This window comes from Hevea brasiliensis, chromosome 11, assembly GCF_030052815.1.
Source record: "Hevea brasiliensis isolate MT/VB/25A 57/8 chromosome 11, ASM3005281v1, whole genome shotgun sequence".
NCBI lineage: Eukaryota > Viridiplantae > Streptophyta > Magnoliopsida > Malpighiales > Euphorbiaceae > Hevea > Hevea brasiliensis.
The window spans coordinates 32,955,548-33,027,636 of NC_079503.1; positions in this window are offsets into that span (position 1 = coordinate 32,955,548).

Consider the following 72,089-nt stretch of genomic DNA (forward strand, 5'->3'; position numbering starts at 1 on the left):
TTCTAATGACATTGATACTTCAATAGATGTTTATTTAAGTCTTAAAAATATTTTTCAGGGTTCCCTATGGTCCAAGGCTAGTCAACGGTTCACGCCGCAACTTCCCAGTGCGGTCACCCATCGCTATGGTTTTCGGCTCGTTTAACTTCGTTACATTTCATTGCTATTATTTTTCCTTTGTTTTTCTTGTATTTTCCTATTTTGGATTTCATTATTTTATGTCTCCCAACTAACATTTAAATGTAGTTCTAGGAATCCTAGCTGTCCGGACAGACACTGGTCACTGGAACAGTAGCACGCACTACTGAACATAGGGGTGTTACATAGGGAGTTAGAATCCAATTTGACCTCCCCGGCCATAGGGAGTTAGAATCACCCTGAATATGGCCCTTTCGGATTAGTCTTGCATAGTTAGTGAGATAAAGAATGGTTTTTGAGATAAAGAATGGCTTTTGAGATAAAGAATGGTTTTCGTGATAAAGAATGGTTATTGAATAGTAAAGAATTTCGATTTCAAATGGGATTTATGTACAATTGATTTTATTGGAATTAATCTCTATTTCCATAAATTGTTGGAATTACCTTAAATGGTTAGTTATGATTTGATAAATTGAATTTCGTGATCAAAGTCATTTTATACAAATGATTTATACTATTGGCAATGAATATTTTGAGTTTTGGAATTTGATGAGTGTCCAGATTTCTAAATTATTTGCTGTAACTTTTGTTAAGGTATATTGTACTATGTTTAAAATTATAGTTGTGCACCACTGAGTTCTCCACTCAGCGATAGCTTTGTATGCTGTCGTAGGTGAAAAGAGCATAGAGCAATTGAGTAAGCTTCTTTGAAGAGACATTCAGATTAGCTTCTGGTATACCTATGTATACAGGTTTTGATGTATGCATGTAATAATATGTATGCAAATTATTTGAGTAGTTGTATAAAAACTCTTGTAAAATATTTTGGTATATAATTAAATGTAAATTATTGTGATATAAATGTTGAGTCTTGTAATCAATGAAATGTTCTTTATGATGAGATTGGTTTGAAAATGAATTGATTTGATTATTGAGATTTGAATTGTGAGTTGAAATGAAGTTATTGGAGTTGTATTCGAGAAAACATATTGGGAGTGTTTTCCTTTTTAGGTTTGAAGAACTGTTTTCTCAAAACACAGCCGGCACTTTGCCGAAATTTTGAAAAAATTTTATATCACCAGATTTTAATCGATAATTTAAATTTCACGAAAATTGTTTTAAAATCCCTTGTAGTATATCTAATGGGTTATCAATAGGCGAAGTACGGTAATTCATTAGGTGTACTATGGTATCATGTTACATCTTACGGGGGAGTAGGGTGTGACATGAATACTTAAGTACTGAATTTGATGAATACTTGAGAGAGCATGGCATTGTTTCCCAGCTGACTCCTCTAGGAACACCACAGTTGAATGGTGTATCTGAAAGGAGAAATCATACCCTATTAGATATGGTACGTAGTATGATGAGCTATACTGATATGCCAATCTCCTTTTGGGGATTGCATTAGAATCAGCTTTGCAAATTCTGAATAGGATTCCATCAAAATTAGTATCTTCCACACCATATGAGATATGGCATGGAAGAAAACCAAGTTTTAAGCATGTTAAGATTTGGGATTGTCCAGCTTATATCAAAAAGCTGAACACTGATAAATTGGAAACCAGATCAGAAAAGGGTTGATTTGTTGGATATCCAAAAGATTGTTTTGGAAATTATATTTATTTGCCTACATCATAAAAAGTTGTGGTTAGTAGAGATGTTATATTTCTTGAACAACAGTTTGTTCAAGAAGGAGGTAAAGGAAGGCAAATAGAGTTAGAATTAGATAATTTTGACTAACCAACAGATCAGATGGATATAGATCCATCTAGTCAACCTACACCTATTGATGAAACATCTTCAGCTATTCCTCATAGATCAACCAAGGTATCTCACCCACCAATGAGTTATGGTTTTCTTCATGATGAAGAATAAGAGTTGTCTACTCATGACGAAGTAGATTATGCAGATGATCCACTTACCTATGAAGAAGCTATATTAGATATAGACTCTTCAAAATGGATTTATACTGTGAAATCCGAGATTGATTCCATATATAAGAACCAAGTTTGGGATCTTATTAACTCACCTAAAGGTATTGTACCTATTGAAGGAACGGAAGCGTGAAAAACACAAGTTTATACCATTGAATTCAAAAATTTTCACCTAGGGTCACATGCATCATGCAAGATTTATTTTTATCTATTTGATTTCAATGATAAATAACATATTAAAACTCTTTTAATATGTTTTTGGATCTGTATTTGCCATTTAAGATTTTAAAATTAATCAGATTAATTTTAGAACCCTAGATTAAATCAAGAACGATTACACTAACCTCTTGATGCAACTGCAGTGTATGCGCCTTTGAGATTCGTCTTGAGGACACGGATGTTGTCCCTCTAGCTTGTCCACACCAAGAACACCTATGGCAGCCCTTGAACAGCTTCTAAAGCCTTTTCTATTAATTAGAAATTCAAGTTCTGCCTTTTAAGAGATTAGAGATGTAAACAGGACACTAGAAACAATTCCTAGTGTTCTTAATTCAAGAGATTGATGGCTAATCTCTTTGAATTGATAAGAGATGAAGAAGAAGAGATAAAAACCCTCAAAGTGGCGTGACAAAGGAGTGTGGCTGCTGGTTGTGTTTTATTTTCTCATAACAACACTTAAATAGCTAGGTTAACACATTAAACCCTTGCCACATGTCACCCTTTGATTAGCTCTAGGTTTAAGTGACCCAATCACATTGTGCCAAGTGTCAAACCTATATGTAATCTTGATTTTAATCATCTTACATGATTAAAAAACATTTGGCAAGCTTATGTGTTATGCCATGTGTCACCATCTCATGGTGCCACGTGTCACACTGCAAAATGACCAAAATGCCCCTGTGTCTTAATTTTGAGTTCTCAACCCAAAATAATTATTTTTCTTCTTCTAATTAATTTATATCAAATATAAATTAATTAATTAATCTCTATTAATTAATTTCTCATTAATTAAATTCATATTTAAACACTTTAAATATAAATTTAACTTATATTATACATCCAATAATCTAGATTTGGTTTCAAGTCATGCTAGGGACTTTGCAATCTAATTGCAAACCAAACCTATTTAATTAATCAATTAAACTCTTTAATTAATTAATTAAATCATATTTAATTAGGTGATAACTTGTGTATGTGTGTGACTTATGTAAACGGAAAAGTGGAAATGCCTTTTATTAATAAAAATATATACAAGATACATACTAAATGATATGCTCTAGGGCATACTACTAACACCTATAGGGAACAAATGGGTTTTCAAGAAGAAAATTGGTTCTAATGTAAAGGTAGAGACCTAGAAAGCAAGGCTAGTAGTGAAAGGGTTTCGCCAAAGGTAAGGAATCGACTGTGAGGAGATTTTCTCTCCTGTTGCCATGCTTAAATGAATTAGGATTCTATTAGCAATAACTGCATACTATGATTATGAGATTTGGCAGATGGATACAAAACAGATTTTCTCAATGGATAAATTGAAGAAAACATTTTCATGGAACAACCTAGGGGTTTTGAATCCCAAGATGGTTCCAAAGTGCGTAAGCTAAAGTGATCCATTTATGGGTTAAAATAACCTTCGAGGAGTAGGAACATCCGTTTTGATGAAGCCATTAAGTCATTTAGTTTTATCAAAAATGAGGATGAGCCATGTGTACATAAGAAGGTTAGTGATAGTGTTATCACTTTCCTTGTCTTATATGTGGATAATATTCTGTTGATAGGTAATGTCACAGGTATGTTGTTAACTGTAAGGTATGGTTGTCAAATACATTCTCCATGAAAGACTTAGGTAAAGCAACCTATATTATTGGGATTCGCATCTACAGAGATAGAGCGAAAAGAATAAATGGTTTATCCAAAAGTCTATGCTTAGAAAAGGTGTTAAAGAGGTTTAACATGATTGATTCTAAGAGAGGATTGTTACCAGTGGGACATGGTATCCACCTTTCTAAAGAGATGTCTCCAAAGACACTTGAAGAAAGAGATAAAATGGCCAGGATTCCATATGCTTCGGCTATTAGAATTTTGATGTATGCAATGTTGTGTACTAGGCTGGATATCGCATATGCTGTTAGTTTGACTAATAGGTATCAATCCTATTCATGTTTGGAACACTGGATAGCTGTCAAGAATATCCTTAAGTACTTGAGAGGAACTAAGGAATTATTCTTGATTTATGGAGATGGTGACTTGCAATTGGATGGTTATACTGATTTTGATTTCCAATCAGATATCGATGATAGAAAGTCTACCTCTAGGTATGTGTTCATTTGTAATGGAGGTGCAGTTAGTTGGAAGAGTTCCAAACAGAGTACGACTACAGATTCCACTACAGAGGCTGAGTATATTGCAGCATCAGATGCTGCAAAAGAGGTTGTTTGGATAAGGAACCCTGGTCTCATCAGAAATCTAAACACATAGAAAGGCGCTAGCACATTATCAGAGAGATAGTTGGGCAAAGCGATATAGCCATGCAGAAAATAGCATCAGCTGAAAATCCAGCTGATCCATTCATTAAGCCTTTGTCACAAGCATAGTTAGACTGACATCTTGAGAAGATGGGTCTAAGGTATTGTAATGAATGGCTCTAGTGCTAGTGGGAGATTGTTAGTAGTATGCCCTAAAGCATATCATTTAGTATGTATCTTGTACATGTTTTATTAATAAAAGGCATTTTCACTTTTCCGTTTACATAATATATTTATGAGTAATAGAAAAGGTCCATTAATATTTTGTTAGAAAATATATTCTTAAGTTGTTAAGAATATGAGTGACAGTATTTCTAGCACAAAGTATCATAAATAGGTTCACATTCGAGGATACTTCACAATAAGGATATGATTTATCCAGAAAGATTGTAATCATATTTGTTCTCAAGTTATTTATATGAGATTTAAATGAGATGGAATGGTTAGTCTCATGCCATATGATAAATATGATAGGCACTTATACATGATAAGTAGCTCAAACCAGTAACATTTATAACAAGCACATGGAGTTTACTCTTGTCAATGTATTGTCATAAATCATATTAGTGCATATAATTTTTAGACCTGAGATAGCACAGTTATCTTGTATATAGGTGGTTTGAGTTTGATACTATTTTCATACTTGTACTGTGGATGGGTATATGGGCATGTGTTGGCTCCTACTAGTTATATATGGAGGTAGGTGTTGATCAAGATTGTGACACTCCTTATCCATGTACATTATACCCGAGTAAGTAATGCCACACGGTGTACCAGCACACTCTAATATTCCTCAATTAATTTATATCATGCTTTTGCATATAATTTATGAAATACAATTTATTCAAGCCATTTATCAAAAGTATTATTCATTTAAGGTTCCGAAAATTTGAAAGAAAATCTGGCGGAGTACCGGCTAAAAATGGAGAAAACCGTTCTTCGGAACCTGTGAAAACACTTCCAAATAATTTTCAAACAAACCCAACTTCAATTCATCAACAGAGTCTCAATATCAAAAACTCAACAATATTTCTCAATAGCCTTTTCATTTCTCAAACATCCATTTCTCAGGGTTCTCATATATATAAATAACAATTAAAAGCTCAAATTACTTCCATATATAACCATAAATCTTTATTATTTACATGAACCTCAAAATACATTACATAATCCCAAATACATATGAGAAAATAAAAATTTAATTACAAAATGACAAAATGACACCTAGTGCCCTACCAATGCACTGCAGGTAGTGAGGTGACACGGACACTGTGCAGATCTGCAGGATGAACTCACCCGATCTGCGGTCTCACGGGCTCACGATCAGGATCTCCAGTACCTACGCGTGGCAAAAGCAACGCGCTAAGCAATAATGCTTAGTGGTGCAATAATATAATAAAAGAAAATAGCAAGAAAACGAATACATAGTGAATGTGTATGATTCATTTGTTTAGTATGGTTATATATACATTAATTCAGTAACTTTGTTCACTTTCATTCATTTGGTTGCCCAAGTAACCTACACTAGACGACTGGACTGGATAACGGGTAAACTGGCACTGGGTATCAAGTACCTCGGGCCGTCACACCATCGGTCACATATGCATCTCCCGGTGTGCAACAGAACAGCTAACAAGCTGTAAATATATCAGGCACAAGGCCAAAGCTCAATACAAAGTCAGAATGGCTAAAAGCCATAAAATCACAGAATGGCATATTGCCATACGCAGTACTGCTAACTGAACCCTATTGGCATGCCAAACTATCCAAACCAATCATGTTAGGTATACTAGGGCATTTGAAACTTTTAAATTCTTCAATTTGTGAATTTCAAATTTTTAGTTTCACTATTCATCTTATTGGTCAACAAAAATGTTGACTTTTAGAAAAAAAATATGTACATTGACTTTGGCACTCCCTACATACCACATTTGGCATTCCAAACTTGTTGGCATTAAGCATTTATACCATTTCAAAGTTTAAACCAACACAAGCAGAATTTTCAGTTTTTGTGAGTCAACTTCACTGTTCCATTGGACACTGTTTCTGTGGGAATTTGAAGAAATTTAAAACATGAAAGTTGTTCCTTATTTTGTCTAGTTGAATTTCCTTTTTTGAATCACTCAATTTGGAGTTTTGTAGCTCCAGATATGGTCCAAAAACCACAGCTGGCCGGATGTGCATTCTGCAGAAATTACCATATCTACAGTAACATGAACAGTGACTTCCACTGCCATTTGGGTTGGGTTATGTCCATAATTTGGGGTAGGTTCCTTCATGAAAGTTGTTTTTCTATGTCTTAACTTATTTCTGTAAAAATTTCAGGTCAATTGACCAAATCTACAGTGAGTTATGGCCAAATGAACAGCTACTGTTCATTTGGTCATTCTGCAGAATCAGTTGCAAGGTATCCGGATTGGGGCCAAGTTTTGGTCCTCTTGCTTTGGTCTTTTGGGCATGGTTTCTTCAGCAAAAATGTGCCATTATAAGCCTAGTTTCATGTCCAATTGGCCAAACACCAATTGGACCAACACAGCCCAAGTTATGGCAGTGCAAGTGGACTGAATTTTCAGTCCCTCTGCTGCTGTCCTAGGGCAGCCTGCAACTTCACTTTGCAATCCTATTTTTCAGTCCATTTTATGGTCAACATACCTAAAATGGTCACTAATTGACCATTAAAATGTGCTCTAACAATTTCCTAAGCCAAGTCAATTTTTTCGCTCTTCAAAACCCTAGTTCCATTATATGTTTTCACAACACCTTAAATACTAGCTCCTTTCAATAATCACATGCACACATGGTTTAAACTTGATCTATAGCCCACTTTAAGTCCATCAAAACAATCAAAATAATTCCTTCACAAGGGCTGCCAAAAGTTCATAGTATGAATACACATAATTCTTGCTCATTTTAGTTGCAATTCTCACTCAATACAAGTTACAATTAATGAAAATAAGAAGTTTTAAGTGTCTAATGCACTAACCTTGATTAGGGCAGATTTTTCCCCACTCAAAAGTTCACTTTCCTTCACTTTCTAGGCTGCCAAACACTTCCCCAAGAGGTGTGGTTAAGTTTTAATGAAGAGTGTTTAAGGTTTAGTAGTGAAACAAAGAGAGAAAGGGAGCTTTGGTGGAGCTTTCATGGTGGAATGGTTATGGAAAATGGAGAGCTACGGGTGTGTTTTTGTGGGAGTGGTGGCTGCTGGAATTTTCCTTATTTTGGTCTTCTTTTATCTCTTTTAATAGTTAGTCAAATAATGGCTTAATTGTGATTGGTCAAAATTTTCTTAATGACATCATCAAGATGTCATAAATGAGCTTTTCTTTGATTTTTCTTTTCTTTTCATCACTACTCAATTTCAATTTAATTTCTAGTAATGTTTATTCATATTTTATGTTATATTAATTATTTATTCAACTGGAAAAGTCGGCCAAAAATCACCTCTGAAGGCGAAATGACCAAAATGCCCTCCGTTTGTCTTAACGGGTCAAAATTGTCTGTACCGATTGAAAAATTTTTCTAGGTATTTTCTTAGCATTCTAATGCCATGGGAACCTCAATAACCCTTCTCTGGAGTCCCAAAAATTATTTTCTAATTTTTTCCCCGGGTCTAGGGCTCCTCGTTGCGAGCAACTTCCCTCGGTTACCCATCGGCAGCACGGCTCATTTGACTTGGTTGTATTTTATTTTTAAAATTTTTACTAAGTGTTTCTTATTAATATTTGAGTTAATTATGGTCCCTTACTTAAGTTTAATTATTTTTCCGGATGTTCTAGCTGTCCGGACCGACACCGGTCACCGGAACAGTAGAATGTACGGAATGATTACCGGGAGGGTGTTACAACTCTTCCCCTCTAATTTAAATTTCGTCCTTGAAATTTACCTGATGCAAACAGTTGAGGGAACTGTTGCTTCATCGTCTCTTCACTTTCACAAGTTGCCTCCTCGGTGTTGTGGTGTAACACCCTCCCGATAACCACTCCGTACATCCTACTGTTCCGGTGACCGGTGTCGGTCCGGACAGCTAGAATGTCCGGAAAAATATTTAAACTAAAGTCAGGAACCAAAATTAACTCAAATATTAACAAGAAAAATTTAGTAAAAATTTTAGAAATAAAATAAAACCAAGTTAAACGAATGGTTCTAGCGATGGGTAACTCAGGAAAGTTATGTTCTCGCAACGAGGAGCCCTAGACCCGGGGGAAAAATTGTAAAATAATTTTTGGGACTCCAGAGAAGGGTTATTGAGGTTCCTATGGCATTAGAATGCCAAGAAAATACCTAAAAAAATTTTTCAATCGGTACAGACAATTTTGACCCGTTAAGCCAAACGGAGGGCATTTTGGTCATTTCACCTTCCGAGGTGATTTTTGGCCGACTTGTCCAGTTGAGTAAATAATTAATATAACATAAAATATGAATAAACATTACTAGAAATTAAATTGAAATTGAGTAGTGATGAAAAGAAAAGAAAAATCCATAAAAATGCCCATTTATGACATATGGTGATGCAATTTAAAAAGCTCCACCAACCACAATTTGACAAATTAAAAAAAGAGATAAAAATGAACTAAAATGAGATAAAAACAAAATAAAAACAGCCATCTTCTTCATTTCACTTCTCCATGGCCGAAATCAAGTCTCCCTCTCCCATGAAAATTTTTTTTTTCATCTCTTTCTTCAATTCTCATTGATTTTACTCCACTAAACTCTAAACCCTTTCATTAAAACCTAACCACATCTCTTGGGAAAGTGTTTGGCTGCCTAGAAAGTGATGGAAAGTGAAGATTTAACTTGGAAAATTCTGCCACTCAAGGTTAGTGCTACAATTTCATTCTTCTTCTTTTAAATCCTAGTTAGAACATCATTTTGAGCTAAGAAATTTTAAGGAATTGAAGTAAATTACATGTGTTATGGTACCTTAAATTTTCGGCAGCCCTATGGAAGTATGAGGTTGATTGTTTTAATAAAATTAGAGTGGCTAGAAATGATGGTTAAGGTATTAATATACATGGACATTAAACTAAGTATGTTAACTAAGGTTTTGAGTAAATTTAGTTGGATATTAGGGTTTGGAAAGGTGAAAATGTGACTTGGCTTAGGAAATTGTTAGAGAACATTTTAATGGTCAATTAGTGACCATTTTAGGTAATTTGACCAACAAATAGACTGAAAAATAGGATTCCAAAATGAGGTTGCAGTGCCCTAGGACAAGAAAGATAGGACTGAAAATTCAGTCCATTTGCACTGCCATAACTTGGGCTGTGTTAGTCCAATTGGTGTTTGGCCAATTGGACATGAAACTAGGCTTATAATGGCACATTTTTTTCTGAAGAAACCATGCCCAAAAGACCAAAGCAAGAGGACCAAAACTTGGCCCCAATCCGGATACCCTGCAACTGGTTCTGCAGAATTGACCTAATGAACAGTAACTGTTCATTTGGCCATAACTCACTGTAGATTTGGTCAATTGACCTGAAATTTTTATAGCAACAAGTTAAGACATAGACAAACAACTTTCATGAAGGAACCTACCCCAAATTATGGCCAGAACCTAACCCAACTGGTAGTGGAATTTACTGTTCCCGTTACTGTAGATATGGTATTTTCTGCAGAATGGGAATCCCGCCAGCTGTGGTTTTTGGACCATATCTGGAGCTACAAAACTCCAAATGGAGTGATTCAAAAAAAGAAATTCAACTAGACAAAATAAGGAACAACTTTCATGTTTTACATTTCTTCAAATTCCCACAGTAACAGTGTCCAATGGAACAGTGAAGTTGACTCACCAAAACTGAAAATTTTGTTTGTGTTGGGTTACACTTTGAAATGGTATTAACACTTAATGCCAACAAGTTTTAAACACCAAATGTGGTATGTTGGGAGTGCCAAAGTCAATGAACATATTTTCTATCCAAAAGTCAACATTTTTGTTGACCAATGAGGTGAATAGTAACACCAAAACATGAAATTTACAAATTGAAGAATTTAAAAGTTTCAAATGCCCCAGTATACCTAACAAGATTGGTTTGGATAGTTTGGCATGCCAATAGGGTTCGATTAGCGATCGCACATGGCAATATGCCATTCCGTGATTTCATGGCTTTTAGCCATTCGACTTTGTATTGAGACTTGGCCTTGTGCTCGATATTATTTACTGACTTGTTAGTCGCTGCACACCGGAGATGCATATGTGACCGATGGTGTGACGGCCCGAGGTACTAGGTACCCAGTGCGATTACGATTATCGATCGATCGTCTAGTGTAGGTTACTTGGGGCAACCAAATGAATAAAAGTGAACAACGTTAACAAAATAATGGATATACCAATACCAAACAAAGAAAGCATACACATTCTATACACATTCATTTTCTTGCTATTTTCTTCTATTATATTATTGCACCACTAAGCATTATTGCTTAGCGCGTTACTTTTGCCACGCGTAGGTGCTGGAGACCCCGATCGTGAGCCCAGTAGACCACAGACTGGGTGAGTCCATCCGGCAGTTCTGCTTAGTGTCCGTGTCACCTCAACTTCTGCTGTGCATTGGTAGGACACTAGGTGTCATTTTGACATTTTGTAACTTAATTTTGATTTTCCATCATATGTAATTAAACTTGTGTAATGTATATTGATGTATATGTAAATTATGAAAATTGTATTTGTTAATGGAAAAGTAAATGTTTACTTGTGATTTATATGTGAACATCACATGTGAGTGATGAATGAGAATAGAAATTGAAATGTTGAAATCTTGATATTGAGTCTTGCGTTGATATTAGAGTTGAGAATGAATGAATTTGTTTATTGGAAGTGTTTTTAACAGGTTCCGAAGAACTGTTTTCCCCATTTTTAGTCGGTATTCTGCCGGATTTTCTATAAAATTTTCGGAACCTCAAATAAATTATGAATTCAATAAATGACTTAAATGAGTTATATTTTACAAGTTATATTCAAAATTATGATGAAAATTAATTAAGGTATATTAGAGTGTGCCGGTACACCGTGTGGCATTATTTACTCGGGTATACAGTACACGGGTAAGGGGTGTCACATTTAGTGGTATCAGAGCACGGTTTAGGCGTTTCTGGTCCTAGATTGAGTCCATACCATGCATTGCATTTGTAAGAGTCGAGGTGACACTAATGCAGATCTGTTTATCTTTCTTATTTTGAATAGGATATGGATCCTTCATCTCAGAGAGCCGTTGAGGAGGAAGTGGAGAGTCATGCTCCACCTGCAGCAGCTGAGACTGGGGGCATGAGAGAACCTACTCCGCCAGCTCAGGCAGAGCCTGCTCAGCCTCCAAAGGCCATGTTTCAACAAATGGCCGACTTCTTTAGACAAATGGCCGGAGTAATGCCAGCACCACCACCACCACCAGCTCCACAGCAGAAATCACACCTGGAAAAGTTAAGAAAGTTTGGGGCAGTGGATTTCTATGGTAAGAGAGAAGATGACTCTGTTGCAGCAGAGAATTGGTTGAACAGAACAGGCAGAGTACTAAAACAACTTCACTGCACTCCAGAGCAAAACCTGGAAGCTGCCATCTCTTTACTGCAAGATGATGCATATGAGTGGTGGGACACCGTGGCTAGTGAAGTGCAGCCAGAAGCTGTAACTTGGGACTTTTTCCTCTCCGAATTCAAGAAGAAGTATGTGGGTACTGTATACCTGGAAGAGAGAAGGAGAGAGTTCATTAATCTGAGGCAGAGGCAGTGGTCAGTGGCCGAATACGAGAAGGAATTTGTCCGATTAAGCCGCTACAGAAGGGAGATAGACCCTAATAAAGCTGAAAGGTGCAAGAGATTTGAAGAGGGACTGAATGACTATATCAAGATACAGCTCACTGCCTTGGGAATCACAGAATTTAGCAAGCTAGTGGAAGCGGCAATAAGGGTTGAAAAAGTGAGAATCAGTGAGCAGACCAGAAGGGAGAGACAGCAGAAGAGGGGACCCGGTCAGTCTAGCTCAGCTCCTGCATTTGGGAAGAAGTTCAAGGGTCCTCCTGCACAGAGTTCAGCTCAACTACAAGGCCAAGGTCACCTCGGGGCCTGAGCCACGATTCACCCCTAGGAGAGGTCAGTCCACACCATCAGTGGGCAGCTCTTCAGGGATGGGGTTCAGGGGACCAGCCCCAACATCTTCTGCATGTCCACACTGCCTTAAATGGCACAAGGGGGAGTGTTGGAGAGTAACTGGTGCCTGTTTGAGATGTGGGTCGACAGAGCATCAGCTGAGAAACTGTCCACGCAGAACTACTACAACTGCTCCAACACAAGCAGACAGACCTGCTCCTGCACCACAGAGAGGTAGAAAATCTGGCAAGTCAGAAGCTGTTGGACCATCACAGAGGCCAAGATCGAGCCGGCCAGAGAGGCGGATAATGCACCACCTGCCAGAAATTATGCCCTGAGAGCTCAGGAGGAGCAAGATGCCCCGGACGTCATCAGGGGTACGTTCTTCCTCTACAATACTCCTGTGCATGCATTGGTGGATCCAGGATCCACTCATTCCTATATTTGCATCAACCTACCCGTAGAAAGGGGGATACTAGTAGGGGAGAGTGACCAAGACATTCTGGTCACTAATCCATTGGGCCACAGTGTAGTGGTGAACAAGGTATACAAAGGTTGCCCGTTAAGGATTCAAGGGTATGAATTCTTGGCAGACCTGATTGAGTTGCCCTTCCACGAGTTTGACGTGATTTTGGGAATGGATTGGTTGTCATGTCATCAGGCAATAGTTGATTGCAAATTGAAGAGGATTTCTCTGAAAACTCCAGAGGGTAATGAGATTATAGTTGTGGGGGAAAGGTCAGATTTTCTGTCCAATGTCATCTCAGCCACAGTTGCAAGAAGAATGATGAGAAAAGGCTGTGAAGCCTACCTAGCACATGTGGTGGATACTAGGCAGGCTAAGCCAAACCTGATTGATATACCCACAGTGAGAGACTTCCTGCAGGTATTTCTGAAGAGTTGCCCGGTTTGCCACCGTAAAGGGAAGTCGAGTTTGCTATTGAGACACCGCCGGTACAAAGACCCATTTCCATTGCTCCTTATAGGATGGCACCCATCGAATTGAGGAGTTGAAAACTTCGATTGCAAGAGTTGCTTGATAAGGGGTTCATACGCCCAAATGTGTCACCATTGGGAGCTCCTTTGTTTGTGAAAAAGAAGGATGGGACTTTGAGGCTATGCATTGATTAATGCGATTGAATAAAGTGACAGTGAAGAACAAATATCCGTTGCCTAGAATTGATGATCTGCTTGATCGGTTGAAGGGAGCAGAGTATTTTCTAAGATTGATCTCGCATCGTGGTATCATCGATTGAGGGTGAAGGATGCAGATGTGCCAAAGACTGCATTCAGGACCCGATATGGGCATTATGAGTTCCTAGTGATGCCCTTTGGCTTAACAAATGCACCAGCGGCATTCATGGACCTTATGAACCGTATCTTCCATCCACACTTAGATCGGATCATAGTGGTCTTTATTGATGATATTTTGGTGTATTCCAAGACCAGGGAAGAACATGATGAGCATTTGAGGATTGTTACGCAAACCTCATGGAAAAGAAGCTGTATGCTAAGTTGTCCAAGTGTGACTTTTGGCTGAATGAGATAGCATTCCTTGGACACATAGTGTCAGCTGATGGGATTAGGGTGGATCCCAAGAAAATAGAAGCAGTGATGGAATGGAAGCCTCCCAGGAATACAACTGAGGTAAGAAGCTTCTTGGGGCTAGCTGGGTATTATAGAAGATTTGTGAAGGGATTTTCCCTAATAGCTGCTCCAATGACCAAGTTGTTACACAAGAATGTCAGATTTCACTGGAATGACAAATGTCAGACCAGTTTTGAGAAGTTGAAGGCTATGTTGACAGAGGCACCCGTGTTAACACAGCCAGTGTCAGGAAAAGACTTTGTGGTCTACAGTGATGCCTCTCATAATGGGTTAGGGTGTGTATTAATGCAAGAGGGGAAAGTGGTCGCTTATGCTTCCAGACAGCTAAGGCCACATGAACAGAATTACCCTACCCATGACCTAGAGCTTGAAGCAATTATCTTCGCACTGAAGATATGGAGGCATTACTTGTATGGTGAAAAGTGCTACATTTACATAGACCACAAGAGTCTAAAATATTTACCAACTCAGAGGGAGCTCAACCTTAGACAGAGGCGATGGATTGAGTTCCTGAAGGACTATGATTGTGTAATTGACTACCATCCTGGGAAGGCAAATGTTGTTGCTGATGCTTTGAGCAGAAAGTCCATCACAGCTTTGAGATCATTGAATGTCCGTCTAACTTTGATTCGAGATGGAGCTATTTTGGCTGAGTTGCAAGTGAGGCCAAACCTGCTACAGCGGATTTTGGATGGGCAAATGGCAGATGGAAAATTAATGGCCATTATGAGCAAAATCCCAGAAGGAAAAGCAACTGATTATGAGGTGAAGTCAGATGGGTGTCTGTATTACAAGGGAAGACTGTGTGTACCAGATGATGGGGAATTGAAGGCCAGTATTCTAAAAGAGGCACACACCAGTGTATATGCTATGCACCCAGGAAGTACAAAGATGTATCATGACCTGAAGCTTCAGTATTGGTGGCCTGGTATGAAGAGAGACATAGCTGACTATGTGACTAAATGCTTGACATGTCAGCAAGTCAAGGCAGAACATCAAGTTCCATCGGGTTTGCTACAGCCTATACGCATACCTGAATGGAAATGGGATCGGGTCACCATGGATTTTGTAAGTGGGCTACCTCTCACCCGGAAGAAGCATGATGCAGCATGGGTAATAGTGGATAGATTGACAAAGTCAGCACACTTTCTGCCAGTTAGGACTGACTACTCACTGGAGAAGTTAGCAGAATTGTATATCAGTGAGATAGTTAGACTGCATGGAATCCCACTTTCCATCATATCTGATCGAGACCCAAGGTTTACATCGAGATTCTGGAAGAAGTTGCATGAATCCTTGGGTACACAACTCCATTTCAAAGATGACTTTCCATCCTCGACGGATGGGCAATCGAAAGAGTAATCTGTAAACAATTGAACCAATTGAATTAATACAAATATTGAACTAAAATGATAACAATAACATGAAATACATGTCAGGTCCTTGAGGATATGCTGAGGAGTTGTGTTATTGAGTTTGAGGGAAGTTGGGATAGATACCTCCCACTGGCAGAATTTGCATACAACAATAGCTACCAAGCTAGCATTCAAATGGCCCCATATGATGTACTGTATGGAAGAAAATGTAGAACTCCAGTGTGCTGGACTGAATTGGGCGAAGACAAACTGGTAGGGCCAGACCTGGTGAAACAGGCTGAGGAGAAGGTAAAATCAATCAAAGCCAACTTGAAGGTTGCCTCTGATGCATGTAAATCTTATGCCGACCTGAAGAGGAAAGAAATAGAATATGTGGTTGGCAACAAAGTGTTCCTCAAGGTGTCACCATGGAAGAAAGTATTTAGGTTTGGAAGAAAAGGTAAGTTGAGCCCTAGGTTCATTGGCCCATATGAAGTCATTGAACGTGTGGGTCCAGTGGCCTATAGGCTAGTTTTACCACTAGAGCTGGACAAGATCCATAATGTGTTCCACGTGTCTATGCTCAGAAGATACCGCTCAGATCCTTCACATGTCATCTCCAGGGAAGAAATTGAAATACAGCCGGATTTGACATATGAAGAAGAACCTCTACGGATCCTGGCTCGGGAAGTAAAAGAATTGAGGAACAAGCAAATTCCATTGGTGAAAGTGCTTTAGAGGCACCACAACACCGAGGAGGCAACATGGGAAAGTGAAGAGTCGATGAGGCAAAAGTTCCCTCAACTGTTTGCATCAGGTAAATTTCGAGGACGAAATTTAAATTAGAGGGGAAGAGTTGTAACACCCTCCCGATAACCACTCCGTACATCCTACTGTTCCGGTGACCGGTGTCGGTCCGGATAGCTAGAATGTCCGGAAAAATATTTAAACTAAAGTCAGGAACCAAAATTTACTCAAATATTAATAAGAAAAATTTAGTAAAAATTTTAGAAATAAAATACAACCAAGTTAAACGAGCCGGTGCCCTAGCGATGGGTAACCAGAGGAAAGTTGCGGTTCTCGCAACGAGGAGCCCTAGACCCGGGGGAAAAATTGTAAAATAATTTTTGGGACTCCAGAGAAGGGTTATTGAGGTTCCTATGGCATTAGAATGCCAAGAAAATACCTAGAAAAATTTTTCAATCGGTACAGACAATTTTGACTCGTTAAGCCAAACGGAGGGCATTTTGGTCATTTCGCCTTCCGAGGTGATTTTTGGCTGACTTGTCCAGTTGAGTAAATAATTAATATAACATAAAATATGAATAAACATTACTAGAAATTAAATTGAAATTGAGTAGTGATGAAAAGAAAAGAAAAATCTATAAAAATGCCCATTTATGACATATGGTGATGCAATTTAAAAAGCTCCACCAATCACAATTTGACAAATTAATAAAAGAGATAAAAATGAACTAAAATGAGATAAAAACAAAATAAAAACAGCCATCTTCTTCATTTCACTTCTCCATGGCCGAAATCAAGTCTCCCTCTCCCATGAAATTTTTTTTTTTCATCTCTTTCTTCAATTCTCATTGATTTTACTCCACTAAACTCTAAACCCTTTCATTAAAACCTAACCACATCTCTTGGGAAAGTGTTTGACTGCCTAGAAAGTGAAGGAAAGTGAAGATTTAACTTGGAAAATTCTGCCACTCAAGGTTAGTGCTACAATTTCATTCTCCTTCTTTTAAATCCTAGTTAGAACATCATTTTGTGCTAAGAATTTTTAAGGAATTGAAGTAAATTACATGTGTTATGGTACCTTAAATTTTCGGCAGCCCTATGGAAGTATGAGGTTGATTGTTTTAATAAAATTAGAGTGGCTAGAAATGATGGTTAAGGTATTAATATACATGGACATTAAACTAAGTATGTTAATTAAGGTTATGAGTAAATTTAGTTGGACATTAGGGTTTGGAAAGATGAAAATGTGACTTGGCTTAGGAAATTGTTAGAGAACATTTTAATGGTCAATTAGTGACCATTTTAGGTAATTTGACCAACAAATAGACTGAAAAATAGGATTCTAAAATGAGGTTGCAGGCTGCCCTAGGACAGCAGCATAGGGACTGAAAATTCAGTCCATTTGCACTGCCATAACTTGGGTTGTGTTAGTCCATTTGGTGTTTGGCCAATTGGACATGAAACTAGGCTTATAATGGCACATTTTTGCTGAAGAAACCATGCCCAAAAGACCAAAGCAAGAGGACCAAAACTTGGCCCCAATCCGGATACCCTGCAACTGGTTCTGCAGAATTGACCAAATGAATAGTAAGCCATAACTCACTGTAGATATGGTCAATTGACCTGAAAGTTTTACAGCAACAAGTTAAGACATATACAAACAACTTTCATGAAGGAACCTACCCCAAATTATGGCCAGAACCTAACCCAAATGGTAGTGGAAGTTACTGTTCCCGTTACTGTAGATATGGTATTTTCTGTAGAATGGGAATCCGGCCAGCTGTGGTTTTTGGACCATATCTGGAGCTACAAAACTCTAAATGGAGTGATTAAAAAAAATAAATTCAACTATACAAAACAAGGAACAACTTTCATGTTTTACATTTCTTCAAATTCCCACAGTAACAGTGTCCAATGGAACAGTGAAGTTGACTCACCAAAACTGAAAATTCTGTTTGTGTTGGGTTACACTTTGAAATGGTATTAACACTTAATGCCAACAAGTTTTAAACACCAAATGTGGTATGTTGGGAGTGCCAAAGTCAATGAACATATTTTCTATCCAAAAGTCAACATTTTTGTTGACCAATGAGGTGAATAGTAACACCAAAATACCAGGCCAAGTCTCAATACAAAGTCGGAATGGCTAAAAGCCATGAAATCACGGATGGCATATTGCCATGTGCAGTACTGCTAACTGAACCCTATTGGCATGCCAAACTATCCAAACCAATCTTGTTAGGTATACTAGGGCATTTGAAACTTTTAAATTCTTCAATTTGTAAATTTCATGTTTTGGTGTTACTATTCACCTCATTGGTCAACAAAAATGTTGACTTTTGGTCACTAATCCATTGGGCCACAGTGTAGTGGTGAACAAGGTATACAAAGGTTGCCCGTTAAGGATTCAAGGGTATGAATTCTTGGCAGACCTGATTGAGTTGCCTTTGACGTGATTTTGGGAATGGATTGGTTGTCATGTCATCAGGCAATAGTTGATTGCAAATTGAAGAGGATTTCTCTGAAAACTCCAGAGGGTAATGAGATTATAGTTGTGGGGGAAAGGTCAGATTTTCTGTCCAATGTCATCTCAGCCACAGTTGCAAGAAGAATGATGAGAAAAGGCTATGAAGCCTACCTAGCACATGTGGTGGATACTAGGCAGGCTAAGCCAAACCTGATTGATATACCCACAGTGAGAGACTTCCCAGAGGTATTTCCTGAAGAGTTGCCTGGTTTGCCACCAGAAAGGGAAGTCGAGTTTGCTATTGAGACACTGCCGGGTACAGCACCCATTTCCATTGCTTCTTATAGGATGGCACCCACTGAATTGAGGGAGTTGAAAACTCAGTTGCAAGAGTTGCTTGATAAGGGGTTCATACGCCCCAGTGTGTCACCATGGGGAGCTCCAGTTTTGTTTGTGAAAAAGAAGGATGGGACTTTGAGGCTATGCATTGATTACCGGCAGTTGAATAAAGTGACAGTGAAGAACAAATATCCGTTGCCTAGAATTGATGATCTGTTTGATCAGTTGAAGGGAGCAGGAGTATTTTCTAAGATTGATCTCAGATCAGGGTATCATCAGTTGAGGGTGATGGATGCAGATGTGCCAAAGACTGCATTCAGGACCCGATATGGGCATTATGAGTTCCTAGTGATGCCCTTTGACTTAACAAATGCACCAGCGGCATTCATGGACCTTATCAACCGTATCTTCCATCCACACTTAGATCGGTTCGTAGTGGTCTTTATTGATGATATTTTGGTGTATTCCAAGACCAGGGAAGAACATGATGAGCATTTGAGGATTTTTCTGTAAACCCTACGGGAAAAGAAGCTGTATGCTAAGTTGTCCAAGTGTGACTTTTGGCTGAATGAGATAGCATTCCTTGGACACATAGTGTCAGCTGATGGGATTAGGGTGGATCCCAAGAAAATAGAAGCAGTGATGGAATGGAAGCCTCCCAGGAATACAACTGAGGTAAGAAGCTTCTTGGGGCTATTGCCTGGTATTATAGAAGATTTGTGAAGGATTTTCCTAATAGCTGCTCCAATGACCAAGTTGTTACACAAGAATGTCGATTTGTTGGAATGACAAATGTCAGACCAGTTTTGAGAAGTTGAAGGCTATGTTGACAGAGGCACCCGTGTTAACACAGCCAGTGTCAGGAAAAGACTTCGTGGTCTACAGTGATGCCTCTCATAATGGGTTAGGGTGTGTATTAATGCAAGAGGGGAAAGTGGTCGCTTATGCTTCCAGATAGCTAAGAACACATGAACAGAATTACCCTACCCATGACCTAGAGCTTGCAGCAATTATCTTCGCACTGAAGATATGGAGGCATTACTTGTATGGTGAAAAGTGCTACATTTACACAGACCACAAGAGTCTAAAATATTTGCCAACTCAGAGGGAGCTCAACCTTAGACAGAGGCAATGGATTGAGTTCCTGAAGGACTATGATTGTGTAATTGACTACCATCCTGGGAAAGCAAATGTAGTTGCTGATGCTTTGAGCAGAAAGTCCATCATAGCTTTGAGATCATTGAATGCCCGTCTAACTTTGATTCGAGATGGAGCTATTTTGGCTGAGTTGCAAGTGAGGCCAAACCTGCTACAGCAGATTTTGGATGGGCAAATGGCAGATGGAAAATTAATGGCCATTATGAGCAAAATCCCAGAAGGAAAAGCAACTGATTATGAGGTGAAGTCAGATGGGTGTCTGTATTACAAGGGAAGACTGTGTGTACCAGATGATGGGGAATTGAAGGCCAGTATTCTAAAAGAGGCACACACCAGTGTATATGCTATGCACCCAGGAAGTACAAAGATGTATCATGACCTGAAGCTTCAGTATTGGTGGCAGGGAATGAAGAGAGACATAGCTGACTATGTGACTAAATGCTTGACATGTCAGCAAGTCAAGGCAGAACATCAAGTTCCATCGGGTTTGCTACAGCCTATATGCATACCTGAATGGAAATGGGATCGGGTCACCATGGATTTTGTAAGTGGGCTACCTCTCACCCGGAAGAAGCATGATGCAGCATGGGTAATAGTGGATAGATTGACAAAGTCAGCACACTTTCTCGCGATTAGGGTGACTACTCCTTTGGAGAAGTTAGCAGAATTGTATATCAGTGAGATAGTTAGACTGCATGGAATCCCACTTTCCATCATATCTGATCGAGACCCAAGGTTTACATCGAGATTCTGGAAGAAGTTGCATGAATCCTTGGGTACACAACTCCATTTCAGCACAGCTTTCCATCCTCAGACGGATGGGCAATCAGAAAGAGTAATCCAGGTAAACAATTGAACCAATTGAATTAGTACAAATATTGAACTAAAATGATAATAATAACATGAAATACATGTCAGGTCCTTGAGGATATGCTGAGGAGTTGTGTTATTGAGTTTGAGGGAAGTTGGGATAGATACCTCCCACTGGCAGAATTTGCATACAACAATAGCTACCAAGCTAGCATTCAAATGGCCCCATATGAAGTACTGTATGGAAGAAAATGTAGAACTCCAGTGTGCTGGACTGAATTGGGCGAAGACAAACTGGTAGGGCCAGACCTGGTGAAACAGGCTGAGGAGAAGGTAAAATCAATCAAAGCCAACTTGAAGGTTGCCTCGGACAGACAGAAATCTTATGCCGACCTGAAGAGGAAAGAAATAGAATATGTGGTTGGCAACAAAGTGTTCCTCAAGGTGTCACCATGGAAGAAAGTATTTAGGTTTGGAAGAAAAGGTAAGTTGAGCCCTAGGTTCATTGGCCCATATGAAGTCATTGAACGTGTGGGTCCAGTGGCCTATAGGCTAGTTTTACCACCAGAGCTGGACAAGATCCATAATGTGTTCCACGTGTCTATGCTTAGAAGATACCGCTCAGATCCTTCACATGTCATCTCCAGGGAAGAAATTGAAATACAGCCGGATTTGACATATGAAGAAGAACCTCTACGGATCCTGGCTCGGGAAGTAAAAGAATTGAGGAACAAGCAAATTCCATTGGTGAAAGTGCTTTAGAGGCACCACAACACCGAGGAGGCAACTTGGGAAAGTGAAGAGTCGATGAGGCAACAGTTCCCTCAACTGTTTACATCAGGTAAATTTCGAGGACGAAATTTAAATTAGAGGGGAAGAGTTGTAACACCCTCCCGATAACCACTCCGTACATCCTACTTTATTCGGTGGCCAGGTGTCGACTAGAATGTCCGGAAAAATATTTAAACTAAAGTTAGGAACCAAAATTTACTCAAATATTAATAAGAAAAATTTAGTAAAAATTTTAGAAATAAAATACAACCAAGTTAAACGAGCCGGTGCCCTAGCGATGGGTAACCAGAGGAAAGTTGCGGTTCTCGCAACGAGGAGCCCTAGACCCGGGGGAAAAATTGTAAAATAATTTTTGGGACTCCAGAGAAGGGTTATTGAGGTTCCTATGGCATTAGAATGCCAAGAAAATACCTAGAAAAAGTTTTCAATCGGTACAGACAATTTTGACTCGTTAAGCCAAACGGAGGGCATTTTGGTCATTTCGCCTTCCGAGGTGATTTTTGGCGGACTTGTCCAATTGAGTAAATAATTAATATAACATAAAATATGAATAAACATTACTAGAAATTAAATTGAAATTGAGTAGTGATGAAAAGAAAAGAAAAATCCATAAAAATGCCCATTTATGACATATGGTGATGCAATTTAAAGAGCTCCGCCAATCACAATTTGACAAATTAATAAAAGAGATAAAAATGAACTAAAATGAGATAAAAAAAAATAAAAACAGCCATCTTCTTCATTTCACTTCTCCATGGCCGGAATCAAGTCTCCCTCTCCCATGAAAATTTTTTTTTTCATCTCTTTCTTCAATTCTCATTGATTTTACTCCACTAAACTGTAAACCCTTTCATTAAAACCTAACCACATCTCTTGGGAAAGTGTTTGGCTGCCTAGAAAGTGAAGGAAAGTGAAGATTTAACTTGGAAAATTCTGCCACTCAAGGTTAGTGCTACAATTTCATTCTCCTTCTTTTAAATCCTAGTTAGAACATCATTTTGTGCTAAGAATTTTTAAGGAATTGAAGTAAATTACATGTGTTATGGTACCTTAAATTTTCGGTAGCCCTATGGAAGTATGAGGTTGATTGTTTTAATAAAATTAGAGTGGCTAGAAATGATGGTTAAGGTATTAATATACATGGACATTAAACTAAGTATGTTAATTAAGGTTATGAGTAAATTTAGTTGGACATTAGGGTTTGGAAAGATGAAAATGTGACTTGGCTTAGGAAATTGTTAGAGAACATTTTAATGGTCGATTAGTGACCATTTTAGGTAATTTGACCAACAAATAGACTGAAAAATAGGATTCCAAAATGAGGTTGCAGGCTGCCCTAGGACAGCAGCATAGGGACTGAAAATTCAGTCCATTTGCACTGCCATAACTTGGGCTGTGTTAGTCCAATTGGTGTTTGGCCAATTGGAAATGAAACTAGGCTTATAATGGCACATTTTTGCTGAAGAAACCATGCCCAAAAGACCAAAGCAAGAGGACCAAAACTTGGCCCCAATCCGGATACCCTGCAACTGGTTCTGCAGAATTGACCAAATGAACAGTAACTGTTCATTTGGCCATAACTCACTGTAGATATGGTCAATTGACCTAAAATTTTTACAGCAACAAGTTAAGACATAGACAAACAACTTTAATGAAGGAACCTACCCCAAATTATGGCCAGAACCTAACCCAAATGGTAGTGGAAGTTACTGTTCCTGTTCCTGTAGATATGGTATTTTCTGCAGAATGGGAATCCGGCCAGCTGTGGTTTTTGGACCATATCTGGAGCTACAAAACTCCAAATGGAGTGATTAAAAAAAGAAATTCAACTAGACAAAACAAGGAACAACTTTCATGTTTTACATTTCTTCAAATTCCCACAGTAACAGTGTCCAATGGAACAGTGAAGTTGACTCACCAAAACTGAAAATTTTGTTTGTGTTGGGTTACACTTTGAAATGGTATTAACACTTAATGCCAACAAGTTTTAAACACCAAATGTGGTATGTTGGGAGTGCCAAAGTCAATGAACATATTTTCTATCCAAAAGTAAACATTTTTGTTGACCAATGAGGTGAATAGTAACACCAAAACATGAAATTTACAAATTGAAGAATTTAAAAGTTTCAAATGCCCCAGTATACCTAACAAGATTGGTTTGGATAGTTTGGCATGCCAATAGGGTTCAGTTAGCAGTACTGCACATGGCAATATGCCATTCCGTGATTTCATGGCTTTTAGCCATTCCGACTTTGTATTGAGACTTGGCCTTGTGCCTGATATTATTCTGACTTGTTATTACATTTGCCTGCACGGAGATGCATATGTGACCGATGGTGTGGCGGCCCAAGTACTAGGTACCCGATGCGGTTACCGTTATCCAGTCCAGTCATCTAGTGTAGGTTACTTGGGGCAACCAAATGAATAAAAGTGAACAACGTTAACGAAATAATGGATATACCAATACCAAACAAAGAAAGCATACACATTCTATACACATTCACTTTCTTGCTATTTTCTTCTATTATATTATTGCACCACTAAGCATTATTGCTTAGCCCGTTGCTTTTGCCACGCGTAGGTACTGGAGACCCCGATTGTGAGCCCAGTAGACCACAGACTGGGTGAGTCCATCCGGCGATTACGCTTTCGATGTCGTGTCACCTCAACCTCATTGCATTGGTAGGACACTAGGTGTCATTTTGACATTTTGTAACTTAATTTTGATTTTCCTTCATATGTAATTAAACTTGTGTAATGTATATTGATGTATATGTAAATTATGAAAATTGTATTTGTTAATGGAAAAGTAAATGTTTACTTGTGATTTATATGTGAACATCACATGTGAGTGATGAATCAGAATAGAAATTGAAATGTTGAAATCTTGATATTGAGTCTTGCGTTGATATTGGAGTTGAGAATGAATGAATTTGTTTATTGGAAGTGTTTTTAACAGGTTCCGAAGAACTGTTTTCCCCATTTTTAGCCGGTATTCTGCCAGATTTTCTATAAAATTTTCGGAACCTCAAATAAATTATGAATTCAATAAATGACTTAAATGAGTTATATTTTACAAGTTATATTCAAAATTATGATGAAAATTAATTAAGGCATATTAGAGTGTGCCGGTACACTGTGTGGCATTATTTACTCGGGTATACAGTACACGGGTAAGGGGTGTCACATGTGGTGCCTCCAAAGCACTTTCACCAGTGGAATCTGTTTGTTCCTCAACTCTTTCACTTCCCGAGCCAAGATCCGTAGAGGTTCTTCTTCATATGTCAAATCCGGTTGTATTTCAATTTCTTCTCTGGAGATGACATGTGATGGATCTGAGCAGTATCTTCTGAGCATGGATACGTGAAACACATTGTGAATCTTGTCCAGCTCTGGTGGTAAAGCTAGCCTATAGGCCACTGGACCCACACGTTCGATGATTTCATATGGGCCAATGAACCTAGGGCTTAACTTACCTTTTCTTCCAAACCTCAGTACTTTCTTCCACGGTGACACCTTGAGGAACACCTTATCGCCAACCACATATTCTATTTCTTTTCTCTTCAGGTCGGCATAAGATTTCTGTCTGTCTGAGGCAACCTTTAAGTTGGCTTTGATTGATTTTACCTTCTCCTCAGCCTGTTTCACCAGGTCTGGCCCTACTAGTTTGTCTTCGCCCAATTCAGTCCAAAGACACCGAGTTCTACATTTTCTCCCATACGATTGCTTCATATGGGGCCATTTGGATGCTAGCTTGGTAGCTATTGTTGTATGCAAATTCTGCGATGGGAGGTATCTATCCCAACTTCCTCAAACTCAATGACACAACTCCTCAAAGATATCCTCAAGGACTGACATATATTTCATGTTATTGTTATCATTTCAATTCAATATTTGTATCAATTTCATTGGTTTCAATTGTTTACAGATTACTCTTTACGATTGCCCATCCGTCGAGGATGGAAAGTCAGGCCGATGTCACACCCTACCCTCTGTAAGGCATAACATGATCCGTAGTATACCTAATGAATTACCAACTCCGTCTCCGATAACCCATTAAGTACACTACAAGGGATTTTAAAACTTTTCTTACTTCTTTACAGTGGTGAGCACTATTTACAGGTGTTAAAGACTTTGATGAACTGAAGTGAAACAACTAACTCATTTGGTTTATTTGGAATTTCTATAAAAATTTTGGCAGAGTGCCATCTATATTTTGGACAAAACAGTTCTTGTAAAAACTCAGAAAAACACTTCAATATGTATTTGCAAATCTCAACTCCAACATATTTTTCAACACAACATATTTCTCAACTCAAATCCATAGTGATTTTTTGAAGACTGAGATAAAGGAAATATAATACAAAACTATTCAAGTAAATGAAATCTCAAATTTACATTTACAATAATTTACATTTAATTACATACCAAAATGTTTTACAAGAGTTTTTATACAACTGCTCAAATAATTTACATACATATTATTACATGCATACATCAAAACCTATGTACATGGGTATACCTATGATATACCTGGAGCTTATCTGAAAGTGTCCTCAAAGCAACTTAATCACTGCTCTATGCTCTTCTTACCTGCGACAGCATGCAAAGCTATCGCTGAGTGGTGAACTCAGTGGTGCACAACTATAATTTAAAACATAATACAATATACATTGACAAATTTTACAGTAAATAATTTGAGAATCTGAATACTGATCAAATTTCACAACTCAAAATATTCATTGCCAATAATGTAAATCATTTGTATAAATGACTTGGAGCACAAAATTCAATTTATCAAATCATGACTATTCATTTAAGTAATTCCAACAAAATCAATTACACACAAACCATAATTGAAATCACCATTCCTTACCATTCAAAAGCCATTCTGTATCTCAAAATCATTTTGTATCTCAAAAATCATACTGTATCTCAAAAGTCATTATGCATCTCAAAAACCATGTTGTATCTCAAAAATCAATCTTTATCTCACTAACTATGCAAGACTAATCCGAAAGGGCCATATTCGATGTGATTCTAACTCCCTATGGTCGGGGAGGTCGAATCAGATTCTAACTCCCTATGGTCGGGGAGGTCGAATCATCGTGCACAGTACCATCACAATAATGAATCTTCCATAAAGGGCCATAACGATAAAATAAACTTAGATCTAACCTCAAATCAGAGGAGAATCTAAGCCTGTGCACGTACCATGGTAATCAAAACACAACTCACTCCATTGTCTTCTCAACAAATGAGAGACGGGTAATAACCTAGTCAAGCATCTATAGTGAGATATAAAACAATATCACAATCCTTTTAGCGAGCATAAATCACAATATAATTCGATTCAAAGTCAATTCCAATATCCAATAATTTTTATGCTCATCACAATTCAAATAATAAAGTTTTCATTTTTTCCATGAATATTACCATCACAATTCAAAACATATTCTATCACAATTTTCCAAAACATAATTTACTTAATCCATAACAATGCTTAATACTTATGGAAATACCATTTCACAAAGCCAAATTCATACATACAATAACAATTTTCAATAATCATGGAATTAAATCCAATGCTTGTTAAACATAATTCATAAGAAAAATATATCATTTAATCATATGAAATATTCAAAACAAAATCAGTTAAAAACTAGTTGTGCACAAACCTCTGATGACTGTCTCTCGGTCTGGACTCAGTGTTTCCTTCCCTTTGCCTGAGTCTTTGGTAACTGAGAAACACAATTTGAAGTGTTTCAGTACTAAATTAAACTGTCTCTATCGATGGTGTTTGGTAAATAATGCACTGAACTCAATTATTCACTTAATCACCTAATATACCGACCCTCGTTGCGTTTTAGGTAAATTAGGTTTTAGTGTCGTTAATATGTCACATTTGATAGGGTTTTAGGTTTGGTATGTTTTACCAAAGTCATTTCCTTGCTTAGTGCATTTTAATGCAAATTGCTGGATTCCGGGATACTGGTTTGACCTAGCCGGATGATCTAGTTCCCTCGGTTTTCGGGTCTCGGTCGAAACTACAAACTTGTAGATCTAGGTCTTATTGCACGCGGTGCAAAATTTCAGGTCAATCCGAGTTAAGTAGACCAAGTTATGGTCATTACACTATTGTTGGTCAAGTGGTACCATTTTAGGTCAATTTTAGGTCAAATTGGTCAATTCTGGTTCGGCCAGTTTTTGGACCCGAACTTGTGCAAGTTGTTTGACTTGCTTATGGTCATTTCTGGGCTTTGGTGTCTTCATAAGACTTGTAGGTATGGGTCTTAACTATTCTTGGTCAAAATTTCAGGTCAATTGGACCTGGTTTGAGTGAGTTATGGCCTAAACACTCACTGCTGCCCAATTGGTCATTTTTCAGGTCCTAATTGCACCTAATCCGAATTGGTCATTTTTTTAGGTCACCTTGCAAGCAGAATTTTGGCATGGTTTCTCAATGAAAGTTGGCACATTTTGTGCCTAGTTTCACCTCAAATTGGTCTCATACCAATTGAGGTTACACATTCAAGGTTATAGGCTAAAATATACACTGCCCTCAATATGCAATTCACACCCCAACTTCAAACACATTATTTACCTTGCAAGGTTTACTTCCATACCCTATCAAACTGTTTTGGCACATTACCAAAAACATTTTCTACATTACATAAGCATTATTTTGGGTAGATTCCAATCACCCTCAACACACCAAATAGCATTCACAATTACAATTTCTAATTACCATTACAAACACACCTAAACATTACAAACCTTACATACACTTTACAACATTAATTTACATACATATCATCAATCCTTTTAGGTCAATATTCTGCCCACACTTCCTTCAATATACACCATCACTCAAGTATCCACAAGCTGCCACAAACCATTCTTCAACATTACATTGCCGTACCAATATACAATTTCCCATCCAAGTGCATAAATCACCATATAAACATGAAGTAAATCACTAGGATATTAAACCACCATGATCAACATTATTCCTCATCAATTATATGCATAATAATTCATCAAATGCATGACCCCATGGCTGTCCAAAATGGAAACAACAATAACCCTTCAAACTCAAAATTTTCCTTCACCAATCTAACACCCATAACATGAACATAAAGTTTAACAAAGGAATTCTCAAAAAATGTAAATTTACCTTTAATTGTAACTTGCTAAACCTCCACCAAACTTCTCAAAATTGGTATCAATATCTTCCTTGTGATGTGTAGACCATTTTTTGTGAAGCTACCTAGGTGATTTGGGGTTGAAATGAGGGATTAGGTGAGCTTGGAGAAAACGTTAATGGTGTTTCCTCTCACTTTCATTCACGGCTAGTTTTATGGAAATGGAGAAGATGAAGTATCCAGCTGCATATTAAGTGTACACATGTCCCACTATGTGTTTAATTAATTACCTTAGTGGTCCACTTAGTCACTTAATCATATAATAAGCTAAATTCCCACTTATTCCACATTTAACCTTTAATTTCTACTATTTACTTTAGGTACCACCAATTTAATTTTTCATTTTATTTTCTAAGTGTAATATTATTTATTTTTAGTGGACATTTAGGTCAAAAGACAATTCGGGGTATCAAATGACCATAATGCCCCTGTTCGGGTTACGTTCCCGATTTTTCAGAAACCGTATTTTGTCTGCTTTTTCGATTTCTCACTTTTCTTTGTACTAATTATTTAATTTTTCTTTAATCTTTCTAATGAGATTTATACTTCAATAAGGTTCTATTTAAGTCCTAAAATATTTTCCGTGGTTCCCCACAGTCAGTAGCTAGTCAACGGTCCACGCCGTGACTTCCGTCATGATCACCCATCGCTAGGGTTCTCGCCGCTTAACTTGGTTACATTTCTTTGCTATTATTTTTCCTTTTTTTTTCTTGTATTTTCTTTTCTTGTATTTCATTATTTTATGTCTCCTCACTCACATTGAAGTGTGGTTCTAGGCATCCTAGCTGTCCGGACAGCACTGGTCACCGGAACAGCAGAACGCACTACCGAACTTTGGGGTGTTACAGCTGAAGTGGAGTTATGTACCCAAGGATTCATGAAACTTCTTCCAAAATCTTGATGTAAACCTTGGGTCTCAATCAGATATGATGGAAAGTGGAATTCCATGTAGTCTAACTATCTCACTGATATACAATTCTGCTAACTTCTCCAGTGAGTAGTCAGTCCTAACTGGCAGAAAGTGTGCTGACTTTGTCAATCTATCAACTATCACCCATGCTGCATCATGTTTCTTCCGGGTGAGAGGTAGACCACTTACAAAATCCATGGTGACCCGATCCCATTTCCATTCAGGTATGCGTATAGGCTGTGGCAAACCCGATGGAACTTGATGTTCTGCCTTGACTTGCTGACATGTCAAGCATTTAGTCACATAGTCAGCTATATCCCTCTTCATACCAGGCCACCAATACTGAAGCTTCAGATCATGATACATCTTTGTACTTCCTGGGTGCATAGCATATACACTTTGTGTGTGCCTCTTTTCGAATACTGGTCTTCAATTCCCCATCATCTGGTACACACAGTCTTCCTTTGTAGTACAGACATCCATCTGCTTTCACCTCATAGTCAGTTGCTTTTCCCTCTGAGATCTTGCTCATAATAGCCATTAACTTCTCATCTGCCTTTTGCCCATCTAATATCTGCTGTAGCAGGTTTGGCCTCACTTGCAACTCAGCCAAAATAGCTCCATCTCGAACCAAAGATAGACGGGCATTCAATGATCTTAAAGCTGTCATGGATTTTCTGCTCAAAGCATCAGCAACTACATTTGCCTTCCCAGGATGGTAGTCAATCACACAATCATAATCCTTCAGGAACTCAATCCATCGCCTCTGTCTAAGGTTGAGCTCCCTCTGGGTTGGCAAGTATTTCAGACTTTTGTGGTCCGTGTAAATGTAACACTTTTCTCCATACAAGTAATGCCTCCATATCTTGTTAGTAGTATGCCCTAGAGCATATCATTTAGTATGTATCTTGTACATATTTTTAATAATAAAAGGCATTTCCACTTTTCCGTTTACATAATATATTTATGTGTAATAGAAAAGGTCCATTGATATTTTGTTAGAAATATTATTCTTAAGTTGTTAAGAATATGAGTGACAATATTTCTAGCACAAAGTATCATAAATAGGTTCACAATCGAGGATACTTCATAATAAGGACATGACTTATCCAGAAAGATTGTATTCATGTTTGTTCCCAAGTTATTTATATGAGATATAAATAAGATGGAATGGTGAGTCTCATGCCATATAACAAACATGATAGGCACTTATAAATGATAAGTAGGCCGAACCAGTGACACTTATGACAAGCACGTGGAGTTTACTCTTGTCAATGTTTTGTCATAAATCATATCAGTGCATATAATCTTTAGACCTGAGATAGCACAGTTATCTTGTATATAGGTAGTTTGAGTTTGATCTCGCTTTCATACTTGTACTATGTATGGGTATATGGGCATGTGTTGGCTCTGCTAGTTATATATGGAGGTAGGTGTTGATCAAGATGGAATCTGTTCCTCTAAGTAAATAGAGATAAAATCCTATGTTCATTTAATTGTTCTTGATGTTTCAAGTTCTGGCCAGACAGATAGATTTATTCGTAAAAGAGTTTCGATGAGAAAAATCTTTTAATCAAGAACTGGAATTAAAAGAGAACATAATATTCATAGCAAATGGAGTTTGACATAAACCATGACTCTAGCTTGAGTTGGGATTTTGTAAGAGAGATTCTAGTGCATGGTAACATATGATTATAGGTTCATTTAAGGTAAACCTTATTACTAATTGGGTGGCCATGGCATGCTATGCTAGGTGTTAACCATGGTCTATGAGGTTCATAAAATGATTTAGAGAAATCATTTATGGTAAGAAAGAGTTCGATGATATTAAGAGTTGATATCATTTCTCATTGCCAATTAGTGATGAGCCTAGTAAGTCACACACATACACAAGTTATCACCTATTTAAATATGATTTAATTAATTAATTAAAGAGTTTAATTGATTAATTAAATAGATTTGGTTTGCAATAAAATTGCAAAGTCCCTAGCATGACTTGAAACCAAATCTAGATTATTGGATGTGTAGTATAAATTAAATTTATATTTAAAGTGTTTAAATATGAATTTAATTGATGAGAAATTAATTAATAGAGATTAATTAATTAATTTATATTTGATATAAATTAATTAGAAGAAGAAAATAATTATTTTGGGTTAAGAACTCAAAATTAAGACACAGGGGCATTTTGGTCATTTTGCAGTGTGACACGTGGCACCATGAGATGGTGACACATGGCATAACACATAAGCTTGCCAAATGTTTTTTAATCATGTAAGATGATTAAAATCAAGATTAAATATAGGTTTGACACTTGGCACAATGTGATTGGGTCACTTAAACCTAGAGCTAATCAAAATGTGACATGTGGCTAGGGTTTAATGTGTTAACCTAGCTATTTAAGTGGGGTTATGAAAAGAAAACATAACCAGCAGCCTCTCCTCTCATATGTCACGCCACTTTGAGCCTCTCCAGCTATTTCTCTTTATCTCTCATCAATTCAAAGAGATTAGCCATCAATCTCTTGAATTAAGAACACTAGAAATTGTTTCTAGTGTCCTGTTTGCATCTCTAATTTCTTAAAAGGCAGAACTTGAATTTCTAATTAATAGAAAAGGCTTTAGAAGCTGTTCAAGGGCTGCCATAGGTGTTCTTGGTGTGGACAAGCTAGAGGGACAACATCTGGTGTCGTGAAGACGAATCTCAAAGGCGCAGACACGCTGCAGCACATCAAGAGGTTAGTGTAATCGTTCTTGATTTAATCTAGGGTTCTAAAATTAATCTGATTAATTTTAAAATCTTAAATGGCAAATACAGATCCAAAAACATATTAAAAGAGTTTTAATATGTTGTTTATCATTGAAATCAAATAGATAAAAATAAATCTTGCATGGTGCTTGTGACCCTAGGTGAAAATTTTTGAATTCAATGGTATAATCTTGTGTTTTTCACGCTTCTGTTCCTTCAATTGGTATCAGAGCCACTATATTTGCCATTTAGATTGTTGATTATATAATTTAATTGTGTGTTTGATCATGAGATCAAGAGATTCATTGCTGGTTGGATCATGAGATGTGGCGTCACACATGGTGAAGCCACCATTGGTGGCGGCAACAATGGTTCCATGGGTGGTTCAAGGTTTGGCTTTTAATTCTGCAATTGTTTTATGATCTAAGGCCTATTCTTTGACTAATTAAAGTGCTTAATTAGTTGTTTTAATCACACAATTAAATTATGATTCAAATCAGAATTTTAAAAATTGTTTGAATGTGATTCAAATCTGAATTTTAAAAGTTGTTTGAATGTGATTCAAATCTGAATTTTTAAAGTTGTTTGAATCATATTTAAATCTGATTTTTTAAAATTGATTCAATAAAATTCAGATCTGATTTTTTTAAAAATATTTGAATGTGATTCAAATCTGATTTTTAAAAAAATATTTGAATGTGATTCAAATCTGAATTTTTGAAGTTGTTTGAATGTGATTCAAATCTGAATTTTTAAATTTGTTTGAATGAGATTCAAATCTGAATTTTTAAATTTATTTGAATCATATTCAAATCTGGATTTTTAAGTTGAATATGAGATATTCAATTTAATATAAGTATGTATGTTTTATTTAATTGTTAAATAGTGATATGCATGATGGATGATCATGGACTATAAAAGACCAATGTGATTGGATTTATTTCTTTTATGTTTCTTTGGGATTGTAAATTAATTTATTTTAATTTATTTTGGGCATATATTATTAAGTTTGTAATATTTTTGGGTTGTAATTTCATTTATTTAAGTTCTTGTAAATTCGCCTTGGTATGCCAAGGATTAATATGTAATATTGGATTGCAAGAAGTTCAAGGAGGTCAAGAGCATTGGTGGGACCAGTGGGAGGAATTCAATATCAAGTGTTGATTATGTACTCCTTCAGCAACTCTTGTAAAATGAATGAATGAAATGCACCTAGGAATGCCCCGATTCAATTCTTGGTGGCTCGAATTGAATCCCTTAGAAAGTCCATGATCATACCATATTTACTGCTTATCCATGAATGCATGAGATGTATGGGAATGTATGCAATTATATGATATATGCATGCTAAATGGATAATGTGCAAAGTGAGACCTTAATAGTAATTAGGATGGCTATAAAATCTTCCAAACAAATGATTAAGTTGGAAATGCTATAATTAAAGTAATTATAACATAAGCCCTCCATTGGGGCAATTATTTTAAGAAATTTTAAATAGTTGCATGAGATGCAATTAATTTAAGAGATTTTCTTAAGAATAATTGTTAAGCATGAGATGTTGTAAATATGTAAATGGTTTGGTGGCCAATATTGGATGTACCGAGGACATAAAAATTATTTGCATAATTATCGGCTCAATGGGATCAACTTAACTAATGCAAGATAAGTCAATATTGGATGTACCTGAGATTTTGAGCATTAGGGGCTAGCAAAAGGATTGAACCTCACATGAGATGTGATGGGCAAGGAGTTGCTCACTTATAGTTTATTGTAATTCCAATATTGGATGTACTGAGGATGATCAATAGAATTATAAGAATTCAATCACCCACTAGAAATCCATCCAACTAGGATTTCCGTTTTCTACTTTGGAAGTGTAGGATTCGCTAAGTTAGTGGGAGGACCAATTTGATTAAAAGACCATAATCATTTTGGTTAATTACATGATACATTTACTAATTAATCTGGTTATTTTCTGCAATTAATTTTCTGATAATAATGAGCACAAAATAACCACCACCATCCAATATCCTTGCAAGCATACTTGATCACAACAGGTTGACAGGACCTAATCATGCGATTGGCTAAGAAATTTGTAACTTGTCTGAACCTTGAACATATAGGATATGTTCTAGATTCAAATGTTCCTGGTCCCTTACCTCCAGAGGCCACACAAGAGGAACATGAAACTTTGGACAAGTGGAAGGAGCATGATATGAGAGCTAAGTGTTACATGCTTGCTTCCATGAGTAATGAGTTACAGAAGCAACATGAGAACATGCAGAGTGCGAGTGAGATCCTCCTTCACCTACAAGAGTTGTATGGTGAGCATAGCAGGAATGCTAGGTATGAGATATCTAGACAGCTATTCCGTATGAGGATGTCTGAAGGACATAATGTTGGGGATCATGTCCACAAGATGATTCGGCTGATTGAGCAGTTGGAACATCTTGACTTCAACATGGATTTCCAACTACAAACAGATTTGATCCTTCAGTCCCTTCCTGAGTCTTTTGGAAATTTTGTGACAAATTTCTATATGACTAAACAGGAATGCACCTTAGCTGGTTTACTCAACATGCTGGTTATTGCCCAAAAGAATATGCCAGGCAATAAAGGAAAAGAGGTAGCTTTGATTGCATTTTCTTCTACTGGAAAGTCCAACAAGAAGAAGCGCAATAAGAAAAAGAAATCTCAGATTCCTGGTCCTTCCAAGAAAATAGCTAAACAAAAAAGGAAGATTAAAGCTGATAAAGGCAAAGGAAAGTGTCTCCACTGCCAACAGGAAAGTGTTTCCATTGCCAATAGGAAAGTGTTTCCATTGCCAGTAAGAAAGTGTTTCCACTGGCCAGAGTATAGTAATCTAAATGAATGCAATGCCATGGTGAAAACCAACTCAAGTTCAAAATATATTTAGCACTTAAGGTTATGTCATGTTGCAGAAGATAGGATTGCAAAATTGGAGAAAATGGGGATTCTATCCTCATTGGGCTCTTGGCCTACTCCAACTTGTGAATCTTGCCTTCAAGGCAAAATGACTAGAACACCCTTTGTTGGACAAGGGCTAAGAGCTGAAAATATTTTGGAACTAATACATAGTGATGTATGTGGTCCGTTTAAAGAAATGGTTAGAGGGGGCTTTCATTATTTTATTACCTTTACTGATGATAAATCAAGGTTTGGGTATTTGTATTTGATGAAATACAAACATGAATCCTTTGAAAAGTTTAAGGAATTTAAATCTGAAGTAGAAAATCAAACAGGAAAAAGTATTAAAGCTCTTCGATCAGATCGTGGAGGTGAATATTTGAGTACTGAATTTGATGAATACTTGAGAGAGCATGGCATTGTTTCTCAGCTGACTCCTCCAGGAACGCCACAGCTGAATGGTGTATCTGAAAGGAGAAATCGTACCCTATTGGATATGATACGTAGTATGATGAGCTATACTGATATTCCAATCTCCTTTTGGGGATTTGCATTAGAATCAGCTTTGTATATTCTGAATAGGATTCCATCAAAATCAGTTTCTTCCACACCTTATGAGATATGGCATGGAAGAAAACCAAGTCTTAAGCATGTTAAGATTTGGGGTTGTCCCTTATATCAAAAGTCAACACTGATAAATTGGAGACCAGATCAGAAAAAGGTCGATTTGTTGGATATCCAAAAGATAGTTTTGGATATTATTTTTATTTGCCTACTTCACAAAAGGTTGTGATAAGTAGAGATGCCACATTCTTGAACAACAGTTTGTTCAAGAAGGAGGCAAAGGAAGGCAAATAGAGTTAGAATTGGAGAATTCTGACCAACCAACATATCAGATGGATATAGATCCATCTAGTCAACCTATACCCATTGATGAAACATCTACATCTGTTCCTCGTAGAACAACCAGGGTATCTCACCCACCAGTGAGATATGATTTTCTTCATGAAGAAGAACAAGAGTTGTCTACTCATGAAGAAGTAGATCATGGAGATGATCCACTTACCTATGAAGAAGCTATATCAGATATAGACTCTTCAAAATGGATTAATGCTATGAAATCCGAGATTGATTCCATGTATAAGAATCAAGTTTGGGATCTTGTTGACCCACCTGAAGGTATTGTACCTATAGGGAACAAATGGGTTTTCAAGAAGAAAATTGGTTACGATGGAAAGGTAGAGACCTATAAGGCAAGGCTAGTAGAAAGGGTTTCGCCAAAGGCAAGGAATAGACTATGAGGAGACTTTCTACTTTGTTGCCATGCTTAAATCAATTAGGATTTTATTAGCAATAGTGCATACTATGATTATGAGATTTGGCGATGGATGTCAAAATGCCTTTCTCAATGGATACATTGAAGAAAACATTTTCATGGAACAACCTAGGGTTTTGAATCCTAAGATGGTTCCAAGGTATGCAAGCTAAAGCGATCCATTTATGGGTTGAAACAAGCTTCGAGGAGTTGGAACATCCGTTTTGATGAAGCCATTAAATCTTTTGGTTTTATAACAAATGAGGATGAGCCATGTGTATATAAGAAGGTTAGTGACAGTGCTATATCACTTTCCTTGTCTTATATGCGGATGACATACTGTTGATGGGTAATGACGCAGGTATGTTAACGACTATAAAGGTATGGTTGTCAAATACATTCTCCATGAAAGACTTAGGGAGGGAACCTATATTCTTGGGATTCGCATCTATAGAGATAGAGCGAAAAGAATAATTGGTTTATCCCAAAGTCTATACTTGGAAAAGGTGTTAAAGAGGTTTAACATGCTTGATTCCAAGAGAGGATTGTTACTAGTGAGACATGGTATCCACCTTTCTAAAGAGATGTCTCCAAAGACACCAAGAAAGAGATAAGATGGCCAGATTCCATATGCTTCGCTATTGGAAGTTTAATGTATGCAATGTTGTGTACTAGGCCGGATATCGCATATCTGTTAGTTTGACTAGCGGTATCAATCCAATCCGTGTTTGGAACATCGATAGTCATCAAGAATATCCTTAAGTACTTGAGAAGAACTAAGGATTTATTCTTGATTTATGGAGGTGGAGACTTGCAATTGGATGGTTATACTGATTCTGATTTCCAATCAGATATCGATGATAGAAAGTCTACCTCTGGATATGTGTTCATTTGTAATGGAGATGCGATCGATTGGAAGAGTTCCAAATAGAGCACGCATCGCAGATTCCACTATCGAGGTCGAGTATATTCTCGCATCGATGTCGCAAAGGAAGTCGTTGGATAAAGAAGTTCGTGATGTAACTTACAGAGTTCCTTCTATTGAGTCGTTCCACTACACCGTGACAATAATGGAGCGATCATACAAAGCTAAGGAACTAAGGTCTCACCCAAAATCCAAACAGATAGAAAGGCACTACAACATTATCAGAGAAATAGTTGGGCGAGGCGATGTAGCCATGCAGAAAATAGCATCAGCTGAAAATACAGCTGATCCATTCACTAAGCCTATGTCACAGACTCAGATAGACTGACATCTTGAGAAGATAGGTCTAAGATATTGTAATGAATGGCTCTAGTGCTAGTGGGAGATTGTTAGTAGTATGCCCTAGAGCATATCATTTAGTATGTATCTTGTACATATTTTTAATAATAAAAGGCATTTCCACTTTTCCGTTTACATAATATATTTATGTGTAATAGAAAAGGTCCATTGATATTTTGTTAGAAATATTATTCTTAAGTTGTTAAGAATATGAGTGACAATATTTCTAGCACAAAGTATCATAAATAGGTTCACAATCGAGGATACTTCATAATAAGGACATGACTTATCCATAAAGATTGTATTCATGTTTGTTCCCAAGTTATTTATATGAGATATAAATAAGATGGAATGGTGAGTCTCATGCCATATAACAAACATGATAGGCACTTATAAATGATAAGTAGGCCGAACCAGTGACACTTATGATAAGCACATGGAGTTTACTCTTGTCAATGTTTTGTCATAAATCATATCAGTGCATATAATCTTTAGACCTGAGATAGCACAGCTTATCTTGTATATAGGTAGTTTGAGTTTGATCTCGCTTTCATACTTGTACTATGTATGGGTATATGGGCATGTGTTGGCTCCTGCTAGTTATATATGGAGGTAGGTGTTGATCAAGATGGAATCTGTTCCTCTAAGTAAATAGAGATAAAATCCTATGTTCATTTAATTATTCTTGATGTTTCAAGTTCTGCCAGACAGATAGATTTATTCGTAAAAGAGTTTCTGATGAGAAAAATCTTTTTATCTAGAACTGGATTTAAAATAGAACATAATATTCATTGCAAATGTAGTTTGAGATAAACCATGACTCCACTTGAGTTGGGATTTTGTAACAGAGATTCTAGTGCATGGTAACATATGATTATAGGTTCATTTAAGGTGAACCTTATTACTAATTGGGTGGCCATGGCATGCTATGCTAGGTGTTAACCATGGTCTATGAGGATCATAAAAAAATATAGAGAAATAATTTATGGTAAGAAAGAGTTCGATGATATAAAGAGTTTATATCATTTCTCATTGCCAATTAGTGATGAGCCTAGTAAGTCACACACATACACAAGTTATCACCTATTTAAATATGATTTAATTAATTAATTAAAGATTTTAATTGATTAATTAAATAGATTTGGTTTGCAATAAAATTGCAAAGTCCCTATCATGAATTGAAACCAAATCTAGATTATTTGATGTGTAGTATAAATTAAATTTATATTTAAAGTGTTTAAATATGAATTTAATTGATGAGAAATTAATTAATAGAGATTAATTAATTAATTTATATTTGATATAAATTAATTAGAAGAAGAAAATAATTATTTTGGGTTAAGAACTCAAAATTAAGACACGAGGCATTTTGGTCATTTTGCAGTGTGACACGTGGCACCATGAGATGGTGACACATGGCATAACACATAAGCTTGCCAAATGTTTTTTAATCATGTAAGATGATTAAAATCAAGATTAAATATAGGTTTGACACTTGGCACAATGTGATTGGGTCACTTAAACCTAGAGCTAATCAAAAGGTGACATGTGGCTAGGGTTTAATGTGTTAACCTAGCTATTTAAGTGGGGTTATGAAAAGAAAACATAACCAGCAGCCTCTCCTCTCATATGTCACGCCACTTTGAGCCTCTCCAGCTATTTCTCTTTATCTCTCATCAATTCAAAGAGATTAGCCATCAATCTCTTGAATTAAGAACACTAGAAATTGTTTTTAGTGTCCTGTTTGCATCTCTAATTTCTTAAAAGGCAGAACTTGAATTTCTAATTAATAGAAAAGGCTTTAGAAGCTGTTCAAGGGCTGCCATAGGTGTTCTTGGTGTGGACAAGCTAGAGGGACAACATCTGGTGTCCTGAAGACGAATCTCAATGGCGCAGACACGCCAAAGACATCAAGAGGTTTGTGTAATCGTTCTTGATTTAATCTAGGGTTCTAAAATTAATCTGATTAATTTTAAAATCTTAAATGGCAAATACAGATCCAAAAACATATTAAAAGAGTTTTAATATGTTGTTTATCATTGAAATCAAATAGATAAAAATAAATCTTGCATGGTGCTTGTGACCCTAGGTGAAAATTTTTGAATTCAATGGTATAATCTTGTGTTTTTCACGCTTCTGTTCCTTCATATCTTCAGTGCGAAGATAATTGCTGCAAGCTCTAGATCATGGGTAGGGTAGTTCTGTTCATGTGGCCTTAGCTGTCTAGAAGCATAGGCGATCACTTTCCCCTCTTGCATCAATACACACCGTAACCCATTATGAGAGGCATCACTGTAGACCACAAAGTCCTTTCTCGACCTTTGTGTTAACACTGGTGCCTCTGTCAACATAGCCTTCAACTTCTCAAAACTGGTCTGACACTTGTCATTCCAGTCAAATCTGACATTCTTGTGTAATAACTTGGTCATTGGAGCAGCTATTAGGGAAAATCCCTTCACAAATCCTCTATAATACCCAGCTAGCCCCAAGAAGCTTCTGACCTCAATTGTATTCCTGGGAGGCTTCCATTCCAGCACTGCTTCTATTTTCTTGGGATCCACCCTAATCCCATCAGCTGACACTACGTGTCCAAGGAATGCAATCTCATTCAGCCAAAAGTCACACTTGGACAACTTAGCATACAGTTTCTTTTCTCTCAGGGTTTGCAGAACAATCCTCAAATGCTCATCATGTTCTTCACTGGTCTTGGAATACACCAAAATATCGTCAATAAAGACCACTACGAACCGATCTAGGTATGGATGGAAGATACGGTTCATAAGGTCCATAAATGCCGCTGGTGCATTTGTTAGGCCAAAGGGCATCACTAGGAACTCATAATGCCCATACCGGGTCTGAATGCGCCTTTGGGCACATCTACATCCTTCACCCTCAATCGATGATACCGATCCGAGATCAATCTTAGAAAATACTCCCGCTTCTTTAATCGATCAAACAGATCATCAATTCTAGGTAACGGATATTTGTTCTTCACAGTCACTTTATTCAACTGCCGGTAGTCAATACAAAGTCTCAAAGTCCCATCCTTCTTTTTCAAAAACAGCACTGGAGCTCCCCATGGTGACACACTGGGGCGTATGAACCCTTTATCTAACAACTCTTGCAACTGAGTTTTCAACTCTCTCAATTCAGTGGGTGCCATCCTATAAGGAGCAATGGAAATGGGTGCTGTACCAGCAGTTGTCTCAATAGCAAATTCAACTTCCCTTTCTGGTGGCAAACCAGGCAACTCTTCAGGAAATACTTCTGGGAAGTCTCTCATTGTGGGTATGTCACTCAAGTTTGGCTTAGCCTGCCTAGTATCCACCACATGTGCTATGTAGGCTTCACAGCCTTTTCTCATCATTCTTCTTGCAACTGTGGCTGAGATGACATTGGACAAGAAATCTGTCCTTTCACCCACAACAGTGATCTCATTGCCTTCAGAAGTTTTCAGAGAAATCCTCTTCAATTTGCAATCAACTATTGCCTGATGACGTGACAACCAGTCCATTCCCAAGATCACGTCAAACTCGTGGAAGGGCAACTCAATCGTGTCCGCCAAGAATTCATACCTGAATCCTTAACGGGCAACCCTCAGATACTTTATTCACCACTACATTGTGGTTCGATGGATTAGTGACCGTAATGTCTTGGTCACTCTCCCTACTAGTATCCCCTTTCTACGGGTAGGTTGATGCAAATGTAAGAATGAGTGGATCTGGATCCACCAATGCATGCACAGGAGTATTGTAGAGGAGAACGCACTCGATGACGCCCAGGGCATCTTGCTCCTCCCGAGCTCTCGTGGCATAATTTCTTCTTTGGTGGTGGCCTCTCCGTGCTCGAGATGCGAGCATCTGTGATGGTCCAACAGCCTCAGATTTACCAGATTTTCTACCTCTCTGTGGTGCAGGAGCAGGTCTGTCTGCTTGTGTTGGAGCAGTTGTAGTGGTTTTGCGTGGACAATTTCTCAGCTGATGCTCTGTCGACCCACATCTCAAACAGGCACCAGTTACTCTCCAACACTCCCCCTTGTGCCATTTAAGGCAGTGTGGACATGCAGAAGATGTTGGGGCTGGTCCCCTGAACCCCATCCATCCTCGGAGAGCGCCCACCGATGGTGTGGATCGACCTCTCCTACGGTGAATCGTGGCACGGGCCTGGGACTGACCCTGACCTTGTGGTTGACCCGAACTCTGTGCAGGAGGACCCTTGAACTTCTTCCCAAATGCAGGGGCTGAACTAGACTGACCTGGGCCCCTCTTCTGCTGTCTATCCCTTCTGGTCTGCTCACTGATTCTTACTTTTTCCACCTTTATTGCAGCTTCCACTAACTTGGTAAATTCTTTGATTCCCAAGGTAGTGAGCTGGATCTTGATGTTGTCATTTAGTCCCTCTTCAAATCTCTTGCACCTTTCAGCTTCATTAGGGACTATCTCCCTTCCATAACGGCTTAATCGAACAAACTCCTTCTCATATTCGGCCACTGACAGCTGTCTCTGTCTCAGGTTAATAAACTCTCTTCTTCTCTCTTCCAGATATACAGTACCCACATATTTCTTTTTAAATTCTGAAAGAAAGAAGTCCCAAGTTACAGCTTCTATCTGCACTTCACTGGACACGGTGTCCCACCACTCATATGCATCATCTTGCAGTAAAGAGATGGCAGCTTCCAGGTTTTGCTCTGGAGTGCAGTGAAGTTGTTTTAGTACTCTGCCTGTTATGTTCAACCAATTCTCGGCTGCAACAGAGTCATCTTCTCTCTTGCCATAGAAGTCCACAGATCCAAACTTCCTTAGCCTTTCGAGGTGTGATTTTTGCTGTGGAGCTGGTGGTGGTGGTGGTGCAGGCATTACCCTGGCCATTTGCCTGAAGAAGTCGGCCATTTGTTGGAACATGGCCTGTGGGGGCTGAGCAGGCTCTGCCTGAGCTGGCGGAGTAGGTTCTCCCCTACCCACAGTCTCAGCTGCTACCGGTGGAGCATGACTCTCCACTTCCTCCTCAACTGCCCTCTGAGATGAAGGGTCCATATCCTATTCAAAATAAGAAAAACAAACAGATCTGCGTTAGTGTCACCTCGACTCTTACAAATGCAATGCATGGTATGGACTCAATCTAGGCCAAGAAACGCCTAAACCGTGCTCTGATACCACTAAATGTGACACTCCTTATCCATGTACAGTATACCCGAGTAAGTAATGCCACACGGTGTACCGGCACACTCTAATATTCCTCAATTAATTTATATCATGCTTTTGCATATAACTTATGAAATACAATTTATTCAAGCCATTTATCAAAAGTATTATTCATTTAAGGTTCCGAAAATTTTAAAGAAAATCCGGCGGAGTACCGGCTAAAAATGGAGAAAACCGTTCTTCGGAACCTGTGAAAACACTTCCAAATAATTTTCAAACAAACCCAACTTCAATTCATCAACAGAGTCTCAATATCAAAAACTCAACAATATTTCTCAATAGCCTTTTCATTTCTCAAACATCCATTTCTCAGGGTTCTCATATATATAAATAACAATTAAAAGCTCAAATTACTTCCATACATAACCATAAATCTTTATTATTTACATGAACCTCAAAATACATTACATAATCCCAAATACATATGAGAAAATAAAAATTTAATTACAAAATGACAAAATGACACCTAGTTCCCTACCAATGCACTGCAGGTAGTGAGGTGACACGGACACTGTGCAGATCTGCAGGATGAACTCACCCAGTCTGCGGTCTACTGGGCTCACGATCGGGATCTCCAGTACCTAAGCATGGCAAAAGCAACGCGCTAAGCAATAATGCTTAGTGGTGCAATAATATAATAAAAGAAAATAGCAAGAAAACGAATATATAGTGAATGTGTATGATTCATTTGTTTAGTATGGTTATATATACATTAATTCAGTAACTTTGTTCACTTTCATTCATTTGGTTGCCCAAGTAACCTACACTAGACGCATCGGATCGGATAACGGGTAACCGCACTGGGTATCAAGTACCTCGCCGTCACACCATCGGTCACATATGCATCTCCGGCAGTAAATGTAGGCTAACAAGTCAGTAAATATATCGAGCACAAGGCCAAAGCTCAATACAAAGTCGAATGGCTAAAAGCCATAAAATCACGTAATGGCATATTGCCATGTGCGATCGCTAATCGAACCCTAGTGGCATGCCAAACTATCCAAACCAATCATGTTAGGTATACTAGGGCATTTGAAACTTTTAAATTCTTCAATTTGTGAATTTCAAATTTTTAGTGTCACTATTCATCTTATTGGTCAACAAAAATGTTGACTTTTAGAATAAAAATATGTACATTGACTTTGGCACTCCCTACATACCACATTTGGCATTCCAAACTTGTTGGCATTAAGCATTTATACCATTTCAAAGTTTAAACCAACACAAGCAGAATTTTCAGTTTTTGTGAGTCAACTTCACTGTTCCATTGGACACTGTTGCTGTGGGAATTTGAAGAAATGTAAAACATGAAAGTTGTTCCTTATTTTGTCTAGTTGAATTTCCTTTTTTGAATCACTCCATTTGGAGTTTTGTAGCTCCAGATATGGTCTAAAACCACAGCTGGCCGGATGTGCATTCTGCAGAAATTACCATATCTACAGTAACATGAACAGTGACTGCCACTGCAATTTGGGTTGGGTTCTGGCGATAATTTGGGGTAGGTTCCTTCATAAAAGTTTTTTGTCTATGTCTTAACTTGTTGCTGTAAAAATTTCAGGTCAATTGACCAAATCTACAGTGAGTTATGGCCAAATGAACAGTTACTGTTCATTTGGTCATTCTGCAGAATCAGTTGCAGGGTATCCGGATTGGGGCCACGTTTTGGTCCTCTTGCTTTGGTCTTTTGGGTATGGTTTTTTCAGAAAAAATGTGCCATTATAAGCCTAGTTTCATGTCCAATTGGCCAAACACAAATTGGACCAACACAGCCCAAGTTATGGCAGTGCAAGAGGACTGAATTTTCAGTCCCTCTGCTGCTGTCCTAGAGCAGCCTGCAACTTCACTTTGCAATCCTATTTTTCAGTCCATTTTTTGGTCAACATACCTAAAATGGTCACTAATTGACCATTAAAATGTGCTCTAACAATTTCCTAAGCCAATTCAATTTTTTCACTCTTCAAAACCCTAGTTCCATTATAGGTTTTCACAACACCTTAAATACTAGCTCCTTTCAATAATCACATGCACACATGGTTTAAACTTGATCTATAGCCCACTTTAAGTCCATCAAAACAATCAAAATAATTCCTTCACAAGGGCTGCCAAAAGTTCATAGTATGAATACACATAATTCTTGCTCATTTTAGTTGCAATTCTCACTCAATACAAGTTACAATTCATGAAAATAAGAAGTTTTAAGTGTCTAATGCACTAACCTTGATTAGGGCAGATTTTTCCCCACTCAAAAGTTCACTTTCCTTCACTTTCTAGGCTGCCAAACACTTCCCCAAGAGGTGTGGTTAATTTTTAATGAAGAGTGTTTAAGGTTTAGTAGTGAAACAAAGAGAGAAAGGGAGCTTTGGTGGAGCTTTCATGGTGGAATGGTTATGGAAAATGGAGAGCTACGGGTGTGTTTTTGTGGGAGTGGTGGCTGCTGGAATTTTCCTTATTTTGGACCTCTTTTATCTCTTTTAATAGTTAGTCAAATAATGGCTTAATTGTGATTGGTCAAAATTTTCTTAATGACATCATCAAGATGTCATAAATGAGCTTTTCTTTGATTTTTCTTTTCTTTTCATCACTACTCAATTTCAATTTAATTTCTAGTAATGTTTATTCATATTTTATGTGATATTAATTATTTATTCAACTGGACAAGTCGGCCAAAAATCACCTCTGAAGGCGAAATGACCAAAATGCCCTCCGTTTGGCTTAAGAGCTCAAAATTGTCTGTACCGATTGAAAATTTTTTCTAGGAATTTTCTTGGCATTCTAATGCCATGAGAACCTCAATAACCCTTCTCTGGAGTCCCAAAAATTATTTTCTAATTTTTCCCCCGAGTCTAGGGCTCCTCGTTGCGAGAACCGCAACTTGCCTCCGGTTATCCATCGCTTGGGCACCGGCTCATTTGACTTGGTTGTATTTTATTTTTAAAATTTTTACTAAGTGTTTCTTATTAATATTTGAGTTAATTATGGTCCCTTACTTAAGTTTAATTATTTTTCCGGACGTTCTAGCTGTCCGGACTGACACTGGTCACCGGAACAGTAGAATATACGGAATGATTACCGGGAGGGTGTTACAACTCTTCCCCTCTAATTTAAATTTCGTCCTCGAAATTTACCTGATGCAAACAGTTGAGCGAACTGTTGCTTCATCGTCTCTTCACTTTCCCAAGTTGCCTCCTCGGTGTTGTGGTGCCTCCAAAGCACTTTCACCAGTGGAATCTGTTTGTTCCTCAACTCTTTCACTTCCCGAGCCAAGATCCGTAGAGGTTCTTCTTCATATGTCAAATCCGGTTGTATTTCAATTTCTTCTCTGGAGATGACATGTGATGGATCTGAGCGGTATCTTCTGAGCATGGATACGTGAAACACATTGTGAATCTTGTCCAGCTCTGGTGGTAAAGCTAGCCTATAGGCCACTGGACCCACATGTTCGATGATTTCATATGGGTCAATGAACCTAGGGCTTAACTTACCTTTTCTTCCAAACCTCAGTACTTTCTTCCACGGTGACACCTTGAGGAACACCTTATCGCCAACCACATATTCTATTTCTTTTCTCTTCAGGTCCGCATAAGACTTCTGTCTGTCAGAGGCAACCTTTAAGTTGGCTTTGATTGATTTTACCTTCTCGTCAGCCTGTTTCACCAGGTCTGGCCCTACCAGTTTGTCTTCACCCAATTCAATCCAGCACACTGGAGTTCTACATTTTCTCCCATACAGTGCTTCATATGGGGCCATTTGGATGCTAGCTTGGTAGCTATTGTTGTATGCAAATTCTGCCAGTGGGAGGTATCTATCCCAACTTCCCTCAAACTCAATGACACAACTCCTCAGCATATCCTCAAGGACCTGACATATATTTCATGTTATTGTTATCATTTCAACTCAATATTTGTATCAATTTCATTGGTTTCAATTGTTTACCTTGATTACTCTTTCTGATTGCCCATCCGTCTAAGGATGGAAAGCTGTGCTGAAGTGGAGTTATGTACCCAAGGATTCATGCAACTTCTTCCAAAATCTCGATGTAAACCTTGGGTCTCGATCAGATATGATGGAAAGTGGAATTCCATGTAGTCTAACTATCTCACTGATATACAATTCTGCTAACTTCTCCAGTGAGTAGTCAGTCCTAACTAGCAGAAAGTGTGTTGACTTTGTCAATCTATCAACTATCACCCATGCTGCATCATGTTTCTTCCGGGTGAGAGGTAGACCACTTACAAAATCCATGGTGACCCGATCCCATTTCCATTCAGGTATGTGTATAGGCTGTAGCAAACCCGATGGAACTTGATGTTCTGCCTTGACTTGCTGACATGTCAAGCATTTAGTCACATAGTCAGCTATATCCCTCTTCATACCAGGCCACCAATACTGAAGCTTCAGATCATGATACATCTTTGTACTTCACAGGTGCATAGCATATACATCTGGTGTGTGCCTCTTTTAGAATCTTGGTCTTCAATTCCCCATCATCCGGTACACAGTCTTCCTTTGTAGTCTGAGACACCCATCTGCTTTCACCTCATAGTCGATTGCTTTTCCCTCCGAGATCTTGCTCATAATAGCCATTAACTTCTCATGCCTTTTGCCCATCTAGTATATCTTTGTATGAGTTTGGCCTCACTTGCAACTCAGCCAAAATAGCTCCATCTCGAACCAAAGATAGACGGGCATTCAATGATCTCAAAGTCATTGATTTTACGCTCAAAGCATCAGCAACTACATTTGCCTTCCCGGGATGGTAGTCAATCACACAATCATAATCCTTCAGAACTCAATCCATCGCCTCTGTCTAAGGTTGAGCTCCCTGCAGGTTGGCAAGTATTTGGACTTTTGTGGTCGTGTAAATGTAACACTTTTCTCCATACAAGTAATGCCTCCATATCTTGGTCACGAAGATAATTGCTGCAAGCTCTAAATCATGGGTAGGGTAGTTACATTCATGTGGCCTTAGCTATCTGGAAGCATAGGCGATCACTTTCCCCTCTTGCATCAATACACACCCTAACCCATTATGAGAGGCATCACTGTAGACCACAAAGTCCTTTCTCGACCTTTGGTGTGTTAACACCGTGCCTCTGTCAACATAGCCTTCAACTTCTCAAAACTGGTCTGACACTTGTCATTCCAGTCAAATCTGACATTCTTGTGTAATAACTTGGTCATTGGAGCAGCTATTAGGGAAAATCCCTTCACAAATCTTCTGTAATACTCAGCTAGCCCCAAGAAGCTTCTGACCTCAGTTGTATTCCTGGGAGGCTTCCATTCTAGCACTGCTTCTATTTTCTTGGGATCCACCCTAATCCCATCAGCTGACACTACGTGTCCAAGGAATGCAATCTCATTCAGCCAAAAGTCACACTTGGACAACTTAGCATACAGTTTCTTTTCTCTCAGGGTTTGCAGAACAATCCTCAAATGCTCATCATGTTCTTCACTGGTCTTGGAATACACCAAAATATCGTCAATAAAGACCACTACGAACCGATCTAGGTATGGATGGAAGATACGGTTCATAAGGTCCATAAATGTCGCTGGTGCATTTGTTAGGCCAAAGGGCATCACTAGGAACTCATAATGCCCATACCGGGTCCTGAATGCAGACTTGGGCACATCTACATCCTTCACCCTCAACTGATGATACCCTGATCTGAGATCAATCTTAGAAAATACTCCTGCCCCCTTCAACTGATCAAACAGATCATCAATTCTAGGCAACGGATATTTGTTCCTCACAGTCACTTTATTCAACTGCCGATAGTCAATACAAAGTCTCAAAGTCCCATCCTTCTTTTTCACAAACAGCACTGGAGCTCCCCATGGTGACACACTGGGGCGTATGAACCCCTTATCTAACAACTCTTGCAACTGAGTTTTCAACTCTCTCAATTCAGTGGGTGCCATCCTATAAGGAGCAATGGAAATGGGTGTTGTACCCGGCAGTGTCTCAATAGCAAATTCAACTTCCCTTTCTGGTGGCAAACCAGGCAACTCTTCAGGAAATACTTCTGGGAAGTCTCTCATTGTGGGTATGTCACTCAAGTTTGGCTTAGCCTGCCTAGTATCCACCACATGTGCTAGGTACGCTTCACAGCCTTTTCTCATCATTCTTCTTGCAACTGTGGCTGAGATGACATTGGACAAGAAATCTGTCCTTTCACCCACAACAGTGATCTCATTGCCTTCAGAAGTTTTCAGAGAAATCCTCTTCAATTTGCAATCAACTATTGCCTGATGACGTGACAACCAGTCCATTCCCAAGATCACGTCAAACTCGTGGAAGGGCAACTCAATCAGGTCTGCCAAGAATTCATACCCCTGAATCCTTAACGGGCAACCCCTGTATACTTTATTCACCACTACATTGTGGCCCGATGGATTAGTGACCAGAATGTCTTGGTCACTCTCCCCTACTAGTATCCCCCTTTCTACGGGTAGGTTGATGCAAATGTAGGAATGAGTGGATCCTGGATCCACCAATGCATGCACAGGAGTATTGTAGAGGGAGAACGAACCCCTGATGACGTCCGGGGCATCTTGCTCCTCTAATATTCCTCAATTAATTTATATCATGCTTTTGCATATAATTTATGAAATACAATTTATTCAAGCCATTTATCAAAAGTATTATTCATTTAAGGTTCCGAAAATTTTAAAGAAAATCTGGCGGAGTACCGGCTAAAAATGGAGAAAACCGTTCTTCGAAACCTGTGAAAACACTTCCAAATAATTTTCAAACAAACCCAACTTCAATTCATCAACAGAGTCTCAATATCAAAAACTCAACAATATTTCTCAATAGCCTTTTCATTTCTCAAACATCCATTTCTCAGGGTTCTCATATATATAAATAACAATTAAAAGCTCAAATTACTTCTATACATAACCATAAATCTTTATTATTTACATGAACCTCAAAATACATTACATAATCCCAAATACATATGAGAAAATAAAAATTTAATTACAAAATGACAAAATGACACCTAGTGCCTTACCAATGCACTACAGGTAGTGAGGTGACACGGACACTGTGCAGATCTGCAGGATGAACTCACCCAGTCTGCGGTCTACTGGGCTCACGATCGGGATCTCCAGTACCTACGCGTGGCAAAAGCAACGCGCTAAGCAATAATGCTTAGTGGTGCAATAATATAATAAAAGAAAATAGCAAGAAAACGAATATATAGTGAATGTGTATTATTCATTTGTTTAGTATGGTTATATATACATTAATTCAGTAACTTTGTTCACTTTCATTCATTTGGTTGCCCAAGTAACCTACACTAGACGACTGGACTAGATAACGGGTAAACTGGCACTGGGTATCAAGTACCTCGGGCCGTCACACCATCGGTCACATATGCATCCCCCGGTGTGCATGAGCGACTAACAAGTCGTAAATATATCAGGCACAAGGCCAAAGCTCAATACAAAGTCAGAATGGCTAAAAGCCATAAAATCACAGAATGGCATATTGCCATGTGCAGTACTGCTAACTGAACCCTATTGGCATGCCAAACTATCCAAACTAATCATGTTAGGTATACTAGGGCATTTGAAACTTTTAAATTCTTCAATTTGTGAATTTCAAATTTTTAGTGTCACTATTCATCTTATTGGTCAACAAAAATGTTGACTTTTAGAATAAAAATATGTACATTGACTTTGGCACTCCCTACATACCACATTTGGCATTCCAAACTTGTTGGCATTAAGCATTTATACCATTTCAAAGTTTAAACCAACACAAGCAGAATTTTCAGTTTTTGTGAGTCAACTTCACTGTTCCATTGGACACTGTTGCTGTGGGAATTTGAAGAAATATAAAACATGAGAGTTGTTCCTCATTTTGTCTAGTTGAATTTCCTTTTTTGAATCACTCCATTTGGAGTTTTGTAGCTCCAGATATGGTCCAAAAACCACAGCTGGCCGGATGTGCATTCTGCAGAAATTATCATATCTACAGTAACATGAACAGTGATTGCCACTGCCATTTGAGTTGGGTTCTGTCCATAATTTGGGGTAGGTTCCTTCATGAAAGTTGTTTTTCTATGTCTTAACTTGTTGCTGTAAAAAGTTCAGGTCAATTGACCAAATCTACAGTGAGTTATGGCCAAATGAACAGTTACTGTTTATTTGGTCATTCTACAGAATCAGTTGCAGGGTATCCGGATTGGGGCCAAGTTTTGGTCCTCTTGCTTTGGTCTTTTGGGTATGGTTTCTTCAGCAAAAATGTGCCATTATAAGCCTAGTTTCATGTCCAATTGGCCAAACACAAATTGGACCAACACAGCCCAAGTTATGGCAGTGCAAGTGGACTGAATTTTCAGTCCCTCTGCTGCTGTCCTAGGGCAGCCTGCAACTTCACTTTGCAATCCTATTTTTCAGTCCATTTTATGGTCAACATACCTAAAATGGTCACTAATTGACCATTAAAATGTGCTCTAACAATTTCCTAAGCCAAGTCAATTTTTTCACTCTTCAAAACCCTAGTTCCATTATAGGTTTTCACAACACCTTAAATACTAGCTCCTTTCAATAATCACATGCACACATGGTTTAAACTTGATCTATAGCCCACTTTAAGTCCATCAAAACAATCAAAATAATTCCTTCACAAGGGCTGCCAAAAGTTCATAGTATGAATACACATAATTCTTGCTCATTTTAGTTGCAATTCTCACTCAATACAAGTTACAATTCATGAAAATAAGAAGTTTTAAGTGTCTAATGCACTAACCTTGATTAGGACAGATTTTTCCCCACTCAAAAGTTCACTTTCCTTCACTTTCTAGGCTGCCAAACACTTCCCCAAGAGGTGTGGTTAAGTTTTAATGAAGAGTGTTTAAGGTTTAGTAGTGAAACAAAGAGAGAAAGGGAGCTTTGGTGGAGCTTTCATGGTGGAATGGTTATGGAAAATGGAGAGCTACGGGTGTGTTTTTGTGGGAGTGGTGGCTGCTGGAATTTTCCTTATTTTGGTCTTCTTTTATCTCTTTTAATAGTTAGTCAAATAATGGCTTAATTGTGATTGGTCAAAATTTTCTTAATGACATCATCAAGATGTCATAAATGAGCTTTTCTTTGATTTTTCTTTTCTTTTCATCACTACTCAATTTTAATTTAATTTCTAGTAATGTTTATTCATATTTTATGTTATATTAATTATTTATTCAACTAGACAAGTCAGCCAAAAATCACCTCTGAAGGCGAAATGACCAAAATGCCCTCCGTTTGGCTTAACGGGTCAAAATTGTCTGTACCGATTGAAAAATTTTCTAGGTATTTTCTTGGCATTCTAATGCCATGGGAACCTCGATAACCCTTCTCTGGAGTCCCAAAAATTATTTTCTAATTTTTCCCCCGGGTCTAGGGCTCCTCGTTGCGAGAACCACAACTTCCCTCCGGTTACCCATCGCTTGGGCACCGGCTCATTTGACTTGGTTGTATTTTATTTTTAAAATTTTTACTAAGTGTTTCTTATTAATATTTGAGTTAATTATGGTCCCTCACTTAAGTTTAATTATTTTTCCGGACGTTCTAGCTGTCCGGACTGACACCGGTCACCGGAACAGTAGAATGTACGGAATGATTACCGGGAGGGTGTTACAAAGATGGAATCTGTTACCCTAAGTAAATAGGGATAAAATCCTATGTTCGTTTAATTGTTCTTGATGTTTCAAGTTCCTGGCTAGGACATATAGATTTAATCAGAAAAGTGTTTCTGATGAGAAAATCTTTTTAATCAATAACTAGAATTAAAAGAGGACATAATATTCATAAGAATTGGGGTTTGACAAAATCCATGACTCTAGCTCGAATTGGGATTTTGTAACAGAGAGATTCTAGTGAATGGTAACATATGATTATAGGCTCATGTAAGGTAAATCTTATTACCGATTGGGTGGCTATGGCATGCTATGCTAGGTGTTAACCATTGTCTATGAGCTACATAAAATGATTTAGAGAAATCATTTATGATAAGAAAGAGTTCTGATGATATTAAGAGTTGATATCATCACTCATTGCCAATTAGTGATGAGCCTAGTAAATCACACACATACACAAGTAATCACCAAGTTAAATATGATTTAATTAACTAATAAAGAGTTTAATTGATTAATTAAATAGGTTTAGTTTGTAATTAGGTTGCAAAGTCCCTAGCATAGCTTGAAATCAAATATAGGTTATTGGATGTATAGTATAAGTTAAATTTATATTTAAAGTATTTAAATATGAATTTAATTAATGAGAAATTAATTAATAAAGATTAATTAATTAATTTATATTTGATATAAATTGATTAGAAGAAGAGAAATAATTATTTTTGGTTGAGAACTCAAAATTAAGACACAGAGGTATTTTGGTCATTTCACAGGGTGACATGTGGCACCATGAGATGGTGACATATGACACTACACATAAGCTTGCCATATGTCTTTTAATCATGTAAGATGATCAAAGTCAATATTAAATATAGGTTTGACACTTGGCATAATGTGATTGGGTCAATTAAACCTAGAGCCAATCAGAAGGTGACATGTGGCAAGGATTTTAAGTGGTGACCTAGCTATATAAGGAAAAGGATGAAAAGAAAAAATACAAGCTGCTTATTCTCTCTTTGGTGTCGCCACCCTTAGCTGCCTCTCCCTCTCATCTTCTTCATCTCTCATCAATTCAAAGAGATTTCCCAACAATCTCTTGAATTAAAAATACTGGAAATTGTTTCTAGTGTCCTATTTACATCTGTAATCTCTCAAACGGTAAAACCTGATTTTCTAATTGATTGAAAAAGCTTTAGAAGCTATTCAAGGGGCTGCCATTGGTGATCTTAGTGTGGACAAGCATGAGGGATAACATCTGGTGTCCTAGGCACATCCCAAAGGTGCCAAACACACTGCAGTGCATCAAAAAGGTTAGTGCACTTGTTCTTCATCTAATCTAGGGTTCTAATGAATTAATCTGTTAATTCTAAAATCTTAAATGGCAAATGTAGATCCAAAAACATATTAAAAGAGTTTTAATATGCTTTTTATCATTGAAATCAAATAGTTAAAAATGAATCTTGCATGATGCATGTGGCCCTAGGTGAAAATTTTTTGAATTCAATGATATAAACTTATATTTTTCATGCTTCCACTCCTTCATTAGAAGCTGTTAGAAGAAGTCAGACAGGGTAAGAAACCAGAATTCTCAGTGAGAGATGATGACCTACTGCTACACCAGGGCAGAATGTGCGTTCCTAATGACATTGACTTGAAATAAATCATTTTGAAGGAAGTACATGAGTCTCCTTTTGCTATGCACCCTGTTGGCACAAAAATGTATAGAGGGCTGAAAGAGTGCTACTAGTGGATGGGTATGAAAAGAAATGTAGCAGAATTTGTTTTCAAATGCCTAACTTGATAGTAAGTAAAGGCAGAGCATCAAGTATCAGCTGGTTTGTTACATCCACTACCAGTACCGGAATGGAAATGGGAGAGATTAACGATGGATTTTATGATAGGACTTTCGAGGACACAAAAGAGCCATGATGCTATATGGGTCATTGTTGACTGATTAACTAAGTCTGCTCATTTTTTGCATGTCCAGATGGACTAAAATTTAGAAAGATTAGCCAAGTTATACATTGACGAGATAGTAAGACTGCATGGAGTGCTAGTATCCATCGTATCAGACAGAGATCCTAGGTTCACATCTAGATTCTGGGGTAATCTTCAGAGAGCCCTAGGAACTAGATTGAACTTTAGCATGATATTCCACCCACAGATAGATGGCCAGTCTGAGAGAGTAATTCAGATCTTGGAGGACATACTATGGGCTTGTGTGATTGAGTTTGAGGGCAGTTAGGACACACACTTGCCTTTGATTGAGTTTGCTTACAACAACAGCTACCAATCAAGCATTGGAATGCCTTCATATGAAGCTTTATATGGCAGGACGTGCAGAACCCCATTGTGTTGGGATGACGTGGGTGAAAGAAAGATGATTGGGCCTCAAATTATTTAGCAGACTGATTAGAAAATCAGATTGGTTAGAGATCGACTCAAAGCTGCATCAGACCGTCAGAAGTCCTATATTGATATGAAGAGAAGGGATATTGAATATGCAGTGGATGAGAAAGTATTCCTCAAGGTTTTCCCTTAGAAGAGAATTATGAGATTCGGTAGAAAGGGGAAACTGAGTACTTGTTTCATTGGGCCATATGAGGTTTTGGAGAGAGTGGGTCCTTTAGCATATCGTTTGGCACTACCTCCAGAGTTAGAGAAGATACATAATGTCTGCCATGTATCCATATTGAGGAGGTATCGATCTAACCCATCTCATGTACTACCAGTAGAAGAGATTGAAGTAAATCCAGACCTCACATATGAGGAAGAACCCATAGAGATTCTGGCTTATGAAGTGAAGCAGCTATGAAATAAGGAAATACCGTCAGTGAAAGTGTTGTGGAACCATCATTCAGGCCAGGAGGCTACTTGGGAACGAGAGGAGGACATGAGACTGATTACCAGGTAAAATTTTGGGATGAAATTTATTTTAAGGGGGCGGGGGGAGAATTGTAACACCTCTATATGCATAGCCTGGTATATTTTACTATTCTAGTGACCGGTATCAGTCCGGACAAGTAAGAGGATTAGAACCACGTCTAAGACACCTAGTTAAGCCCTGAACGCAAATAATTAGTAATTTCCAAATAGTTAAGTATAAATAAGAAAAACAGAACACATGTCCCTAGCAAGGCTTGAAACTAAATCTAGGTTATTGGATGTATAGTATAAGTTAAATTTATATTTAAAGTGTTTAAATATGAATTCAATTATGAGAAATTAATTAATAGAGATTAATTAATTAATTTATATTTGATATAAATTGATTATAAGAAGAGAAATAATTATTTTGGGTTGAGAACTCAAAATTAAGAAACAAGGGTATTTTGGTCATTTCATAGGGTGACATGTGGCATCATGAGATGTTGACACATGACACTACACATAAGCTTGCCATTTGTCTTTTAATCATGTAAGATGACCAAAGTCAAGATTAAATCTAAGTTTGACACTTGGCACAATGTGATTGTGTCAATTAAACTAGGAGCCAATTAGAATGTGACATGTGGCAAGGGTTTTAAGTGATGACCTAGCTATATAAGGGAAAGGATGAAAGAGCAAAAGAATAATCTGCCATTCTTTCTTTTGTGCTGCCACCTAAAGAAGCTTTCCCCTCTTCTCTTCTTCTTCATCCCTCATCAATTCAAAGAGAATTGCCAACATTCTCTTGAATTAAAATTGCTAGAAATTGTTTCTAGTGTCTTGTTTACATCTATAACATCTCTAAAGGCAAAACTTGAATTTCTAATTGATTAGAAAGGCTTAAGAAGCTGTTCAAGGGGTTGCCATTTGTGATTTTGGTGTGGACAAGCTAGAGGGACAACATCTGGTGTTCTAAGTGCATCCCAAAGGTACCAAACACAACTACAGTGCATCAAAAGTTTAGTGCACATGTTCTTGATTTAATCTAGGGTTCTAATGAATTAATCTGTTAATTCTAAAATCTTAAATGGCAAATATAGATCCAAAAATATATTAAAAGTGTTTTAATATGCTGTTTAACATTGAAATCAATTAGGTAAATAATGAATCTTGCATGATGCATAAGATCCTAGAAGAAAATTTTTGAATTCAATGTTCTAAACTAATATTTTTAATGCTTCCGCTCCTTCAATTGGTATCAGAGCCACTATATTTTCCATTTAGATTGTTCAATATATGATTTAATTGTGTGATTTGATCATGAGATGATTGATTCATTACTAGTTGAATGTGATTCAAATCTAAATTTTTAAATTTGTTTGGATCATATTCAAATCTGAATTTTTAAGTTGAATATGAGATATTCAATTTAATTTAAGTATGTATGTTTTATTTAATTGTTAAATAGTCATATGCATGATGGATGATCATGGACAATAAAAGACCAATGTGATTGAATTTATTATTTTTTTTTTTATGTTTCTTTGGGTTGTAAATTAATTAATTTATTTTAATTTATTTTGGTGGCATGTATTATAAAGGTTGTAATATTTTTTGGGTTGTAATTTCATTTATTTGGTTCTTATAAATTCGCCTTGGTATGCTAATAATTACTATGTAATTGGATTGCAAGAAAATCAGGGAGGTCAAGAGCATTGGTGGGACCAGTGGGAGGAATTCAAGATCAAGTGTTGATTATGTACTCCTTCAGCAAATATTGTAATATGAATGAATGAAATGCACCTAAGAATGCCCTAATTCAATTCTTGGTCGCTCAGAATTGAATCCCTTAGAAAGTCCATGATCATACCATATTTATTATCCATGAATACTTGAAATATATGGGAATGTATGCAAGTATATGATATATGTATGCTAATTAGATAATGTGCAAAGTGAGACCTTAATAGTAATTAGGACAACCACAAAATCTTCCAAAAAAATGATTAAGTGGGAAATGGTGTAATTAAAGTAGTTATAACAAGGGCTCTCCATTGAGGCAATTATTTTAAGAAAATTTTAAATACTTGTATATGATACAATTAATTTAAGATATTTTCTTAAGAATAATTATTAAGCATGAGATGTTGTAAATATGTAAATGGTTTTGTGGCCAATAATGGATGTTCCTGAGGACATTAAAATCATTTACATGTTTACTGGCTCAATGGGATCAACTTAACTAATGCAAGATAAGTCAATAATGGATGTGCCTGAGATTTTATGCATTAGGGGCTAAGTAAAGGATTGAACCTCACATGAGATGTGATGGACAAGGAGTTGCTCACTTATGGTTTATTGTAATTCCAATAATGGATGTGCCTGAGGATGATCAATAGGATTATAAGAATTCAATCACCCATTAGAAATCCATCCAATTAGGATTTCCATTTTCTACATTGGAAGTGTAGGATTCGCTAAGTTTGTGGGAGGGCCAATTTTATTAAAAGACCATAATCATTTTGGTTAAATACATGATACATTTACTAATTAATCTGGTTATTTTTTGTAGTTAATTTTCTGATAATAATGAGCATACTACAACCACCACCATCCAATATCATTGCAAGCATACTTGATCGCAATAGGTTGACAGGACCTAATCTCTCTGATTGGCTAAGAAATTTGAAACTTCTCCTGAACCTTGAACATATAGGATATGTTCTAGACTCAAATGTTCCTGGTCCCTTACCTCTAGAGGCCACTCAAGAGGAACATGAAACTTTGGATAAGTGGAAGGAGCATGATTTGAGAGCCAAGTGTTACATGCTTGCTTCTATGAGTAATGAGTTACAAAAGCAGCATGAGAACATGCAGAGTGCAAGTGAGATCCTCCTTCACCTACAAGAGTTGTATGGTGAGCATAGCAGGAATGCTAAGTATGAGATATCTATATAACTATTCCGTATGAGGATGTCTGAGAGACAAAATGTTGGGGATCATGTCCACAAGATGATTCGGCTGATTGAGCAGCTGGAACATCTTGACTTTAACATGGATTTCTAACTGCAAACGGATTTGATCCTTCAGTTCCTTCCTGAGTCATTTGGGAATTTTGTTATAAATTTTCATATGACTAAGTAAGAATGCACCTTGGCTGGTTTACTCAACATGCTGGTTATTGCCCAGAAGAATATGTCAGGCAATAAAGAAAAAGAGGTAGCTTTGATTGTATCTTATTCTACTGGAAAGTCCAGATTTTGCTGGAAAGTCCCTTTCAAGAAGAAGGGTAATAAGAAAAACAAACCTCAGATTCCTGGCCCTTCCAAGAAAATAGCTAAACAGAAAGGGAAGACCAAAGCTGATAAAGGCAAAGGAAAGTGTTTCCTCTGTCAGAAGGATGGGCACTAGAAAAGGAGCTGCCCAGAGTATAGCAAGTAGTAGCAACTTGCAGTAACGAGATATTAGACTCCGGATTGACAACGGCGCAACTGTTCAAGCCTTAGCCATAGGATCTAAATCTTTATACATGTGTGGACATGTTTTGTATTTAAATAAGGTTTTGCATGTACTTGATGCTTTTAAGAACATCATTTCTATATCTAGTTTGACTAGAGGTGGTTATGAATTTCAGTTCATAAATGATGTTTACAATATTTATTTTGAAAATAAATATGCTAATTTGGGTTATATGCATGACGGAGTTTATTATTTAGACAATAAAGTTAAATACAAATCTAATGTAAGCAATCTAAAAGAATATAATTGCATGGTGAAAATCAACTCAAGTTCAAAATATATTTGGCACTTAAGATTGGGTCATGTTGTAGAAGATAGGATTGCAAAGCTAGAGAAAATGAGGATTTTATTCTCATTGGGTTCTGGATCTACTCCAACTTGTGAATCTTGCCTTCAAGGCAAAATGACTAGATCACCCTTTGTTGGACAAGGACTAAGAGCTGAAAATATTTTGGAGCTAATACATTGTGATGTATGTGGTCCATTTAAAGAAATGGTTAGAGGTGGTTTTCATTACTTTATTACCTTTACTGATGATAAATCAAGGTTTGGGTATTTGTATTTGATGAAATACAAATATGAATCTTTTGAAAAGTTTAAAGAATTTAAATCTAAAGTAGAAAATCAAACAAGAGAAAGTATTAAAGCTCTTCGATCAGATCGTGGAGGTGAATACTTGAGTACTGAATTTGATGAATACTTAAAAGAGCGTGGCATTGTTTCCCAGCTGACTCCTCCAGGAACACCACAGCTGAATGGTGTATCTGAAAAGAGAAATCGTACTCTATTAGATATGGTATGTAGTATGATGAGCTATACTGCTATGCCGATCTCCTTTTGGGGATTTGCACTAGAATCAGCTTTGCATATTCTGAATAGGATTCCATCAAAATTAGTATCTTCCACACCTTATGAGATATGGCATGGAAGAAAACCAAGTCTTAAGCATGTTAAGATTTGGGGTTGTCCAGCTTATATAAAAAAGCTGAACACTGATAAATTGGAAAGCATATCAGAAAAGGGTCGATTTGGTTGATATCCAAAAGAGAGTATTAGATATTATTTTTATTTGCCTACATCACAAAAGGTTGTGGTAAGTAGAGATGCCACATTTCTTAAACAATAGTTTGTTCAAGAAGGAGGCAAAGGAAGGCAAATAGAGTTAGAATTGGAGAATTCTGACCATCCAATAAATCAGATGGATATAGATCCATCTAGTCAACCTACACCTGCTGTTGAAATATCTACTGTAATTCCTCACAGATCAACCAGGATATCTCACCCACCAGTGAGATATGGTTTTCTTCATGAAGAAGAACAAGAGTTGTCTACTCATGAAGAAGTAGATCATGGAGATGATCCACTTACCTATGAAGAAGCTATATCAGATATAGACTCTTCAAAATAGATTGATGCTATGAAATCTGAGATTGATTCCATGTATAAGAATCAAGTTTGGGATCTTACTGACCCACTTGAAGGTATTGTACCTATAGGGAACAAATGGGTTTTCAAAAAGAAAATTGGTTCTGATGAAAAAGTAGAGACCTATAAAGCAAGGCTAATAGTGAAAGGGTTTCGCCAACGGAAAGGAATCGACTATGAGGAGACTTTCTCATCTGACACCATGCTTAAATCAATTAGGATTCTATTAGCAATAGCTGCATACCATGATTATAAGATTTGGTAGATGGATGTCAAAACAGCTTTTGTAACACCCTCACTTTAGCTAGTCCGTGCATTCGACTATTCCGGTGACCAATGTTTGTTCGGATAGCTAGAATGATTGGACTTATATGTAAACTAGAGTGAGGAGTCATAATTAACTCAAATAATGGTAAGAAAAATTTAAAAAAAATTTTAGAAATAAAATACAATCAAGTTAAATGAGTCGGTGCCCTAGCAATGGGTAACCCAGTGGGGAGTTGCGATCTTCGCAGCTAGAAGCCCTAAACTCGGGAGAAAATTCATGAATAATTTTTGAGACTCCAGAGAAGAGTCATTGAGGTTTCTATGGAATTAGAGTGCAAAAAAAGTGCTTAGAAAAATTTTTAGATCAGTATAGACAATTTTAGTCTATTAAGCCAAAGGGAGGGTATTTTGGTCATTTCGTCTTCAGAGATGATTTTTAGCTGACTTGTCTAGTTAAGTAAACAATTATTATGATATAAAATGTGAATAAATATTTCTAAAAATTGAATTGAAAATAGGTAGAAAAGAAAAGAAAAGAAAATGCATGAAAACTTGAATTATAACATCATTATGATGTCATTAAAAAGGCTTCCATCAATGGCATTTCAACTAGCACTCTTAAACTAATTAAAAAGGAAAGAAAAGAGGTAAAAATGAAATAAAACTTTCTGCTCTTCTTCTCTAAGTTTCGACAGCCCTCTCCCTTCTACCATTAAAGCCCCACCAAGCTTTGGTTAACCCACCAAACCACCTTAAAACCCTAGTATCCCTTAACAAAAACTCATCCTCACACCTAGAGCAAGCTTTGAACAGCAAAAAGAAAGGAAGAAAGTGAAGTTTTAAAGTCTTGAAAAGTGACTAAGTCAAGGTTAGTGCTAATTATTTCTAAATATTTTATGTATACCTTATGTGGAGTAGGAATTGAGTGAGAAAATTAAGTAGAATTAAACAAAATTTGCATGATGAATTTCTACCAATTTCAGCAGCCTTATGGTCTCTTAGGGTTTCATCAATTTGATTGCATAATAGTTGTGTATGGCTGCCTTTGAACATGATTTTGGTGTTTTAATTCATGGATTGTATGTATATAGAGAATTAAGATTGTTGGAGTTAGGGTTTGGACACCAAAATTTGGATTATGTTTATGTATTGAAGAAAAGTAGTTGTAATGGTCAATTAGTAATCATTTAGTCATGTTTGAGTAGGAAATTGAGTGATGGTGCAAAGGAAATTGGGGTTAGGTATGCTGTCCAATGTACCCTGCAGGTCTAGATGTGAGTCCAGCATGTTTGGGCAGCTATAACTTGGATTGTGTAGGTTCAATTAGTGCAAGGATAATTGGACATGAAATTATACACATAATGGCACAACTTTGATGAAGGAATCCTGTCCAGAAACTAAACATCGGATGCTGTAAAAATTGACCAGATCTGGGTAGCACTAATTCTGCCTGGGCAAAATGACCAAATGAACAGTGTTCATTCATTTGGTCATAACTCACTGTAGAAATGTCCGATTAACCTGAAATTTATATTAATGAAAATCTTAGACAATTTAGAACAACTTTCATATAGAACACAAACTCAAATTCTGGACTTAACTAAATGAAATTGCTAGCCAAAGTTGGATTACCAAATCTGGCAGAACCAAAAATTGCCTAGAAATTCTAGGTAAAGGCAATCCGACCAGTTATGGTGCAATAGCCATAACTTGAGCTAGAAAAATTCCAAATGGGGTGATTCAAAATGCAAAATGTAACTAGACATAATAAAGAACAACTTTGATCAAGAACACTTGGCCAAATTCTCATTGTAGAATGGCCTATTGGAACAGTAAACTCTAGCACCCAAAACTAAAATTTTTTATTTATTTTCCATTGGTTAGAAGTATGGATTGGTAACTAATGCCAACACTTTTGGGAACCAAAATGCGGTAAATCTATGTGATTAAAACTCATGTAACTATTATATTTGAGAAAGTCAATATTTTGACTTAAATGACTAAATGAATAGTAACCTTACATGTTAAGTACAAATATTCAAAAAAATAACTTTGTAATATGCCCTAGTAGGCCTAATGTGATTGGTTTGGATAGGTTGGCATACCAATAGGGTTCTGATAACAGTACTGTGTATGATGTATGGCTCCATGCCATTCTGTGATATGATAGCCTATGGCTATACTGATTATGATGTTATACTTGGCTTTATGCCTTATTGCTCTTATGGCTTATTAGCCATTCTGTCTGCATGTCGGGAGACACATTGTGACCGATGGTGTGACGGCTCGAAGTACTTGGTACCCAGTGCTAGTTTGCCCATTTATCCAGTCTGGTCAATTTATATAGGTTATTTTGGCATGGAAAAGTATAAATGTAATTGAATTGATTATTAAAGAAAATAAGGAAATTAAATATCAAAATAAGGAACAAGAATGATTATAATAAAGTAAAGAAGCTCAAAATCATCAAGAAAATGATAAATAAAATGCTAGAAGGAGTTAATATCATAAAATGTAATTAGTCTTCGATTAAACAATAAGTTAAGAATATTAGCAACTGAAAATATTAGCAATTAAATAAATGAGTAAGAATATTTAAAATAAATTAGATTAGTTATTTAGCAGAAAGAATTGAAATGAATTGGAATGATATTAAAATTTAATTATTATGAAAGAATTGAGTGCTTCTGAAGAGGAATAAGTTAGAATAAAGGATAGTTAATACTAGAAGTATTATATGAAATTAGATTAAATTCCAGAGTATCCAAATTTTGATCCATTTCCTTTTTTTATTGTATATTATTTTCTTGTTATATTATTGTACCAATAAGTAGCAATGCTTAACGCGATGGATTTGTTTCCTCGCACAGGTACTGAAGGTAAAGTCCAGCAAATATTAAAGAGAGATTTTGGAGTTTTGATCTGCAGAGTGTTCAAGGTTGTCACCTCCTCAGCAATGCATGTAGATAGGGCCCATATAAGTTATTTTATGTATTTTGTATATTATGCAAACTATGAACTTGTGTAATTAGTTTATAAATCATGTAAATTTATATAATTTGAAATTTTTTACATATGAATTGAATATGAATGGAAATGTATGGAAATGATTATGAAATTGAAATATATTGATAAGATTTGAAATATGAGATTAATATGAGAATGATTGATGAGATAATTATGATTAGCATGGATAAGATTTTATTGTGAAAATATTGTTAAATTTGAAGCAGGTGAATGGTGAAACACGTCAAACATCAATCAAATAGGGAAAACTCTGTTAGTTTCTTTGTTGAAAAATAATTTATATTAAATTAAACGAATTCAAAATTTTTAAAGGAATAAAGTAAGATAAGATAGGGTGCTCTGGCACCGAATGTAGCATGACTTCCTTAGCCACACTGTAGCCGGGCGAAGGGTGTTACTTTTAGTGGTATCAGAGCACGGTTTAGGCATTCCTAGGCATCGATAGATAAAATGAGATCGTGTGCATAACATGCATTGCATTCATATGAGTTGAGGTGACACTAATTCAGATTTTCAACTACGTACATCAGGTAAATTTCAAGGACCAAATTTTTATTAGAGGGGAAGAATTGTAACACCCTCACTTTAGCTAGTCCGTGCATTCGACTGGTCTGATGACCAATGTTTGTCCGGACAGCTAGAATGTTTGGAACTATATGTAAACTAGAGTGAGGAGTCATAATTAACTCAAATAATAGTAAGAAAAATTTAGGAAAAATTTTAGAAATAAAATACAACCAAGTTAAATGAGCGGGTGCCCTAGCAATAGGTAACCCAGTGGGGAGTTGTGTTCTTCGCAGCTAGAAGCCCTAAACCCGGAAGAAAATTTATGAAATAATTTTTGGGACTCCAGAAAAGAGTCATTGAGGTTTTTATGGCATTAGAATGCTAAAAAAATGCTTAGAAAGAAAGTGAAGTTTTGAAGTCTTGGAAAGTGACTAAGTCAAGGTTAGTGCTAATTCTTTCTAAAAATTTTGTGTATACCTTATGTGGAGTAGGAATTCAGTGAGTAGCTTCCCTTCACAAAAACTCATTCTCACACCTAGAGTAAGCTTTGGACAGCAAAAAGAAGAAGAAAGTGAAGTTTTGAAGTCTTGGAAAGTGACTAAGTCAAGGTTAGTGCTAATTCTTTCTAAAAATTTTGTGTATACCTTATGTGGAGTAGGAATTCAGTGAGAAAATTAAGTAGAATTAAATAAAATTTGCATGATGAATTTCTACCAATTTCAGTAGCCTTATGGTCTCTTAGGGTCTCATCAATTTGATTGCATAATAGTTGTGTATGGCTGCCATCGAACATGATTTTGGTGTTTTAATTCATGGATTGTATATATATAGAGAATTGAGATTGTTGGAGTTAGCGTTTGGGCACCAAAATTTGGATTTTGTTTATGTATTGATGAAAAAAAGTTATAATGGTCAATTAGTGACCATTTGGTCATGTTTGAGTAGGAAATTGAGTGAATGGTACAAAGGGAATTGAGGTTAGGTATGCTGTCCAATGTACCCTGCAGGTCTGGATGTGAGTCTAGCATGTTTGGGTAGTTATAACTTGTGTCGTGTAAGTTCAATTAGTGCAAAGCCAATTTGACATGAAATTAGACACATAATGGCGCAACATTAATAAAGGAATCCAGTCCAAAAACTAAACTTAGGATGCCCTATAAATTGACCAAATCCGGGTAGCACCAATTCTGCCTGGGCAAAATGACCAAATGAACAGTGTTCATTCATTTGGTCATAACTCCCTATAGAAATGTCCAATTAACCTGAAATTTATATTAATGAAAAGCTTAGACAATTTAGAACAACTTTATTGCAGAACACAAACTCAAATTCTAGACTTAACTAAATGAAATTGCTAGCCAAAATTGGACTACCAAATCTGGCAGAACCAAAAATTGCCCAGAAATTCTGGGTAAAGGCAATCCGACCAGTTATGGTGCAATAGCCATAATTTGAGCTAGAAAACTCCAAATGGGGTGATTCAAAATGTGAAATGTAACTAGACACAATAAAGAACAACTTTGATCAAGAACACTTGGCCAAATTTTCACTGTAGAGTGGCCTAATGGAAGAGTAAACTCTAGTACCCAAAACTAAAATTTTTTATTTATTTTCCATTGGTTAGAAGTATGGATTGGCAACTAATGCCAACACTTTTAGGAACCAAAATGTGGTAAATCTATATGATTAAAACTCATGTAACTATTATATATGAGAAAGTCAATATTTTGACTTAAAAGACCAAATAAATAGCAACCTTACATGTTAAGTACAACTTTTCAAAAAAATAGCTTTGTAATATGCCCTAGTAGGCCTAATATGATTGGTTTGGATAGGTTAGCATGCCAATAGGGTTCTGATAGCAGTACTGCGTATGATGTATGGCTCCATGCCATTCTGTGATATGATAGTGTGACACCTCTTACCCGTCTAATCAAAATAAGAAAACAAACAGATCTGTATCAGTGTCACCTCAACACTTACAAATGCAATGCAATGGTATGCACTCTATCTAGGCCCAGAAGCGCCTAAACCAATGCTCCGATACCACTAAATGTGATACCCCTTACCCGTCTACAGTGTAGCCGAGCAAGATATGCCACCTAGTGTGCCAAAGCTCCATATCTTATTTCATAACAATTTACCCTCCTTAATTTATTTATTAATTATTTACCAAGTGCAAAAATTCACCAACTATATCGTTTATTTATAAATTTGATTGATCTGAATTTTTCATAAATTCTTATAGAAAATCCAGCAGAGTGCTGGCTGTAAATTGGAAAACAGTTCTTCTGAACCTGTTTAAAAGACACTTCCAATATAATTTTCAAATCCAGAACTTCAATATACATACATATCAACTCAATCTCAACACAATTTTCAAAATTTTTGTTCACATCACAATTCAAATCACTTTCATGAATATTTTCCAACATTTTATTTTTCAACACAATATACAGATCATTTCAATAACATGAAATTTCATATATTTACATTATCATATAATTCCATGAGTTTGTACTGACCATCAAAAACTAATACAAAATGCAAAATACAAAATTACAACCCAAAGTCCTAATGTCCTACCAAGTGCACTGCAGATATGAGGTGACTCTGGACTCTGTGCAGATCTAACAATTCACCCGATCTGAGGTCTGTAGGAGTCCCCAGCTATGTCTCCAGTACCTGCGCGTGGTAAAAGTGACGCGCTAAGTAATTCTGCTTAGTGGTGCCAATATAAAATAAAATAACTAAAATAAATAAATATGCAGAATGTCTATTGACATTTTATGTAGACTTAATTTCTGGCATTTATTGCAGCATTATTTGATTAAAATTTGGTAAGATTTATTTTAATTGCCCGAGTAACCTATACTAGTCGACTGGACTGGATAAATGACTAAACTGGCACTGGGTACCAAGTACCTCGGGCCATCACACCATCGTCACAGTGTGTCTCCCGATGTACAACAGAATAGCTAATAAGCTGTAATAATTATTAGGGATAAAACCTAAGTATAACAAAATCAAAATAGCCAAAGGCTATTATATCACAGAATGGCACGTGAGGCCATAAAACACAGAATGGAATGAAGCCATATGCAGTACTGCTAACAGAACCCTATTGGCATGCGAACCTATCCAAACCAATCTTACTAGGTATACTAGGGCATGTTACACTTTTAAATTTTACAATTCTTGAAATTGAAGTATAAGTGTTACTATTCATTTCATTAGTCAACTAAAATGTCGACTTTTGCATATACAATAGGTACATTGGTTCTAATATTCCCAACATACCACATTTTGCATTCTAAAGTTGTTGGCATTGATTGCCAATACCATTTTAAAGCTTGGTGTTAGTTATTCACAATTTTCAGATTTCAAGCACTAAGTTTATTATTCCATTGGTAATTTGTACGATAAGAATTTGAAAAAATTGTCTTCATGAAAGTTGTTCCTTATTGGGTCTAGTTACATTTCTTTTTTTGAATCACTCCATTTAGAGTTTTGTAGCTCAAGTTATGGCCTAAAAGCCATAACTGGCCGGATTATAAATTTTCCAGATTTTCTGGACAGAACCAATTATACAGTGTTTTATACATAGAATAAAGGTGAGTTTTTAAACATGTTATGGTCAAAATTTAGGTTTGTTTTCTTCATAAAAGTTTTAGGTCTATGTGTCATATTTCTGTTGGTAAAATTTCAGGTCAATTGGACCTTTCTACAATGAGTTATGACCAAATGAATAAATACTATTCATTTGGTCATTTTGCCCAAGCAGAATGCAAGTCACCCGGATTAGGGCAATTTTTAGGTCAACTTGGTTTAGTTTGCTGGGCAGGGTTTCTTCACCAAAGTTGTGCTATTATGTGTCTCGTTTCATGTCCAATTAGTCTTGCACCAATTGAACCTACACAACTCCAGTTATAGCTGCCCAAACCTGCTGGACTCACATCCAGTCCTATAAGCCACCAAGGGCAGCATACCTAACTTCAATTCTCATGAAACAAACCACTTCATTTCTTATTCACACATAACCAAATGGTCACTAATTGACCATTAAAACTTACTTTCACCATTACATGAACAAAGTCTCAAGTTTGTGTCCAAACCCTAACTTCTCCATTTCAAATTCAGCATTTGTTTACATTTCATTACCCTACTCAGGAGACTAATGCTAAGGGCAGCCAACCACCATTTTAGTTCCAAGAAATCTTCAAAACCCTACCAAATCCAAGGCTGCCAAAATTTTAAGAAAGGCATACACATGATGTTTATCAAATTTTCTTGTAAATTTGCATTCAATTCCACTCCTTCAACATGAATTGAAAGAAAAAGAGTAAGTTTGGTCACTAACCTCTCATGGAGTCACTTCCAAGCTTGTAAGAACTCTTCCTTTTTACTTCTTTTTGCTCCCAAAAGCTTCACCAAGATGAAAGAGTTAGATTTTGTGTTGGGAACTTAGGCTTTAATTGATGAAAAATCAAAGAACTTAAGCTTTGGTAAGCTTGGCAATGGCGGAGCTATGGTGCAGCTTGGAGAAGAGAGAGACGGCTGCTAGTTTATTCTAGATTTCTAACTTGTTTCTTTTCTTTTTAATGTATTTTGAATGATTTTTATTGCATTTGATTGGCCAAAAATTTTAATGATCTCATGCTTACTTAAGGCTTATGTAATAAATCCAATTTACTTTCATTTTCTTTTCTTTCCCTTTCTATTCATTTTTAATAATTTTTTTTATCAATATTTGTTTATATTTTATGTCATATAATTCACTTACATAAATGGACAAGTTGGGCAAAAAGCATCTCTGAAGACGAAATGACCAATTTGCCCTCCGTTTGCCTTAACGAGCTAAAATTATGTGTACCGATTGATTAAATTTTCCTTAATTTTTCTTATCATTCTTTGGCTTATTTATAACTCCTCACTGTAGTCTAACTATAATTTTAGATATTCTAGCTGCCCGGACCGACATTGGTCACCGGAACAGTAGAACGTACGGACTAGCTAAAGTGAGGATGTTACAGCTCTTCCCCTATAATAAAAATTTCGTCCTCGAAATTTACCTGATGCAAAAAGTTGAGGGAACTGTTGCCTCATCGTCTCTTCACTTTCCCAAGTTGCCTCATCGGTATTATGGTGCCTCCAAAGTACTTTCACCAGTGAAATTTGTTTATTTCTCAGTTCCTTCACTTCCCGAGCCAGTATCCGTATAGGTTCTTCTGTATATGTCAAGTTCGGTTGGATTTCAATCTCTTTCATGGAGATGATATGTGAAGGGTCTGACCAATATCTTCTTAGCATAGAAACATGGAATACATTATGGATCTTATCCAGTTCTGGTGGTAAAGCTAGCCGATAGGTCATTGGTCCCACACATTCAATGGCTTCATATGGGCCAATGAACCTAGGGCTTAACTTACCCTTTCTTCCAAACCTCAGTACCTTCTTCCATGGTGAGACTTTGAGAAACACTTTGTCGCTAACTGCATACTCTCTCTCTTTTCTCTTCAAGTCGGCATAAGATTTTTGTCTATCTGAGGTAACCTTCAAATTAGTTTTGATTATCTTTACTTTCTCCTCAGTCTGTTTCACCAGGTCTGGTCCTACCAGCTTATCTTCACCCAATTCAGTCCAATACACTGGGGTTCTACACTTCCTCCCATATAGTGCTTCATACGGGGCCATTTGAATGCTAGCTTGGTAGCTATTGTTATATGCAAATTCTGCCAGTGGGAGATATTTATCCTAACTCCCCTCAAACTCAATGACATAACTCCTCAGTATATCCTCCAAGATCTATCACATAATTCACATTGTTACTATCATTTCAATTTATTAACTATGAAAATTCAATTAGTTCTTAGGTTTACCTGGATTACTCGTTCCGACTATCCATCGTCTGAGGATGAAAAGCTGTGCTAAAATGGAGTTGTGTGACCAAGGCTTCTTGTAACTTCTTCCAAAATCTCAATGTAAACCTTGGGTCTAGATCAGATATGATGGAAAGTGGGATTCTATGCAGTCTAACTATCACACTGATATACAATTCTGCTAGCTTCTCCAATGAGTAGTCAGTCCTAACTGGCAGAAAATGTGCTGACTTCATCAATCTATCCACTATCACCCATATTGCATCATGCTTCCTTTGGGTGAGAGGTAGACCACTAACAAAATCCATAGTGACCCGATCCCATTTCCATTCAGGTATGCTTATAGGCTGTAGCAATCCTGATGGAACTTGATGTTCTGCTTTAACTTGCTGACATGTCAAGCACTTAGTAACATAGTCAGCTATATCCTTCTTCATACCAGGCCACCAATAATGAGGCTTGAAATCATTATACATTTTTGTGCTTCCTGAGTGCATAGCATAGACACTGGTGTGTGCTTTTTTCAGAATATTAGTCTTCAATTCCCCATCATTTGGTACGCATACTCTTCCTTTGTAGTATAGATACCCATCTACTTTCATCTCATAATCAGTTTCCTTCCTCTCAGAGATTTTACCCACAATATCCATTAATTTTTCTGCTGCAGTAGGTTTGGCCTTACTTGTAACTCAGCTAAAATAGCTCCATCTTGAGCTAAAGATAGATGGGCATTTAGTGATCTTAAAGCTATGATGGACTTCCTGCTCAAGGAATCAACAACCACATTTGCCTTTCTAGGATGATAATCTATCACACAATCATAATCCTTTAGGAACTCAATCCATCGCCTCTGTCTAAGATTGAGCTCCTTCTGGGTTGGCAAATATTTTAGACTTTTGTGGTCTGTATAGATATAGCATTTTTCACCATACAAATAATGCCTCCATATCTTTAGTGCGAAGATGATTGCTGCTAACTCCAGGTCATGAGTAGGGTAGTTCTATTCATATGGCCTTAACTGCCTAAAAGCATAGGCAGCCACTTTCCCCTCTTGCATTAATACACACCCTAACCCATTATGCGAGGCATCATTGTAGACCACAAAGTCCTTTCCTGACACTGGCTATTTTAACAATGGTGCTTCCGTCAACATAGCCTTCAGCCTCTCAAAACTGGCTTGGCACTTGTCGTTCTAGCCAAATTTCACATTTTTGTGTAACAACTTGGTCATTGGAGCAGCTATGAGAGAGAACCCCTTCACAAATCTTCTGTAGTACCCAGCTAGACCCAAGAAACTTCTCACCTTAGTTGTATTTCTGGGAGGCTTCCATTCCATCACTGCTTCTATCTTTTTGGGATCCACTCTAATCCCCTCAGCTGATACTATGTGTCTAAGGAAGGAGATTTCACTCATCCAGAAATCACACTTGGACAGCTTAGCATACAGCTTCTTT